Source organism: Vigna unguiculata, chromosome 10 (assembly GCF_037176805.1).
Source record: "Vigna unguiculata cultivar grain cowpea cultivar isolate G323 ecotype 2 chromosome 10, ASM3717680v1, whole genome shotgun sequence".
NCBI classification, from domain to species: domain Eukaryota; kingdom Viridiplantae; phylum Streptophyta; class Magnoliopsida; order Fabales; family Fabaceae; genus Vigna; species Vigna unguiculata.
Genome location: NC_140801.1, coordinates 5,081,234 through 5,153,322, shown reverse-complemented (window position 1 = coordinate 5,153,322; position 72,089 = coordinate 5,081,234). Strand labels below are relative to the sequence as shown.

Here is a 72,089-nt window from a genome sequence, read left to right as displayed (position 1 = left end):
GTAGGAAAATTAATATATTTGTCTCACACACGTCCAGATATTACTTATGCAGTGAATGTTGTTAGTCAATTTATGCATGACCCATGAAAGCTTCATATGCATGTTGTTGAGATGATTTTTAGATATTTAAAGTCGACTACTGGAAAAGGAATTTTGTTCTCAAATCATGGAAACTTAAAAGTAGAAGGATACACTAATGCATATTGGGCAGGTTCAAAAGATGATAGAAGATCTACCTCTGGATATATTTTACTTTTGTATGAGGAAATCTTATAACTTGGAGGAGTAAAAAACAACCTGTAGTAGCAAGATCTAGTGCTGAAGCAGAATTTAGAGGCATGGCACTAGGTGTATGTGAACTTTTGTGGATTAAAAATGTGCTATAATATTTGGGCTTTAAATAAAATGAAACTATGAGTTTGTACTGTGATAATACATCGGCTATAGCAATTGCTCACAATCTGGTGCAACATGATAGAACAAAGCATGTGGAGATTGATAGACATTTCATCAAAGAGAAACTTGTAGTTGGCTTATGTTCTCACTAAAGGAGTGTCAAGCAGAGTGTTTATTGAGTCTCTATTCAAGTTGGGAATGTGTGATATCCATACACCAACTTGAGTGGGGGTGTTAAGATATGTCAAATATTTTATTAGCAATGTAATCAAATATTGTATTAGCTATAATTTAGGCATTATTACCTTTGTGAGCAAATATGTGCACTCATTCCTTTAATAGATGAAGAATTATAGCACTCTTGTATGTGTATATATGGTACCCTATTCTTTGAAATAATACATTAGAATTATTCTTTAGATCACTTTTATATCGTCCACATGGGCGAACCATGTTGTCATGCGCATGAAAAAAGAAAAATAATATTTTTACAAAGTTTTGTTTGATAAATTTTGATAAATAATTATATTAGTAAAAAAAAATTTAAAATTTTATTATTTTATTTTTGTAACTTTAATAAAAAATAAAAAAATTATTTTATTTAGTAACTTCATAAATTTTATCACGGAAATGTTTGTCAAAATATCATTTTGGAAAAGATAAAGATCACGAGACTCAACAACTTGCCATTACATGTACCATAAACACTACAAAAAAAATTGAAATTACCGACGGAATTTTACCGACGGATATACTTCTGTCGGTAAATTTGAATTACCGACGGATTTTACCGACGGATTCTCAAATTTTAATTACCGACGGATTTTTCCGTCGGTAAAAAAAATTTCATTTACCGACAGAAAAATCTGTCGGTAAAATCCGTCGATAATTCAAATTTTTTTTACCGACAAATTTACCGACGGATTTTTCCGTCGGTAAAAGAAGCGGAAAATTTCCCGCCCAAATTTGAATTACCGACGGATTTACCGACGGATTTTTCCGTCGGTAAAAGAAGCGGAAAATTTTTTGTCCTAATTTGAATTACCGACGGATTTATCCGTCGGTAAAAGAAGCGGGAATTTTCCCGCCCAGATTTATCGACGGATTTTTCCGTCGGTAATTACCGACGGAACATGATTTCCGTCGGTAAAATTTTACAGACAAGCATTTTACCGACGAATTTTTGACCGTCGATGATCCGTCGGTAATGTTGATTTAGCGACGGATTTTGGCCATTACCGACGGATTTTGCCCGTCGGTAATAATGGTTTTTCTTGTAGTGAAAGTAAAAGCCCTATTCATTTATCTATTTTTTCTATCCAAGTTGCTTCTACAATCAATATTTGTCGTTAAAAACGAAAAAAAAATATGTTATAGATAACTAGAAACACCAATGGTAAGTAGTTTAAATAAATCTGGTTTATATTTGTTAGGCTATACTCCACAGCCATTTAGGATCTTCATAACATGTTTTGCTTTCACCAACAAGGGAACGACATACATCAAGAAATAAATCTTTTTCCGTTTAACTGGGTAAACCGTCAAAGCTTATTTTCAATTTCCGCTGAACATGGTGCAGTGGAATTTTCTCTAATTTAAACAATACACTATTCCATTCTTCTTTTGTCCTTTTAAATAAACAACTTTCAATGACTTCAAGAGCTAGAAGCAGTCCTCCGCAATAAGCAAATTCTCGTCTTGCAAGGTCATTACATTCTTCTTTTGGTTTTGCTTCTCGGAATGCGTGCCAACTAAAGAGCTCAAGGGACTCCTTTGCGTTCATTAGCTTTACACGGAAAACGGAATCAATTTTACGACAGCTGAAACACAATGTGAGGAGTGACAAACAGGATAAAGTAAACATGAATTTCAATGAAGGACACAGATTAATTCCATAACTAAAGGGATCCTGCAGTTCTCAAAGAAGATAAAATCACTTACTAGAAGTCACACATTACAATTTTCATTATAAATCTAAGGAGAAAATTCCTCTTTGACTCTGGCTCTTTTCTCAAATAATTTGATTCACCACATATAAGATAGAGTATTGTGTTCTTCACCACCAATCTGTGACCAAAAGTAACAAAAATTTCCACCTTATCTCCAGGTCCCAAATTTGACATTAGATCATGCCAATCTATATCATTAAAGGAAATTACTGGGCTATGCTTGTATATCTGTAATGTACAATTTGTGTAATTAACAATTAAGACACTTCTAAGACATTCAGTTGCCTCAATTTCAAGGGTTGATAAATAAACAACACACAAAATCATTCCTTTCAAATCAATATCTGGAGGCACAGTGAAAGAAACAGAATCTCCCTCACCCATATAGGCAAACCAATAAGGATGGGTGTCACCTAGAAGAGAGACATCAGAGGATTCACTGCTTGCCAATACCTGTATACAATGAGATAAAAGACTTGGTCATTATCTAACTTTCCTTCTCAAATTGTCTTCTACAGTCATTATTTGTGGTTAAAGATTACAAAATGCAATACATAATTAAAGCATACCAATGGTAATTAATTTAAATAAATTTGGTTAATAGTTTTGTTGTGTAAAAATGACCATCATGTCGTTACGGATTTAGAACCATTTGTGTTGTCGTCTCTTTCCGGTTATACAATCATTGAGTATAAAACAAGTATGAAACTAATCGAGCAAGAAAGAAGAAATCAATTTCCTTGTACTTAGTATAAGCACGATCATTTGGTTACTTGATTATTAAAATCAGATACTTTTGTATGAAGTTGTGTAGCTGTAGAAGCACACAGTGCTAAAAGTATAGGACAGTAGTTTCTATTAGATACTTTAGTAGGATTATTTTACATTCTCTTAATTAATAGCTAAAATGATGGTGAAGGTAATACAGAAAGGAAAAGTTAGAGAAGAACCTCAGATATGTTACCGCTGACAGCATTGAAGAATTCATAGTATGCTCCAACACCAATCAAAGAAGACCTGAAGTGCTGCTTTGAAGTTCCTGATTCTGTAATATTTGAAAAATATTCGGCCAGAATGTATTGTACTTGCTTAGATAGTTGAAACTCGGTTTCACATTGTACCAAAACACTTCGAAGGTTTGCCACGCTACCAAGCAATGGCACAATATCATCCCAGCTATTATTGATATCCATGCACAATGAATGAATATAGGATACAGGATTCATTGTTGGCGACATCCAAGACCGAATAATGATTGAAGGAAAAAGATTACATGACAATCTCTTAAATCCTGGTATTGACATATATCCAATGGCTTTTGAAGTTACAATTGAAAAGGGCACTTGATTGACTGCTGTATTTTCAGCAATTAGAGTTATCAAGGATTTCATTCGCACTATATCTTTTCCCATTCGGCCAACCTTGGAACACCCAGAGAGGATAAGAGTTCTTAAAGATTTCAACTTATATATCTCTCTGGGGAGATTGCTTAGACATTTACAGTCCTTCAAATTAAGCAGTATAAGATAACAGAGATGTCCAATAGATCTGTGTACTTTGCGTAATCTGGGACAATCTTTTAGAATGAGTTGTTCAAGACTTGGTAGTCTAGAAAAGTCAGGTGTTTCTGTCAAGTACTTGGAGTGACTAAGGTTAAGTACTTTTAGCGATCTCAAAACCTACACCAAAATAGTTTTTTTTTTCATAAAAATTAGTGACGGAAATAAAAAATGAGACAGTAGCAAGTCACTATATTAATTAAGCTTTGTGTTTTAATGAAGAATGGCTCGTAATAAAACCTGGGGTTCTTTCCAGAAGAATCGAAGAAGACTGTGTTTTAAATCAATTGCTACTGCACCATGCATATTAAAGTCTTTAGGTAGGTGTTCTGAAGAAAACCCTTGCAAATTGATCCATATCAGTTTCGTATAAATGTACTTAGAAACTGTAACAACTTTCGGGAAACCTGATGGTTCTCTACTTGGAATCAATATCGGAGGAAATGTCTGAGAGGCATTTCTCCCCTGTGAATTTAAGAGCAAAGAAAAGCGAATGTATTGACTACATGAGAAAGCAAATACTTTCAAAGGAAGTTTCAAACCACATATAAAGAATGCTCTTACCGTATCCACTTCCAATGCATATTCTCCACCTTTATCAAACCACAGTCGCCCGTAGATCAACGGTTCCTCTTCTAAATTTTCACGAAAAATTTCTACTCCCATTTGTTGTAGCAAACGATGTATTCCAAATTTGTTGTTCGCTTTAACTTTAATGAGGTTACGCTCCATGAGAACTCTTATTCCACTATCAGCGTTTACTACAGGGCCATTTAGGATCTTCATAGCATAGGATCTGTCCTTACCAATATAATAACGACAAACAATAAGGAATAAAGCCTTTTCCATTTGATTGCATAAATCGAAGCTTATTTTCAATTTCTGTTCAACATCATCCATGTGAATACCCTCTAATCCAACCAATACACTATGCCATTCCTTTTCCCTCCTTTCAAATAAACTACTTCCAATGAGTTCAAGAGCTAGAGGTAGTCCTCCACAACAAGAAATTACTCTTCTTGCAAGGTAATCGTATTCTTTTTTCGGTTTTGGTTCTCTAAATGCGTGCCAACTAAGAAGCTCAAGGGACTCCTTTTCATTCATTAGATTTATCCGAAAAACAGAATCAACTTGATGTTTCCTCAGTAGGTCTTCGTCTCTTGCTGTCATGATTATCACAGTTCCTTCACTTAACCATGAACCACTTTTCCTTAGATCTAATAATGGAAGATAGTCATCTATATCGTCAAGTACAATGAGCACCCTTTTCCGAAAAAGTCTGTCTCGAATCATACTTCTTCCCATCTCAACGCTATGTATCTCCACCTTTGTTTTTAGGACATCCGAAAGAAGTTGTTGCTGTAAATGAATACGCTCTCTTGGTTCGCTAACTTGTGCAATATCTTCAATGAAACTTTTCTCCATGAATGTACCATGTATTTGATAGTAGATGGCTTTGGCAAGGGTGGTTTTACCTGATCCTCCCATTCCACATATCCCTATTGTACAAACATCCGTGGACTTATTTCTTATAGCTCGAATTAGATCTTCCACTTGGTCTTGTAATCCAACTGGGAATTTGGTAGCAGTCAAAGCTGATAAATTAAGAACGCTCTTAACAATTTTGCCCACTAGTTCAGCATCACTCCTTCAAATGAAGTAGCATTTAGAGAAGAAATCATGTATTAACAAAGTTAAATCAGAAGCCTGAAATATGGTTGAGTGAGTGAGTGGTTTACCTGTGATTGCTCTCATCCCATCCAAAGAGACTTGCTACTTTTGTGAGTGCGTGGCTCCATCTGGACATGCCATGCTCCAGTTGTTGTGCTGAAAATGTTTGTTGTGCAGTTTCTTTGAAGGCTTTTCCAAAATCACCCTTCTGATGACGCACATCAGAGGGCTGAATTTCATAATATACGGGCAGAACATGTCGGCAATAAGTTTCGTGCCAAGCAATGATTTGTTGAAGTTGATGAAGACACCAAGCAGATTGAGAATAGGTTTTGGTGAAAACAACTATTACTACACGACACAGATTTAGAATAGGTTGTTGGACGTGCATTGACTCCACTGCATTCTGATGGTGAAGGAAAGTGGTGAGTCCAACGGAGGAGAGGGCAGAATCGAGATGAGAAACAAATTTCCTGCGGATGTCTTCTCCATTGAAGCTGATGAGCACATCATAATTCCGTGGCAGTTTGGACGATGAAGACGCGAATTCCATGGAAGGAAATAATGAGATAATGAAGTGTTAGAAGAGAAAGCAATAATGAAACACTCTCAAAGAGATTATCTGTACAGACACAAATGCGATTCGAAATACTTTTTTCATCATCGTGGAAACGCGTTAAGACCATCTCAGAACCTTTTTTACTTTGAACCAATAAACAATATATTACACTATTCTCTTTAAAATATATTAACTTTACTTTTCTTTTAAAAACATCGAGTCTCTTATTATAGTATGCAAATATCGCTTTAAATAACATCATCATCTTTCACAGGGCACGATACGCATATATCTCTTATTTTTATATTGAAAAAAGAAAAGTAGAAAGTAAAAATGCGGTTTTGGAAAACATCAAGACAACTGATTTTATTTTCAATAAATAATTAGAGTAAATAATTAGTTTAGTTGAATAAGTATTAACAATTATTCATTTTGAGAAAAAAAAAATCACATCCAAATTTTAATTTTATTAATTTATAATTGAGTAAGGTTCCACCTTTTTTATGCATATGATGTATGTATAAACTTTACATTAAACACCATAAAGTACAAATACATCTTATAAAAGTCTCTCCCCGTATCTTTATTGTTCATGCTACCCAACTTCCTTACTCAAGTACTTTTCCTTTGGCGCAGGCTCTCTTTTTCCAACTCATTTGATTCATCGTATATCAAATAGACAACTGTGTTCTTGACCACCAGTTCATGACCAAAACTCACAAAAATCACCATATATGCAATGTGTACTTTGTGTAATTAACAATTAAGACACTTGTTGTGAAACATTCAGTCGTCACGTTCCAGGAGTTGATAAATAAAAAACACAGAAAGCCATTCCCTTCATGTCTCGATCTTGAGACACAGTGAAAGAAACAACAGTATGTCCCTCACCTATGTGGGCCAACCAATAAGGATAATTGTCACCTGGAAGATAAACATCACATGACTCAGTGCTTCCCAATACCTGTATCATGAGATAAAAAGCTTACTCATTTATCCAATTTTGTTATTCGAATTCCAATCTGTGCAATCATTATTTTTGTCGTTAAAAAACTACAAAATGAGCATCTGTAATCAACAATAATGTTATAAATAATTAAAATATACTGATGGTAATTAGTCTAAACAAAACTGGTTAATAGTTTTATTGTGTACATATCACCATTATGTCGTTAGTGGTTTAATATGCATTTAAATTTTCATCTCTTTCAGGTTATATTTCTAAGATCACTGGGAATAAAGCATTCATGAAACAAGTGTTAGAAGAGAAATCATCAATGAGACATGTACAGTGAGATTGATGATCTTTAAGTTAAGGACACATTCAATCAAATCAAGCGGAAGATTAATACTTCTTTACAGTCATGGAAGCGCGTTAAGACTATCACAGAACCCATTTTACTTTAGCCATTTGCCAAATTATACCAACACCCACTTACAACCATGTAAAAAAAAATAAATATCACTCTAACAACTACGAAATTTCTTTTTTTTTTTTTTAAAAAAAAAGTACATATTAACTTTACCTTTTATTTTAAAATTAATACACCGCCTCTCTATTCACTGTAATTACTTCTATTCACTTTGAATTCTAGGTTGCTGGTATATGCTAAACTCTAAAAAGCATGAACGTTGCATTTGTTTCTAATAGAATATTGTTGATGATGGTGAGTGCGCATCATCACTGTTTTGTTTATGCTAAAATAGGACAAAAAGAAAGGGACAGGTGGTGAGATAGATGGTCCCATATACAAGCAGAAACTAAGGAGAAGGAACTTTATTTTCTGCTCTTATTTTTAAAGCCACGTCCTAATCAATTGGGCCTAAAGGCTGGCTCATACGAATGTCAAGGGCTAGGATTTTTTTTTATGTTTTTATAAATAATGTGCCTGTTTTGGTTCTGTTGGGTACTCTTGATGATTTGATGTGCTTTTGATGGTGTGAAAATAATTTGTGTATTCACTAGTGCAGTACCCCTTTTGGCCTCGGTTTCTTTCGAGATTCTGCCTCGGTTTAAGAACCGAGGCATATTAAAGCGAGGCCAAAAGGCACCCCTTTTGGCCTCGGTCATTACCCGAAGCCATAGATCTCTTTTCTGCCTCGGTTGTAGAGAGACCGAAGCCATAGATTCAATATTTTTTTTTTAAAAAAAAATCGCAACCTCTGCGAAGCTTCCTTGCGCACCAACCATGGTAGTTCACATTCCACAATTGTCGGCAGCCACCGCTTCTCCATCTTCTCTGCAACGCACAGCCACCGCAGCACCATACCCCATTGAACCACCATGAGCAAGCTGCCCGCAGTTCGAATTTACAGTAGCTGAACCATCACCACCGCGCTTGCAGCAACAACAGTGTTCAAAACACCATTAACGCTCCACCATGGAAGCAGCAAGAATGAACCATCACACCGGAACAGTTGCAGCAGTGAAACAACAGCGAAAACGCGAACGCAGCACCAACATCACCGTGACACAGATCTGCACTACATCCAACCTTTCAGCCACGCAGCCACGCAGCCGCGCTTCATCTCGTCGCTTCGATCACCATCGAGAGTTCATCTTCACACTGCCACCACAACCATTGAAGACGCAACATCACCACCATCATTTCCACTGCAACGCCGACGCGAGCTCCACCTTTGCACATCGAACCAGATTCACGACCACCATTGCAGCAGCGAAGACGTATCCTCCATTGCAGCAGCAATCACGCGAGCAAACACCAGAGACGCGAGTTCAGCCACTGCAGTTTCATTCTTCATCTCGCCGGCATCACCCATCGCGAATCCTTCGCGCAGTCCACCAAGTAGTGACGAGAACTCCATCGTTCAGCCATTGACAGCAGCAGCAACAGCGAACATAGCTTCCACACCACCACCCAAACACAATAGCAACAGGCAATCCATCACACTTGGGGTTCGCATAGAGAGAATTGGGGAAGAAGATGAATAGTGATCGAGGTTCGCGATTTGGGGATTTTAACAGGATCAATGGCCTTGGTCGAAGGGGACCCGAAGCCAAAGGGGGCGGCGCTGATGAAATTTATAAATTAGGGTTTTTGGACAGGGTTATAGGCTTCAGTTCTATTTCAACTGAGGCCTAAAACTGCCTAATATTGCCTCGATCGAAAAGCAACCGAGGCCAAATGTATTCTCGCTGGTGCCACTTTTAAAATTTTCATTTTTAGGCTGCCTAATAGGCTTCGGATCTTAAGGAACCAAGGCCTAAAGCTGCTTACGGCACCGGTTGTTTGTAGAACCGAACCAGTATAGGTTGCTGAAATTGCAAAATTACCACCGCCTACTTATAGGCTTCGGTTCCGCCATAACCGAGGCCTATAAGGCGAGGTAAATTATCAAATCTGCACTAGTGATTGTTTATGGATGGATTTTTGGCTTGGAATGCGTGAGAGCAGGAGAGATATGCTATTCTCGCCTAAGTGAGTTATTTTTCGCCCAAACGAGACGCTCTCGCCCAAGCGAGAATGGTAGTAACTCACCCCCCTCTGGTTTCGAGTGCTCGTCTGAGCGAAGGCCTCTCGCTTGAGTCAGATGGGCTAGCTTGAGCGAGAACTCGAAGTGCTCTTTGTTTTCAGACTCGCTTAAGTGAAAGCTTTTCGCCTGAGCGAGAGACCTCTGTCGCCTGAACGAGAGACCCCTGTCGCCTGAGCGAGAGACCCCTGTCGCCTGAGCGAGAGCTGTTTAGCTTGAACGAGATTGACAACAAAGTTGTTTAAATACTAGTATGCTCCCATGATTGATTTGTTTACCCTTTTAAAGCATGAAAATATGATACCAACATTTTTTGCAACGTGTTTGTGTTTTCTTTAGTTTTTATTGTTTGGGATTTTGTTTTCTTACATGTTGAAACCAGTGAAAAGCTATCAGTTTAGCTTAAGCGAGAGATTTTAGCTTAAGCGAGATCAGTCTAGCTTAAGCGAGAATTTCTAGCTTAAGCGAGACCAGTCTAGCTAAAGCGAGATTAGTTTAGCTTAAGCGAGAATTTCTAGCTTAAGCGAGAATTGCTGCAGAATTTTAATTCCTTACTTTAACTTGACCTTGTGGATTGATTCAATTACTTTTAAAAGCATGAATTGGGCGAATGGGTATGAGTAGAATGGTTTATGGTCTGTGATTGATAAGTTTAACATGACCTTGGCATGTGGCATGTATGAGATGGTTGGTAATTAAAGTGGCATGGTATTGGTATGAGATGAAATTCTATATTCATGGTTTGGGAAGGATGAGTTGGTATGGACTCCACATGTGATGGGAATGAGGATTGGTTATAGAGGTTGACATGAGATTTATGTGCATAATAAGTATTACTTGATTGATTGAGTGTGATTGGTCTGTGGTCAGTACGTAATCCCATGAGCCTCTAGGTGAGACCCCGTGGTAGTGCTTCAGTGGTCTGAACGTAATTCCATGACCCTTGTTAGTGAGAGTTCATGGTGGTGCCCCATGTATATAACTTGGTAAGGATTCAAGGTAAGGTTGTATCCTGACGCTCTAAGGAGTCAGTTAGTCTCACATAGAGCGGACTGACTCTTGTGGTGAGAGTAGCAGGAGACCTGAAACTCATTAAGGGCTAACCTTGTTTGTGGGGGATTGAGACATTTTAACACTTGTAACACTTAGCTCGGGGGTGAGCAGGATAATCCACCACAAGTGTAAGCATCCGCTGAATCCGTCTAGATTTTATGTATCCGGATGAGTCGAGTCTGAGTCTAGTGTATTGTTTGAGAAGACATAACATGTTTTGGATGATATAGACTGCTTGGATTGTGTAATAGCATGTGACTGTATGATAAATTGTTTTCTACTCTAGCTTACCCTATTTGCTTGTTGGTTGCCTTATATGCGGTTCTTCTCTTTTTGCGATGATCATCAAATTATTGATGTGAGCAGATGCGAGAGGTTCTCGCGGTCAATAGGGAAATTATGACTCTGCTGCTTAGTTTGCCTGGACTGGTTCCCGCTTAGTGGATTTTCTCTTAGGGTTATGGTCCATGTATTAACTTATTTTTAATCTTAATTGTATTACGGTTGGATTATGTATCCTCTGCGTATTGGCATCGTGATGTGCCTTAGGATTTTCTTTTAAAACTCTTGGATATTCTTAAGGAGTGAGTTATACTCGGAACCTTTGCTCGAAATATTGTTTATGTGTGACGTGTCATTTAATTATGTCTATTTATTAAAATGGGACGTTACAGATGGTCCCATGTACAAGCAAAAACTAAGGAGAAGGACGGGTGGAAAAGGGGTTTTAATGCTTTGCTCTTATTTTCAATGTACATACACAGATATGAAATGATTTCAATTTTCCTTTTGACATATAATAATGTGGGAAATTTAAATTGAGAGTAAATAATTTTAATTTCAAATTGGATTTTGAAGAGTTTCAATATATAACCAAAAAGAGAAATCTTGTTATGCACAACTTTTCCTTGCCAAATTTACCATATATATTTCTAACGATAAAAGGGGTAGATGGTGTGTTTCTAAAATGTCCATAGTTAGGGATGTCAAAAATATCCGTACTCGTGGGTATCCGTGGATAAAACCCGCAATGGGTAGGAAATGGATATTAAAAATGGATACCCGCTACCCGTGGGCACGGGTATTTTTGATACCCGTAAGTTAACGGGGCGGGTACGGGTATCATAGTATCCATACCCGTGGATATCCGTACCCGCTAAACTTTAACTCACAAAAATACCCTTATATATATATATATATATATATATATATATATATATATATATATTAGTAAAAAATATTTTGTCCTAATTTTTTATAAGCTGCACATCTTGTCTTCTGTCTTCATTCTTCCAACTTCAAGTATTGGTACGTTGTCTTCTTCCAAGTACATCCCTTGACATTTTTCTCTTTTCCTTCTTTGAAATTGGGCATATACATCAAACCATATATAGATAGTGACGTTTATGATATGCTTGTTGTCAAATGATTAAATCAAAATAAGAATACTTGGCACGTGACAGTTGAGGTTTATTATTTGATTATTTTTCAGCAATCAATCGGAGAAAGTGGATTTGTTGATCAAAACACTAATTAAAGAATTTCCATTGTGTTGAACGTCATTTTATATTTATTTTTATAATTATTTGGACTTGTATGGACTTGAGTTAGTTTGAAATTTATTTAAAATTTATGGCAGTGATGTATTTTATTTTATTTTATTTGAATTTATGATTAAATATTTGTTTTTAAATAATTTTATAAATACCCGCGGGTACCCGTGGATATCCGCAGGTATGAAAAAAATAGACGGGTACCCGCATAACGGATACCCGACATATATGGGTATGGGTACGGGTGATAATGTTAATTTTTACCATTATCCAAGCTATATTTCATTAGCAAAATCATCTCTTCCAAAGCTTTTAACCTATTTAATCCTTAATTTTACCTTACTTTTGTAAATAAATACATTTTGGGTTACATTTATCTAAATATACCACTAATCCCCATTTTTTTGTGTCCTTTTTGTAGATGGGAAGCTTTGTCCAAAAATCCAGATTAATGAGTGACCCGGAATAGCAAGGAGAAGAAGAAAAATGTCAACAGGAAGCGCCTGGCGACACGAAGCAAGCACTAGGCGGAACAGACCGCTAGTCAAGCGCCAACCAAGCGCCAGCCAGGCGCCCCTGTTACGAACCGCTTGGCGGTAACTAGACACCGCCAGGCGGTAGCTGCTAGTTTTGCCCCCTGTGTGCTCGATACCGCCTGGCGGTGAGACCCTTCCGCCAGGCGCCAGTGTTCGCTGATGTGGCAAGTTGGCTCTTTTTCTTCTGTTTTCGCGAGGGAAAACAGATCTTTGGCATTTTGGAGGCACGAAGAACACATTTGGAGAGCTTAGAGGAGTGCTAGGGCTTGTGGGAACAGCTTCATCTTCCTCTTTGAATCTCTTTCTCTTCCTTTTCTTCCATTTTTAAGCTTGAGCTCTCCATGGCAATGGAGAGCTAAACCCATTTTTGTTGGGGTTAGATGTAGCCACGAAACTCTTGTGTAAATGCAAATGTTTTGATTATATATATGACTCTTTCATTAATTGCTAGTCTTCTTATTTCTTCACTTAAAGCTTGCATTGATTTAGCCATCTCTTGCATGATTTTTGGTTCATTGGGTGTGGAAATATCTTTTGAAACCTAGATTTGAAATAAGAAAACTCAATGGAGCTTGTACCTAGGAATGGGGCTTGACCCATTGGTTGTCTTAAACCTTTGTGCATAAAGCAAATTTGCTTACTAAGAGTTCAAGGAATTGACTTTTAATAAGGAAATTTATGCTCAATCTATTAAGGAATTAGGGTTTGAGTAATATTGTGGGTTGGCATTAGCATATTAATGAAGAGGATGTTAAATTGTAGTTGCATAAGAGCATAGTTGGTGAATTCTAACCCCGGCAATATCAAGTCATATCATTTCTAATCTTTTCCATTCACTAAGTGCCTTTAACTTCCAAAGTTCAATTTTAATTATTTATGCAAAGTTTAATTTCATACATTAAAACTCAAAATATGGATTTATTCATTAGTTTAAATTAGTCACTAATTACACAATTAATTAGTATACACGAGTCTCTTGGGAAACGATATCCCGGTCTTACCGGTTACTACTTGCGCGACTTGGTACACTTGCCAAAGTCTTAACAAGTTTTTGGCGCCGCTGCCGGGGACCCGTGTCTAATACTAGACTTTTGTGTGATTTTTTTACTTATTTAGACTTAAATTCTTTTGTTCATATTTACTGCTTTTGTTTACTTATATACGAACATTATTTTGGGCTAACTTGTAGTTCGAGCTTGTTTTTTGTTGTTGCTCTATAGTTTATGCAGGGTAGGATCCGTACAAGGAGGACTGCATCTTCAGAACCACTCCTTGTTGATCCCGAGATAGAGAAAACTGCCCGCAAAAACAATAGTGCCACAAGGAGAAGACGAGCTCAAGCACAACAAGTTGCCCATCACTCTTCTACTTCAGACACTCTTCCGTCTACTTCTGAGAATCTTGACTCTTTTCCAGAAGAAGAAATGGCTGAAAATCCTAATGGGGATGGTAGAGGTCGTGAAAGACGCACTTTGGAAGATTATGCAGCGTTCACAGGCCATATCAACTTCAACAGTATTGCTAGGCCAAACGTCAATGCCACCAACATGGAGATGAAGCCAGCTCTCATTCATCTGGTGTAGAGTAATCAGTTCAACGGCCTATCTCATGAGAATCCTTACACTCATCTGGCCACATTCTTAGAGATATGCAATACTGTGAAGATCCATCAAGTTCCTGATGAAGCCATACGACTGAGTCTCTTCCTATTCTCACTAGCAGGACCCGCAAAAGCCTGGCTGAATTCTTTTCCTGAAAATAGCTTCACCAACTGGGATGATGTGGTTGCAAAGTTCTTGAGCAAATATTTTCCCCAGTCCAAGGTTAATAAGGGAAAACAGGAAATCTCGGCATTTCAACAGGATATGGATGAGTGTTTAGGCCAAGCTTGGGATAGATTCAAAGGACTGCTGAGGAAAACTCCCATTCATGGGTTTGATCAACCTACACAACTCACTCTTTTCTTGGCAGGACTTAAATCCCAGTCAAAGCTGATGTTAGATGCCTCTACCGGTGGGAGTATCAAGTGGAAGACGCCAGAGGAAGCGTATGAGTTAATAGAGAATATGGCAGCTTCAGGATAACAAAAGTGCCTTGAGCTAAGAGAGCAACTAATCAATTCATGAAAGTATTTTTCTCCCTTCTCTATTGAACCATGAAACCAATTCCCAACTTGCTTGCACCAATTTTCTTTTCTTTTCTTTCTTTTTTTTGAATTGAACCAAAAACTTTACAAAATTTCTCATGCTCCCTTGTATTAGCAATAATTCCCCCAAACTTGAACCATACTCATGACTAACAATCATTTGCTTTCTCAAGCTCAAAGTAAGGTAGTCAATATCTTCATTATGCTCAAGGTTCAAGGAATGAGGCTCAAAGAAGATTCAAAGGGTTTGCACAAGAAATTAACTTGAAAAAAAATTGGCTCAATTATGTAACAGGCAAAAAGAAAGATGGCCTTGATCATCTGTAGCATGCAAGTAAGTGATTAGCAAATGAACTCAAGCAAAGTCAATTATGAGTCCACAGTGATAGCATTCACACAAATCAACTCTGGGGCACAACCTCTCACAGGGTATTTGGGTTCCACAATTGTCAACATATGCCAAAATCATTGATCACAATTAAAATCAAGCATCACTATATCAAAATGAGAACAACCACAAGCTCATGCTCACAAGCCAATTCAACATCACTTCATAGCAAGCACAAAAGATGATCATGAAAAGTACTAATTCAATGCAAAAGATTAGTTCACCACAACCAAGTTACAAAGTTCTATACTAAGCCACAAAGTTAAATATTATCAAAAGAAAGTTAAGACTGAAAACTAAAAGCATAAAATAAATCAGGACTATAAACAAAAGAAGTCCTGCAAAATGTGAATCACTCTCTCCAAATGCTCAGGCGTCATCCTCGCCCTCTTCGTCTAGCTCCTCCTCGTCATCATCACCAGCAGCTGAGGCTCCACCTCCCCCAGTAGTAGTGGCCTGGGCCCCAGGCCAAGCAACAATGGCAGCAAATTCCTCAGCTGATGGGGTGTGCAGCTCAGGAATAGTTAGGGAGATGCCCCTAAGCATGTCAGTATTGGCCATCCCCATCCGGTATAAGGCTTGCATCTGGGGTTCCAGAAGCTGAAGGTGGTCGAGCTTGGCCTCCAAAGCCTGCAACCGCATGTCAATGATGGGTGTTGCCTCGAGCTCGGGCTCTGGCTCAAGCTCTGCCTGTGGCTAATGGCGCCTCCTGGGTCTGGGAGCAACTAAGTAGAACCTCTGAAAATATGAAAAGTCCAGGTCCTGCGTTGCTTTCTCCAACGGGGGTACAGAAATATCCACCCCTGCTAGGCTGCAAAGATGGGTGATGAGAGAGGGATGGCCAAGAGCGGCCTTGCCAGCGGCGTTGGCACACCGGTGGATCTAATTTGCAATAAACTGCCCTTCATCCATCACCCAACTTGTCAGGATAGTGTATAAAATGGTGGCACGTCCCTCCGTAAGATCAGACACATGGGAACACGGGGAGATGTTGGCATGCACAAATGCTGACCAGAAGCCGACCAAGGGGTGAAGGGAACCTCTCTGAATCGTACCCCTGTGAAATCCCTCACCCGCCAAACAGAGTGCTTGGATCAGCTCTCCAAGCGCCACGCCCTCATCATCCAACATTGAAAATTGGCACTCCACATCATCAGCCAGCTGGGTGCCCAAAAACTCATTGATCGTGTCAACATCAAAGGGCACCCTTTTCCCCCGCACATAATTGAGAAAGGTGGGGGCTGCTGAGGTGGTAAAACTAAAAGTGCTAGGATAGCTACCCAGCCTTTCCTAGCCACGCCTGATCAACTCCAGCTGAAATTCGTTGACCTCCCCGGGCTTAAGAATCACTTTCCTCTCTGCCACCAACTTTTGTTGCATGACCACTTGGAAGCGGTTCTCATTATCCTTTGTGAGGAAGTAATGAGAGTAAATTCTCTCCTTTCGCTTTTGCCCTTTTGAAAGGTTGCCAACGGTGGTCTTCATTCTTTTGGGATTTGAGGAGGATGCCATCTGCAAAATAAACATTGGTACAAAGAGGCAATTTAAAGTTAGAATTGGAGTGAGAGATTCAATCAAAAAGAGAGTTAATTGCATCTAAAGACTAAAGTAGAGCAACCAAATGTCAAGTCATTCAGATACAAAAACCATTGTAGCATTGGTGCCTCACAACCCAGGCAACAATCACAAGAAAATCAAAGAAAGAAGCAAAAACAGGGGCCACCGCCTGGCCCCTTCAAAACTGCCGCCAGGCGCTTGCTCACGACAGGGAGCACTGCTAGGCGCCACCGCCAGGCGGTACAAAACTGGCAGCCATGGTTCTGGAAAACAACGAGGCACAGACAACATAGAAGCAAAATAGTGGCACCCCAAGAACAACAAACAAGAGTTTATAAACTCAATTAGAAACAGAAACACTGAGTAAATGAAATCAAAATAAACCCTAAGCGAGTGAATCAACAATGGAGTAACAAAACAAACATCAAAGATACTAAAATGAAAATAGCACAAGGAAGAAGTTTACTTGAGTTGAATGCAAAAGAGGAATGCAAGAAGTGTTGGTTGGATGAGAGTGAAGAGTGGTTGGTGCGTGGAAAGGGGGCAGACCAACGGCGCCTGGCGGAATGGGGTTGTTGTGAGTGTTAGTGAAATTAGGGTTAGAGAGTTGGAAAGGAGAGTTAGGGATTGGAAGATTAGGGAAGAAATTGGGAATTTGAGAGTTAGGGTTTGGCAAATGTGGGAAGTGAGATTTAAGAGGCGCCAGGCGTTAGTTCTCTGAATGTTAGGGTTTTAAGAGAGTGGGCCAGTTAAGAACAGAGTTAAAATGGCCCAACCAGTGTTGCGTAGCAGTACCGCCTGGCCGTAGGTCACGGGCCGCCAGGCGATATATCAGAAAAAAGCCCTTGGACCAGTTTTGCTGGTGTGGCGCCAGGCGGGCGCGAGGGAGCCGCCAGGCGGCTAGCTCCTAGAATGCTCCCAGGGGTCACTTTTTCATCTATCGCTAGGCGGGAGGGCATTGGCCGCCAGGCGGTTAATGTAACATCCCACCAGGATATTACTGATATATAATTAAATAAATGAAATAAATAAAATCTTGTGTTTAATAATACCTCATTTTCCCAAGACGCGGGAAAATTTAAAACTTTATTAAATGGACGAATAAAGTATACAACGTTCATTACAAAACCAAAATCCACAATATTATCAAGTCACCCGTCAGGGTTTACATATGTTTTCAAAAACAAGTGAATAAACGCAATAATTTCCCCAAGTCAATCCCCTCTCCGCGACTAGGCTGCACCCGAGCCACCTGCATCACCAGCAGCTGCTCCCGTGTACCGCGTACACGATCATCGCCAAACACACGCAGATAGGGTGAGCTTAACAATTAAATCACATGTATAAAGTTGCAGAAATATAAGCATATAAACACAAGATATCATACATAACATCAACATATCACATTGCCCAGTTCTTTAATTTCTGCCATCTGACCTCCAATCAGATTATTCGTGTTCTACAACGTCTAAGGATTACTTCAAGGTGACTTGCTGCCATACCTATCGGCCACAACCGATAGAGCACGTGCGGGAAAACATGCTACGGATCATACACCGCAACGCCAGGTAGAGTTCCCATATACGAACAAAGTCCGCATCGTCCCAAGACTACCAAACTCGTCAGCCAACAACTGAGGAGGGCAATCTCTCTGGACCCATCCGTACTGGCCACAACCAGCACACTCACACCGGCAACACTCGCCAACCCGAGCCACAACTCCAGGGTTCCTCGTGTTCATCCGCCATCCCGAGCCACAACTCAAGAGATGCTATTCCGAGCCACAACTCAAGGAATACCACGTGCTTAACCCCTATCCCGAGCCACAACTCAAGGGCTACGTTCCGAGCCACAACTCAAGGAACACCAGCAATCTCACCCTTAAAGCATCACTAGACGCACTGTAGATCACAATTTCAAAAATACAATTCAAAGCTGCAGCAGTATAAATCGCCTGGCGGGGGGCACGTACCGCCAGGCGCTGCCAGCTTCAGACCGCCAGGCGGGTGTCGCGTACCCAACTGTTGCACTATTCAGAATCACTATTACCCCACAACAGGGAAAGACCCCCAAACTATTTCATATCACTACCTCCTAAAGCAATTCACCCCTTCTTGAGACTCATGCACGACTTCCTCATCAACCTTCCCAAACATGACGAGAACTTTCACCTATTGATTCCAACCCAATAGAACAAAATCCATCCTCAGCGCATAACACCTCAGCCTGCAGTACCTCTGCCACTGCGCGGGCGCCTGGCGGCCAGCCCATGTGCCGCCCGGCGGTGCTTGCCATCTGGGTATTCCCCAGATTCTTCCAGCATCCAAAACCCCACCATTCCTCCACCTCTGTGAATTCCCCCTTCACGTAATCCAGTCCAAGTACAATCCCAACGACTCCATATTTTAATTATACTAATCTTTATCCCTATATCCAATTCACCACAATTCATTTCAAATAGCAATCCAAGATAACACACCTTCAACCCTAAGCTTACACACACTGTTCCATTCAATTTAGCCCTTAATTAGGTGTCCATGCCTACTGTTGGTTAACATTATCACCCTTTACGGTTCCCCACTGACTTTTGCCCCGATTAGATTTATCCCAGAACCCCAGAAAAACCCAAAACAGGAGAAATGCCCCGCGCAGCCTGGCGATATAACCAGCCCCGCCAGGCGCTTCATCTGCAAACCCAGAAATTGGTACAAACCCTAAGCATCGCCTGGCGGCCGGGAGTGTGCCGCCAGGCGGTTCCCTTTCCAAAACCCCAAAACAGTGCAAAACGGATGAGTCGCCTGGCGGTGGTTCATCACCCGCCAGGCGGTTTCTGGAGATTTCCCAGAAACGCAGTATTTCAAGATTTTAACAGTATATAGGCACTACAAACTAACATACATCACATCACAATATTATTTGAAGCAAAACAGCGGAGTCCAGCTCCCCTAACCTGGTTCTCCTTCGCTTAAGCTTGACAATTTATAGGATCTCCCCTTAATCACTCACCTTCCTTGCTTCTTCCCTATTCAGCCACGCAAAATCACCCAGAACCTCTCACACTCTCTCAGATTTTCGCTCTCTCTTTAGGTATAGTTTACCAGCTTATCAAACCTTAGCCCTTAACCTAATTTTCCTTTTTAAAATGTGCCTAAACTAAGGGATTAATTACCAAAACGAAAATGGCATTGAATAAGACATAATGTGCCATTCAATCCTTCCCTATGGCTGCTCTTCCAGCCTCCTTTGGCTGCCCACTCACTTAGGTTTCCTTCCCACCTTTCCATATTCACGTCAAAACCAAAAATGCCAAAAATATAAAGTTTAATGTAAGTTCTCCAAGGCTCGAACCCACAACCATGTAATCACCAAGTCTATATCAAACCATTTAGCCAATTCATATTTCTTGCTAGGAATCACAATTCAATTATCATAATATACAAGAACATGTTTTCATAAATTTAAATAACAAAACCATAACATCAAAAGTTAGCATACATAGGACTCGAACCTAAGTCCTCTCGCACACTCAAAGTACTCTCAACCATATGAGCTAGCACTTTTCCACGTCATACTAACCATAATTTAATGTCATAATTATCACCCCTCTCGTATTTATTAATTAATTATTTATTTAATTAATTAAATTCTACGGGTCTTACAGTTAGGCTGCAGTGGTGGAATTTCGTGTTTTTGGCTATTGGTTAGGTTGGTTTTGACTCAATTGTGTTCCCACCAACCTTTCACTCTTGCACACATACTTTTTCAAGCTTTTCAACTTCAAACCAAGCATTCACACTCAAGAAAAACATTCAATTTACTTAACAAAAGCACAACTTAATTTAAGACATGATTTCACTACACAACTATGCTACTCCTATTCTCACAAACAACCAACTTTACAGCACCACATTCTATGAGGCACAAAAGTTGAACACAAGCACATGCTATCACATCCTAAAACTAACTATGCATGAAGACTATACTTCCACAAATTCACAAATGCATGCAACAAAATTAGCACAAAGTTCAAACATCAATTCAAACACAACAATCTATGCTAACACACTTCACACATGCATAAAACACAAAGCTATCTTAAAAACGAAAATTAAAAGCTAGAATGAGTTTAGAGCACTGGGTTGCCTCCCAGGAAGCGCTTGTTTAACGTCACGAGCCTGACGGGTAAGGCGCTTAAGCTTGGTTGGTGCTTTTGGTGTGCTCCTTCCCAACCTCACATCTATACAACTTTAATTGAGCACTAGTCACCAATTTAGTCCTTCTAGAATAAGGAGCTTCAATTTCAATCCTTCCATCAACTTTGATGTCTCTAATAACCCACAACCTTGACCATTTTGACTTGAATCTTCTAGGAGAAATCTTCAAATTTTCCTTTCTCATCACAATTGGTTGGCCAAGTCTAAGCTCATTAGTCCCCATCAAAGAGTGGTGGTGAACTAGAGCATCATCTTTCTCTTCCCTCTCTTCATTCACCTTCGCAGAGAAGCAATTGGAGCAGTTTTCAAGCAACTTTGAAGCTTGCCAAGGTCTACTAGTCACAGATAAGACTTCATTGACACCCTTAAGACTAGTTTGTTCATCATTTAGTTCTTGCATAGCTTCAAGAACATTGAACGTTGCCTCCTCATCTTGGTCTTTCAATTTTAGCGTTCCATCATCCACACTGATAACAACCTTGGCTGTCTTCATGAATGGCCTCCCAAGAATGAGTGGTACCCCTTCATCTTTCTCCATCTCCATCACCACAAAATCAACCGGGAACTTGAGCTTATCTATCTGCACCACCACATCTTCCACCACACCATAAAGGTATTTGATGGAGCTATCTGCTAGTTGCAAGGTCATCCTTGTTGGCTTGGCTTTGAGACCACCAATCTTTTTAAGCATAGATAGGGGCATCAAATTAATGCTAGCCCCTAAGTCAACAAGAGCTTTCCCCATATCTTGATTTCCAATGGTGCAGGGGATGGTGAAGCTACCCGGATCCTTGAATTTTAGAGGAAGATTTTTCTGAATAATGGCACTACAATTCCCTTGCACTTCAATGGTTTCCTCTTCTATGTATTTCTTCTTTTTGCCAAGGAATTCCTTCATGAACTTTGCATAAGAGGGTATTTGTTGCAATGCTTCAGAAAACGGGATCTTGATCTCAAGTTGTTTGAATATGTCTTTGAACCGGGCTAATTGTCTCTCTTTCTCTTTTCTTGAAGGTTTTGAGGATAGGGAAGGGGTTTCACAACAACTTTCTCTTTTTGTCTTTTCTCTTTATCCTTCTCTTCACTTTTATTCTTTTCTTCTTCCACAACAATCTCTTCATCAACTTCTTCCTCTTGAATCTCTTCTTCATTCTTTCTCTTTTCTCTAGCCTCCACCTTTTCTTTAGAACCTAGTCCAACCTCCTTTCCGCTTCTAGTGAAGATGGCCTTACATTGTTCTTTGGGGTTGGCTTCGGTGTTAGCAGAAAAAGAACTTCCTCGTTGATCAGCCAATTGCTTGGCTAATTGCCCCACTTGCACCTCCAAGTTTTTTATTGATGCATCAGTGTTCTTTTGATTTTGAATTGACATTTGCAAGAACTGTTGCATCATGTCCTCAAGCTTTGAGGTTCTGTCAGTCAGAGAGGGATGTTGGTAAGTTTGTTGATGTGGGGGCCTGTTGGAAGGTCCTGCTTGGCCCATGTTTTGGTGAGGTTTCCATCCTTGATTATAGTTCCCTGGTCGGCCTTGTTTGCCCATATGACTAACTTCCTCTTGAGATGTGCTTGGCATAGCACATTGCCCATTGGTATGGCTTCCTCCACATAACTCACAACTTTGCACTTGTTGGAGTTGAGCTACAGAGGCATTTTGAAGCTCTTGAGGAAGTTGTGACAATTTCTTCATCAGGGTCTCCAACTGCTGAGTCATAATCTTGTTTTGAGCCAATAGAGCATCTGGAGATTGAAGCTCTAGAATACCCTTCTTTTGAGAATGGGCTCTTTCAGTATAGACTTCATTATCATTAGCTGCCATATTCTCTATTAACTCTACGCTTCCTCTGGCGTCTTCCACTTGATACTCCCACTGATAGAGGCATCTAACATCAGCTTTGACTGGGATTTAAGTCTTGCCAAGAAAAGAGTGAGTTGTGTAGGTTGATCAAACCCATGAATGGGAGTTTTCCTCAACAGTCCTTTGAATCTATCCCAAGCTTGGCCTAAAGACTCATCCATATCCTGTTGAAATGCCGAGATTTCCTGTTTTCCCTTATTAACCTTGGACTGGGGAAAATATTTGCTCAAGAACTTTGCAACCACATCATCCCAGTTGGTGAAGCTATTTTCAGGAAAAGAATTCAGCCAGGCTTTTGCGGGTCCTGCTAGTGAGAATGGGAAGAGACTCAGTCGTATGGCTTTATCAGGAACTTGATGGATCTTCACAGTATTGCATATCTCTAAGAATGTGGCCAAATGAGTGTAAGGATTCTCATGAGACAGGCCGTTGAACTGATTACTCTGCACCAGATGAATGAGAGCTGGCTTCATCTCCATGTTGGTGGCATTGACGTTTGGCCTAGCAATACTGTTGAAGTTGATATGGCCTGTGAACGCTGCATAATCTTCTAAAGTGCGTCTTTCACGACCTCTACCATCCCCATTAGGATTTTCAGCCATTTCTTCTTCTGGAAAAGAGTCAAGATTTTGAGAAGTAAATGGAAGAGTGTCTGAAGTAGAAGAGTGATGGGAAACTTGTTGTGCTTGAGCTCGTCTTCTCCTTGTGGCAGTATTGTTTCTGTGGGCAGTTTTCTTTATCTCGGGATCAACAAGGAGTGGTTCTTCCTTACTCAAGTACTTTTCCTTATGTTGTTCTTCTTATATTTTTTTTCCCACATATAACATATTTTGGCCTTCTTCTCAAAAGATTATTTGATACTATGTAAACAAACATAAGCACCAATCTAAGTGATGAAAGACGTTATTATGAAAGAAAGTGACGGAAAAAATGATGAAGGATGTTTGTAAGAGAGACAACATTTAAGAGATATGGAATACCTATAGATAGAGGTAGATGTGTAACACTAAATATCCATTTATAACACTATAAATATAGAGGTATATTGAATATTCATTTATAACACTAAGTATATATAAAGATGACTTAATTAGCATATATAATTAATAAATGCACTAATTTCATAGAAGTCAACAATATTTTTGACTTACCAACATATGAGATACACTAATAAAGGATACTGAGAAGTTTGCAGTTTCAGAAAATATGAAACGTGATTTGAAATATGATAATAGAAGTAAAACAAACGAGAAAACTAAGTGCATTAGGATCAAGTCCAGAAGTGACCATTAATTGATAAACTTAACTTATACATGACAGATTCAACAGTATCAAACTAAGTACACCCGAACAATATACTCTACAATCTCCTGCACTACATCCCAACAAATACAACTACAATATCATGTTGAACATTGTCATTAAATTCTGTTAGAATTTTAAGGTTGTTAAAGGGATAGTTGAAGGGATAGAGAAAATGTGTGGATAGTAGAGTGTGAAAGTAGTAGTTGGAGAAGTGTATTTTGTAGTTGAGAGTAGTTGTATTGGATGTTGTGTTAGTTGTTCTTCATGTTACAAAATGGTAGCATACATGGGTATTTATAGACCCATAGATTATTCTTAAAACTCCTAGCTAGAACTAATGCAAATACTTCTAGATTTTCTACATAGTTGAATGTTCTTGATTTTTCTTTCTATCCTAGGATTTTCTCCAATACTCTAGAAGTTTCTTTACATTTCAACAACTCTATCTTATATTTTTCTAGATTCTTCTAGAATTTGCATTATACTTTAATACTCCTCCTTGATGCAAATTCGGTAACTCCAAGCATAGTGCGTAATAGTTCAAATCTTGGTCTTGGTAAGGCCTTTGTGAAGATATCTGCAATTTGATCTTCTGTCGGGCAGTACTCAATTCGTATCTTCATATTTGTTTTCGCTTCTCTGATGAAGTGGTATTTAATTGCTATATGTTTTGTTCTGCTGTGATGCACAAGATTCTTTGTCATTGCAATGGTTGATTTATTGTCACAATTAATTGTAGTAGGGCCACTTTGTTTTTCTCCCATATCTTTGAGTATTCTTCGAAGCCATATAGCCTGACTTGTTGCTTCAACAGCTGCCACATACTTTGCTTCAGTGGTTGATTGGGCAATTGTGGCTTGCTTCTTTGACGCCCAAGAGAATATTCCTGATCCAAGTGAGAAAGCATAGCCTAACTTGCTCTTCATGTCATCCACTGACCCTGCCCAATCACTATCAGTATAACCAAGCAATGTTGGATTGCCAAGTCTCGCTTGAGCGAGACAACATTCTTCATCCCAAAGAAAGCCTCTCGCTTGGGTGAGATGTGCTGAAGCCAACATCTCGCTTAGGCGAGCAAGAGTACTTCAAGCTAAAGAAAGGATCTCGCTTAGGCGAGATTGGCAGCATCTGAGCTCGCCTGGGCGAGAATGGCGGCAAGAGAGGGTCTCCACTGCACGAACTCTCGCTTAAGCGAGAGTCTGCGTCGCTTAAGCGAGAATGGCGGCAGTGGCTTTAGCTTAGGCGAGAATGCTTTGGTTTTGAGCGACGTTGACAACATTCCTTCCCTATTTTCTCTGTTTCTTGCTTTCTCCTTCACTCTTCTTGAGTTCTCTTTAATCTTTCCTGAAAAACACACAAAATAGGATCAAATGATTTCTTTAAATCAAAACTTGGAAGCATGTGATTGAAACTTAGGTTTAGGGAGAATCAATATGAAATGAACACAAATTTAAAGCATAAGTGCCAGAGTTTGTTATGAATCTTTACTGAATTTTGGCACTTATCACCTGTGCATTTGTACCATATATCGTGCTCTTTGGTTCCTTGTAGATATCTTAAAATTCTTTTGCCTACGCCAAGATGTATTTGGCTTGGATTTTGCATGAATCTTGATAAGAGACTTGTAGCGAACATGATATCTGGTCGTGTAGCCGTCAAATAAAGTAGACTTCCCACTAGACTCCTGTATCAAGATGCATCGGCTTCTGGTGCTCCATCCACCTTTTGTAGTTTCTCATTCGTCACTAGTGGTGTGCTTACAGGTTTGCACCCGTACATCTTAAATTTCTTCAGCAAATCTTCTGTATATTTCTTTTGTGAGATGAATATTCCATCATCTCTTTGACTTACCTCTATGCCGAGGAAATAACTCATCAAGCCAAGATCAGTCATCTCAAAGGTCTTCATCATATCTTCTTTAAACTCCATCAACATCTTTGTGTTGGTTCTAGTATAAATAAGATCATCTACATATAGAGAGAGTAAAAGAGTATGCTGACCTTGTGTCTTGATGTATAGTGTAGGCTCACTCTTGCTCCTCCTGAATCCTTGATTGGTGAAATATTGATCGATTCTGTTGTACCATGCACGAGGAGCTTGTTTTAGGCCATATAAAGCTTTCTTTAATCTCAACACTTTGGCTTCTTGGCCTTTAACCACAAATCCTGGTGGTTGCTCTATATAGATCTCTTCTTCAAGAATACCATTGAGGAATGCAGACTTGACGTCTAATTGGTAGATACTCCATCCTTTTTGTTCTACAAGGGCTATTAGAGTTCTTATTGTGTCTAGTCGAGCAACTGGAGCAAATGTCTCATTGTAATCTACTCTAGGTTGTTGTGAATAACCCAAAGCTACCAACCTTGCCTTGTGTTTGTGTATGGTACCATCAGGGTTTAACTTTGTCTTGAAGACCCACTTAACTCCGATGATATCTTTATCTTTTGGACAATCTGCTAGCTCCCAAGTGTTGTTTTTCTCTATTGTCTTTATCTCTTCTTTCATTGCCTTGACCCATTCTTCTTGTTTTGCGGCCTCTTCAAAGGTTCCAGGCTCTAGTATGGCCAAGTTGCAAGATTCATAGATGTCTGTTAGAGATCTAATTCATCTCGGAGTGGATTCAGGCAATGATTCTTCTTGATCTTGAATTGATGTTGGAGTTGAAGGAGATTCTGGAGTTATAATGGTATCTTGATCATTATCTTCTCTACTTGTAGTTGGTTGATTGTTGGGCATGTATATTATCTTCCTTTCAATTTTTTCCTCTTCCCAATTCCAAGTAGCGCTTTCATCTACTTCAATGTCTCTACTAATAGTTAGCTTCTTTGTTTGAAGGTTATAAACTCTATAGCCTTTGGATTGTGTACTATAACCCAAGAAGATGCCTCGTACGGTCCTGTCTTCTAGTTTGTGTCTCTTTTGGTCTGGAACATGAATATAGCAAACAAATCCAAATACTCTTAGATGTTTAGTTGATGGTTTCTTACCCCTCCAGGCTTCGATTGGAGTTTTGTCTTGAACTGCTTTAGTAGGACATCTATTGAGTAGGTAGACCGCAGTGTAGACTTCTTCTGCCCAGAATGTATTTGGTAGTCCTTTCTCTTTCAACATTGATCTCGCCATTTCCATGACTGTGCGATTCTTTCTCTCTGAAACACCATTTTGTTGTGGAGTATATGCGACAGTAAGTTATCGTTCTATGCCCTTATCTTTGCAGAATTTGTCAAACTCACGAGATGTGTACTCCTTTCCACGATCACTTCTAAGTACTTTTATCTATTTTCCACTTTGTTTCTCGATAAGAGCCTTGAATTTCTTGAATATTCCGAAGACTTCTGACTTTGCCTTTAAGAAATAGACCCATGTCATTCTAAAGAAGTCATCAATGAAGAGGATGAAGTACCTGTTGTTGTGATGTGAAGGCGTCCTCATCGGTCCACAAACATCGGTGTGGATCAATTCTAGTAAGTCGTTTGCTCTCCATGCTCTATCTGTTGAGAATGGTAATCGGTGTTGGTTGCCGAGGAGACATCCTTCGCATGATTCATTATTCTCCTTCAAGTAAGGAAGATCCCTCATCATGTTTTTCTGATATAGAAGCTTTAAGGCATGTGTGTTGAAGTGGCCAAATCTCCTATGCCAAAGCCATGAGTCATCAACTTCCGCCTTCATGGCAATATTAGTTCTAGGTTTGAAGCTTATGGGAAAGCTTCTATTTCTCTTCTCCATTTTTACTTCACCAATTTCTAACCTTCTATTGTCATAAATTTTGCATGTATCTTTCTCAAAGTGAAGAGAATACCCATTCTCCATCATTTGGCCAATACTTAAAAGATTTTCTTTAAGATTGGGAACTAGTAAAACGTCCTTGATGAATTTCGTACCTTTCTTTGTCTCCACCATGACAGTTCCTTTGCCTTGAGACTCCACTGTGGCGCCATTTCCAAGACGAACTTTGACATTGACAGATTTATCAATGTCTTTGAAGATACTTTGATCTTTGGCCATGTGATTGCTGCATCCACTGTCCAAGTACCAGTTTCCTTCTCCACTATGAGATTCTTGATTGGCATAGAATAAACTTTGCTCCTGATTATGTTCTTCAGCAAAGTTTGCTTGATGCTTATTTTTATTACGACAATATTTCTCCACATGTCCAGGCTTCTTGCAATAATAACATATTGGCTTCCCACGATGCCAACAGTCTTTTTCTACATGACTTGACTTATTGCAAATGCCACACGGAGGATATTTATCTTTCTTGCTTCTAGAGAAATTTCTAGAATCTTTGCTTCTAGAATATTCTTCAATATTTTTCTTTTCTTCTTCTTCTCTCCTTTTGGGTTATAATTTGAGCTTTGATTGGAAGGCATTTTCGACTGAATTTGTATCAGCACGATTATTTAATCTTGCTTCGTGCGCTCCGAGGAGACCAACTAATTTACTTATCGATAGAGAAGATGGTTCCGAGGAAGTTTCTATGGAATCATATTTCTCTTTGAGAGTGATAAGAATTTTTTCTACCACTCTTTTTTCCTTAATTTCTCCATGTGGACATCTATTTTGCACATAGATGGCACATTGCACTGCTTCCGCCCAGAACTCCTTAGGCAAGTTCTTGCTTTTCAACATTGTACGAACCATGTCAAGTATGGTTCGATTTTTCCTCTCAGCTACTCCATTCTGTTGGGGTGAGTATGGTGCTGTCAGAAATCTTCTTATTCCTTGCTCCTCACAATACTTCATGAGCTCGGATGAGATGAACTCGCCTCCTCGGTCAGACCTAACAGATTTGATAGGCATGCCGGTCTCCTTTTCAACCATTGCTTTGAACCTTTTAAACACTTGGAACACCTCGGATTTCTTCTTCAAAAAATACACCCATGTTTTTCTTGAAAAATCATCTATGAAAGAAATGAAATACCTTTTCCCACTGAAGGATTCAGGGGTAATTGGTCCACAAATGTCTGTGTGAATTAATCTGAGTTGTTCCTTTGCCCGGTACTCGGCAGTCCTCGGAAATGAGGTCCTTGGATGCTTCCCGAGTACGCACTCTTCACAAAATTTCTTTTCAAACTCCACCGTCGAGAGTCCTCACACCATCTCCTTTTTTACCAACTCAGCTAGTCCACCAAAATGCAAGTGGCCAAACCGGAAGTGCCACATCATAGCTTCATCCTTCACGTCAAGTTTCAAGCACCTTTCTTGGACTATTTTTAGGTCCAGCTTGTACATCCTGTTCTTCTTCATCTCTACTCGAGCAATCAATCGATCTGACTTATCTTTCAAGTATAGTACTCGGTCTTTCATCAGAACCGAGTAGCCTTTCTCCATCAGCTGGCCCATGCTCAATATGTTGCTCTTGAGATCGGGTACATAGTACACATCTCTGATTTCTCCAACTCGGTTGTTCTTCTGCAGGTACCAGATTGTACCCCGGCCTTTTACTGCCACCTTTGATGCATCTCCAAATGATACGTGTCCAGCGTCAACTTTGGTGAGCTCCTTAAAAAGATTCTCATCCCCACACATGTGGTTGCTTGCTCCTGTATCAAGGTACCAAACTGAGTTGTCAGAACAGCTCGGACTTAGCTCGGCACCTGATCTCCTGGACATCATCAATATTCCTTCTTCCTCAGCATCCTCAGAAAGGAAGTTCGTTTCCTTCTTGCTTTCAGATCGACAGTCCTTCGCGAAATGTCCAACCTTCCCACAATTGTAACATTTGACTCCTGAGTAGCAGTCTTTAGCAAAATGACCGTACTTACCGCATTTGAAGCACTCAACTCCTGAGTTGTTCGACTGGCCTCCTCGGCCTCTACCACCACGACCTCCACCTTGTCCTCGGCCACGCCAGTTTTGTTGGCCGACCTGTTCTTGATTTCTTTCATATCCTCCTCTGCCTCTACCACCTCGGCCTCGAGTGTTCTGAGTATAAGGAACCTTCTTCTCCCTAATGGTTGCCTTTGCTTGGAGTGCTTGATCAAGGGACTCTTCCTTCTTCTTCCTTCTCCGCTGCTCATGCGCTTCAAGCGACCCAGCAAGCTCTTCCACCGAGAGCGCTGTCAAGTCCTTTGATTCCTCTATTGCGCAAACTATATTCTCGAAGTCGTCAGTTAACGACCTCAAGATTTTCTCCACCACTCGGCAAGCGGGCAGCGTCTCTCCATTTCTACCGAGCTGATTCGCTACGGTCTCAACTCGGGAGACGTACTCGGCAACCCCTTCATCTTCCTTCATCCTCATCCTTTCAAGCTCGCCTCTGAGAGTTTGAAGCCGAACTTGCTTCACACGGTTATCCCCTTTGTATGCCTTTTCCAGAATATCCCACGCTTCTTTTGAAGACGTAGCATTTGCTATCTTCTCAAAGCCGGACTCATCAACAGCTCGGTACAGCACGTACAAAGCCGTTTTGTCTTTTGCTCGTGTTGTTTTTAACGTAGCAATCTGGGCTATCGTCATTTCTCCAACATCCTCTGGTTCTTGGTGCCCATTTTCGACCACCTCCCATACTTCTTGGGAACCAAGGAGAGCCTTCATTTGTAGACTCCAGTTATCATAGCTGACGCCTTTTGATAACTTCGGCAGGGGCATGCTGTTAGCTAAGCTGGCCATTTCGATCAAACTCTCTAACTTACTCAAACACTCAGGCTCTCAAGCTCTGATACCAATTTGTTGTCAAACAAGTCTCTCTAGATAAACACTCTTTGTATTCAGATTTGTTGTGTCTTGAAATGAAACACTACATGGTCCTTTTATAGGCCTTTGGACATTACCCTTCAACTACATTCATTAAATATAACTACTACCAAACTCACAATTAATACAACAACTTCTAACTACCCACCTTCCAACTACCAACTACACACCTTCCAACTACCAACTACACACATTTAAGTTTATCTAACATTAGGAACATCGTCAAGTACAATGAGCACCTTTTTCCCAGAAACTCTTTCGCGAATCATACTTCTTCCCATCTCAACGTTAAGTATCTCTACCTTTGTTTTTAGCAAATCCGAAAGAAGTTGTTCTTGTAAATGAACATACCCTCTTGTTTCACTAATTTGTTCAATATCTTCAATGAAACTTTTATCCATGAATGTACCATGAACGAGATGGTAGATGGCTTTGGCAAGGGTGGTTTTACCAGATCCTTCCTCTCCACATATCCCTATTGTACAAACTTCCGTAGATTTATTTTTGATAGTTTGAATCACATCTTCCACTTGAGAGTGTAATCCAACTGGAAATTTAGTAGCCAACAAGACTGGTAAATTAGAAACACTCTTTACAATTTTCTCCAGTAATTCGGCATCACTCCTTCAAGTTCAAATAGCAGTTATAGAAAATGTCATGTATAACCAAAATTAAAGTACAAACTTAAAATATGCTTATTGAGTAAGTGAGTGAGTGAGTGATTTACCTGTAATTGCTCTCATCCCATCCAAATAAATTTGCAGCCTTGGTGAGTGTGTGGCTCCACATGGACATGCCATGTTCCAGTTGTTGTCCTGAAAATGTTTGTTCTGCAGTTGCTTTGAAGGCTTTTCCAAACTCACCCTTTTGAAGTCGTACATCAGATGGCTGAATTTCGTAATATACGGGCAGAACATGTCGGCAATAAGTTTCGTTCCATTCAATGATTTGTTGAAGCTGATGAAGACACCAACAAGATTCAGAATAGGTTTTGGTGAAAACAACAATTGCTACCCGACACAGATTGAGAATAGGTTGTTGGATGTGCATTGCCTTCACTGCATTCTCATGATGAAGGAAAGTGGTGAATCCAACAGTAGAGAGGGCAGAATCGAGATGAGAAATAAATTTGTTGCGGATGTCCTCTCCATTGAAGTTGATGAGCACATCATACATCCCTGGAAGTTTGGATGATGAAGACGCAAATTCTACGGAATGAATTTCTGAGGTAATGAACTGTTAGAAGAAGAGAATCAAATCGATGATATCTAAAACACGAAAGCATTCAAAGCACTTCTTGAAGAATCATGGAAACCCATTAAGACCATTGCAAAACTTTTTTACTTTGCCAGTTAAAAAAATTAGGCCAACACTCACTTTGAGAAAATTTTCCTCCACTGGACCTACACTAATAACTATGACGTATTAGAACAGAAAGTAATAATACAACACAATCAAATAGATGATATGTTCAGACACAAAGGCATTAAAAGTAGTATTTTTAATAGTAGTGGAAGCGCGTTAAGACCATTGCAAAACCTTTTTTACTTTAGCCAATTAAGAAATTAGACCAACACCCACTTTAACAACAAAAGAATGTGAAAGTTTTTCTAGTTTTCTTTTTTTAAATTATATATGAACTTTACTTTCATATTAAAAAATACATCGAGTCTACTTCATCATTTTTTTTTTTGTCTAAAATAACTTTTTTTAACAAATTTTTATACTCTCTCTATTTTATTTGTTTTTTTTTAAATTCTATTAAACATTTCTATATATTTCTGTATTTAAAATATCTATAAAAAATAATTTTTTTACTATATCTATTTAAATTTTTATTTTTGTACTTTCTATAAATATTTTTTAATATAAATAACTCTAAATGTTTTGTATATTCATATACCTAATTTTTAATTTTGCATTAATTTTCCTTTTAAATAATTTCACCTACAACCATATTATTATTTTATTTCTTTTTCTAACTCAACAAAAAAAATTTTATTACATAAATATTTTAATCAAATAAATATACATCTCTCAAATTTAACTTTACATAAAACAACCATCACTATAATATGTTATTATCATAATTACCATATATATATATATATATATATATATATATATATATATATATATATATATATATATATATATATTTAAATTATCTTATTTATTATTTTTCTCCGTCAAATTATTTACTCCTTACTTAATAATAAAAATTAAATTAAATATATCCTTTTGATTTCAAATTCACATCAGCCTAACAAAATTTTAAATTTATAATAAACTATTTTTAATAAACCAAAAATTTTAAAATTTTAATAAAAGAACAATTTTTTAAATTCTTTTACTTTTTAATAAAAAAAATTAACTACTAAGAATTCATCTCCCAAAGAGCCGAATTCAATTAGGGTTTTGCAAAACAAAAATATAAAGCACATTACACTTTCGTTTGCTAGAAAAACCATTTTCTTTCATATATACAGTAAAACTGTCTATTTGGATAATTAATGTTTATGGAGGTGTATTGGAGTTAATAATGTTAGTATTTTAAGGTTGTTAAAGGGATAGACGAAGGGACAGAGAAAATGTGTAAATAGTAGAGTGTGAAAGTAATAGTTGGAGAAGTGTATTTTGTAGTTGAGAGTATACACCAGTGCAGTAAGAACTTTTTGTCCCGGTTATTTTCCTCATTTTGCCTCGAGTTTGGAACCCAGGCATATTGGGACGAAGCCAAAAGGGATGCCTGTTGGCCTCGGTTGTCACCCGAGGCCATAAAGTCGCTTTTATGTCTTGGTTGTAAACAAACTGGAGCAATAGGATTCCTTTTCTGCCTCGGGCCGAAGCCATAGGTTTAAAATAATTTTTTTTAATTAAAATTTCCGTAGGGTCTTTGGCCTCGGTTATGGTAAGAACCGAGGCCATATAGTGGTTTTTTGCTTTGGTCTTGGTAACAACCGAGGCCTATTTCACTGCTTTTTTTTTTAAATAAATTTTCTGTTTTATTATTATTCCCACATTTAAACATGTATATTATTTTTACAAAGCAGCACAAACCAACACATAATATTTTCTCAAACATCCACAATCCAAAAACATTTAAAAGATAATTGAAATATACTCAATCCAAATACATATATCCTAATCAATGCTATTGTACATTTGAATTATGAATTGCACATGCTATCCTACCAAACTTTATGGACTTCGCGGGAATTGGCAAAAAACTCTTGAATGTCTGCAACATAAGACATTAAGTTAAGTTAGTATATAGGAAAACAACTTTAGTATACAAAACTTTAGTATATTGCAAAGTAATTGTTTTAATTCAAATATATATTACCGTTTTCCAATTAGTTGTAATATGAGCATGCACAATTGTTGTCATCCATTGCATATATAGTAACCGCACTCACATGAGTCGGTTTGTCTATTACACTACATTATATCAACAACATTAAAATTAATTAAGGAAAAAAATCAAATCAAACAATTATAAATATATGGATAGAAATATCAAACCTGGAGGGAACACCATGCAAGACATTTTGCCTTAGCCGTTGATCTCCCTAACAACATGTTATGTCCAATAATTGAACTATGATAAAGGGAATAAGTTAGGATAATTTTATATAACATGTCATATTCATAAGATTGAGATTCAGGTTTCTTACCGATCTATCACTTGTGTAAGATGGTTGGGGAGAGGGCGGTGCAAAGAGAAAAACCACACAGCAAGGTTCTCCCTTATAGGGAAACCACAGTAATTGCCAATGACGTCTGAGAAGAAAATAAATTCATTATTATGTATTAAAATGACAAATTATATTCATAAGTTAACAAAAATTACTTACCCAACAACATAAGGGACAAAATAAATTTCTTTTCCGCGTTGAAAGCATCCGATCACACATGATTGGATGTCATCAAACTTGTTGCCTTCATGAGTGAGTTGGAGGTAGACCAATTTAGAAACTTGTTGCCTTCATCAAACTTGTTGCCTTGGTAGCTAATATTATTGACCAATTTAGAAACTAATAATTTTGGTAGTCAAAACCTTTGTAGCTAATGTTAATGACCAATTTAGAAACCAATTCATAATGAAAACTATTTTAATTATCAATTTAGAGACTAATTACAACTTTTTGAAACTATTTTAGTTGTCAATAATATTTAGTTTGTTAAATTGGTACATAAATTGGTCACTATATAGTGAATAATTATTTTTTATCATAAAATTAATCATTATTTAATGATTTTTCCTGTAGTGTACTATGACTTCATAAATTGTATATCTCATCGATAAGTATCGTTAAAATATCCTAAAGTATCGAACACAGATACGTGTCAGACACGGATACGTGGCCTAAATTAACGTATGATATTGATTCTACCTTGCTAGTCTAGCATATCTAAACTCAAGAAAAACGTGGAAAGTTGTATAACTTTCAACAATGTAATGAATTTTTTGTGTACTAATTTAATACCGCCATAAAAAATAAGTTACTGTGTGAGACTGAAACAATTAGTGAAAATTTTGTTACATCTTTGCATGTAAAATACCGATAAAATTAAAGAAGAGAAAATGAAACTTAGTACTAAATTTCCTTTCTTAATCATCTCCAAACTTTTAACTATATGTCCCAAAAGTTTTATAACAATCACTTTGCCCGTTCCTACATAGTTTTTCCCCTGACTTGTCTATTTTTATTTTTGGTCTCCGAAATTCTATTTTTATCTTTTTCATCTTTGTACTTTAGAGTGTTGTTTTTAGTTTATGTTAGAAATTGTTGAAGTGAGAGACCATGATAACATCTAACTAATGCGGTTGGATTTAAAATAAAAATTGACATATATAACAAATGTATTATATTTGCAAGAATTAAAATGAAAAAGAAATATATGGACTAAAACCTTTGTTAACCACCAATATATAAATATATACGTTAATTGTCGTGTCTGATTTAAGAGAAAAAAAAACTAAAGATAAAACCACTCTTAGTTTATTAATATGTTAAATCACTCTTCAATCCACAAGTGGTGATATATAAATACATACGTTAATTGTCTTGTCTGATTTAAGAGAAAAAATAAATAAAACTAAGGACCAAAACACTCTAAGTTTATTAATATGTCAAATCAGTCTTCAATCCACCACCAGCTACAGTAGTAAATATAGGAATAAATTATATCTTACAATTACCATTAACTCCATCCCAATATGACTATGGTGTTCAATGGCATATTAAAAAATATTCATCAGCTCGTTTAAGTCTTTTAGATTATATTTTAAAGATGATATCAAAAGTAACATCCCACAATTTTTATTAATTAATTAATTAATTATTATATTTTCTTTTCAAAGACAATAAAATTAATTTTTTTCTTATACAAAAATTCAAAAAAAAAAAATACTAAAGCTCAAGCAAAGTATTATTAATTATGAAACATAATTGAAGATATTGTTATGAAATAACTGTATGTACATCAACTTATTAACCGTTATTCATGATTTATTATTATTGATGTTATTTAAATTGTATGCATTAGATATTATAATTCATTGTATCCTTTAGGTTGACTTTTGTATCTATAAATAGAGACGGTTCCTTTTAGCAATGATATATAGAAAAACACACAGAAAAGTTATTCCTCATTCTCTCTTCTTCTTTGTCTTCTTCTCTCTATTATTAGTTTTATTTAATAACACGTTATCAGCATGATTCTCTAACCAAATGTTGAGGGTCAGTGAGAGTTTTCTCTCTCTAATGACAATGCTCTACATGTCTCAATTTAGACTCTTTCTGATATTTTATTCATTTACAATTTTATCTTATATTTCTTATTTCTATTATAAGAATTGTTTGACTTTATCAATTTTCATCTATGTGTTATTATTATTATTATTATTGTGGTGATTATTATTATTATTATTTTGTGTGCTAGTTCTAAACATGTCTAATCTTGAAAATTTTGAATTCGTGAGCTTTGATATTATGAGAAAGAATTACTTAACGTTGATATTATATGATGAAATATATTTAGATGCAATGAGTCTTGATAATGCCATTAAAGAAAGAAATAAAGCATTTGAGAAATTATTTTTCTCCTGCAACAACAATACCGTGAAAATGATTTCACAAGTATTCCTAATTTATTTAATGTCTTCTTGTGGCTGAACAAAAGAATGAGCTTTTGATGACAAATCATGACACCTGCCCAATTGGTTATGCTCCATTCTCATAAGTGAATGCAACAATATTTCTTATTCATATTTTTATGATCATAGTCGTGGCCTAAGTTGTGGTTATGGTTGTGCTAGGGATCATGGTTGTGGACATTATCATAAAGGAAATTTCAAGAAGACATTTTATCATCAAAAGTGGAACAATAATATGAAAAAGGGGAAAGAAAAGGTGAAAATAATGGCAAGTAAGATAAGAATTTGGTTTATAGGTTCATGAAGTCTATTTATGGACTGAAACAAGCTTCAAGGCAATGGTATTTGAAATTTGATCAAGTAGTTACTTCTTTTGGCTTTAAGGAAAATGTCTCAAATCAATGCATTTAATTGAAGAAAAATGAGAGTCATTTCATCATTCTTGTCTTATATGTTGATGATATTCTTCTTGCTAGTAGTAGTGTTGAATTTTGACTAAGACAAAATTTATGTTAAATAGCCACTTTGATATAAAGGACCTTGGTGATGCTTTTGTTGTTCTAGGCATTCAAATCTCTCGTGATAGGTCATGTGACATTCTCGGATTGTCTAAAAGAGGATATGTTGATAAAGTTCTCAAGAGGTTTAACATGCATTCTTGCTTCTCATGTGCAACACCTGTTCGAAAAGGTGACAAACTCTCTAAATATCAATGTCCTCAAAATGATAAAGATAAAGTTGAAATGAAAAAGGTCCCATATGCTTTTGCTGTTGGTAGTTTAATGTATGCTTAAGTTTGTAGTCGTCCCGATATTGCTTCTATTGTTAATGCTTTAGGGAGATACTTGAGCGAGCCGAGTTTGGATCATTGGAAAGCCGTTAAAAAAGTCTTTAGATATTTGTAGGGAACTAAGGATCATATGTTGACCTTTAAGAAGTCTGATCAACTTTAGGTCATTGGTTATTTCTAAATCTCAATGTCCTCAAAATGATAGTGATAAAGTTGAAATGAAAAAGGTCTCATATGCTTCCGTTATTGGTAGTTTAATGTATGCTTAAGTTTGTAATCGTCCTGATATTGCTTTTGTTGTTAATGCTTTAGGGAACACTTAAGCGACCCGGGTTTGGATCATTAGAAAGTCGTTAAAAAGGTCTTTAGATATTTGCAGGGAAATAAGGATCATACATTGACCTTTAAGAAGTCTGATCAACTTCAGGTCATTGGTTATTTTGATTCTGATTTTGCTAGTTGCCCCGACGACCGAAAATCTACTTTTGGCTTTATTTTTATGATGGCAGGAAGAGCCATTTCTTAGAAGAATGTTAAACAAACTCTTACAGCTACTTCCACTATGGAGGTAGAGTATGTTGCTTGTTATGAAGCTACTTGTCAAGCTGTGTGGCTTAAAAATTTGATTTCTGACTTTCAAATTGTTGAAAGTATTTCTAGGCCACTTGTGATATATTGTGAAAACAATGTTTCCGTGTATTTATCTCAAAACAATAGAAGTTCTACTCGCTCAAAGCATTTTGATATAAATTTTCTGTTTGTTAGAGAGAAAGTTTTGGATTATCAAACTCAGATTGAGCATACTGTTACAAAAAATATGTTAGTAGACCAACTTACTAAAGGCTTAGTTGTTGTAGTTTTTTCAAAATCATGTAACTCATATGGGTGTGGTTAAGTCCTTTGATGTACTAGGTTAGTGGGAGTTTCAGATTTACATTTTATATTATTATGGTTTTTGTGAGATATAAATTTATTAATGACATCATTTTCATTACATCATTTTTAGCATATTAAAATTTATGAATCATTTTGGGATCACATATTTATTATGTTTTGGTTTTATTTTATTTATTATCCATTATTTAGAAAATCTAAACATGTGGTAAGTATCCTTATCGGATATTATCTTTGTGATTCATATTTATGATTTACGCTTGTATTATAATTGATATAATTAATTAATTTATTAATGTTATCCAAGTGGGAGGATGTTGTATTTATATAATTTATTATATAAAATTATTATTCTCTATTTTATTATTATTATTATGATTATTATGGATTAACATTAATCAATAAATTAAATAATTTATTTTTATCAATTATATTTCGTATGATTATTATTTTTATTATGGGTAATATATAATTTTCTGGGTTTTTGATGAACTTGAATAATCAGTTACTTTTTAAGAGGTCCTTAATCTTTGTTGTAGGATATAAAACTGATGCTCAATTAGTCAGTTTTAAGTAACAACGTAAAATACACTTTTGACATACATACGTTCTAGAATAACATATCAAATGAATATTAATTTATAAGAATTAAGATTGTAACATTTCTTAAGAAATTAAAATAAATTGTAAGATCATGCCTATATTTGAAAAGAAAAAACTAGTTACAAACTTACTATTGAAAATCATAATGAATATCAATTGAAAATTATACATAAAACAAATCAAAACAGACTAACAACGATAAGTGAAATTAAAATTTGGTTCATTTAGTCTAAATTCAATGGATGGACGAGGCTACAGTGCTTACTACGTTGAAACAAAACAGTACAGATAACAAAATATCGATAGCTAAAGGAAATGATGATAAAGTCAACATGAATTTCATTATATATAAGCTATACTCCAAAAACAAGGAAATGATGAAAAAAAAAAATGAACTGAAATCAAGGACACAGATTAATTCCATAACTAAAGGGATCGGGATCGGGATCGTGATCCTGCAGTTCTTAAAGAAGATAAATGACTTACCAGAAGTCACTTTACAATTTTTTTTATGAATCTATGGAGATAATTTTTCTTTGGCGTGGGCTCTTTTTCCGAGTAATTTGATTCACCACATATAAGATAGACATATGTATTCTTGACCACCAATCTTTGACCAAAACTCACAAAAATCTCCACCTTGTCTCCTGATCCTAAAGTTGACCTTATACCCTGCCAGTCTATATCTTCAAAGGAAATTAGTGTGCCATGCATGTGTATTTGCAATGTGCACTTTGTGTAATTAACAATTAAGACACTTCTAAGACATTCAGTTGCAACAATTTCAGTGGTTGAGACATAAACAACACACAGAACCATTCCCTTCATGTCAATATCTGGAGGCACAATGAAAGAAACAGAATCTCCCTCACCCATATAGGCCAACCAATAAGGATGATTGTCACTTGGAAGAGAGATATCACAAGATTCACTACTTGCCAATACCTGTAGATAAAAAGCTTAGTCATTTATCTAATTTTCCTATTCACATTGTCTTCTACAACCATTATTTGTCGTTAAAGATTACAAAATGCAATACATAATTAAAGCATACCAATTGTAATTAATTTAAATGAATTTGGTTAGTAGTTTTGCTGTGTATACATCCCCATCATGTCGTTAGAGATTTAGAATCCATTTCGTCCGTTTTCTTCTCTTTCAGTTTATACAATAATTGAGTAAGAAAGTAGTCAAGCAAGAAAGAGGAAATCAATTTCCTAGAACTTAGGATAAGCATGATCATTTGGTTATTTGATTATTAAAATCAGATACTTATGCATGAAGTTGAGTAGATGTAGAAGCAAAGGGTGCTAAAAGTATAGAATTGTAGTTTCTATAATATAATTTACTAGGATTATTTTACGTTCTCTTAATTAATAGCTAAAATGATGGTGAAGGTAATAAACAAAGAAGAACCTGAGATATGTTATCGCTGACAGCATCGAGGAATTCATGGTATGCTCCAACACCAATCAAAGAAGATCTGAAGTGCTTCTTTGAAATTCCTGATTCTGTAAAAGTTGAACAAGTTTCGATCAAAATATCTGTTACTTGCTTAGATAGTTGAAACTCTGTGTCACATTGTACCAAAACACTTCGAAGATTTGCCAAGCAGCCAAACAATGGCGTAATATCATCCCAACTATTATCCTCCATATCCAAACAACTTGAATGAATATAAGATATGGGATTCATTATTGCCGAGATTCAAGACCGAATAATGATTGAAGGAAAAAGATTACATGAAAATCTCTCAAATCCTCGTAGGGATATATATCCAATGGCTTTTGAGCTTACAATTGAAAAAGGCACTTGTTTCACAACTGTATTTTCAGCAATTAGAGTTATCAAGGATTTCATTCGTACAATATCTTTTTCCATGAGGTCAATCTTGGAACACCCAGAGAGGATAAGAGTTCTTAAAGAGTTCAACGTATATATCTCTCGAGGGAGATTGCTTAGGCTTGTACAATTCTTCAAATTTAGCAGAATAAGATAGCAGAGACATCCAATAGATCGGTGTACTTTGCGTAATCTTTGACAATTCTTGAGAAAAAGCTGTTCAAGACTTTGTAATCCGGAAAAATCAGGGGTTTCTGTTAAATACTTAGAGTGACTAAGATTAAGGACTTTTAGCCACCTCAAAACCTACACCAAGACAATTCTGTTACAATATTAAAAAATAAAATAGTAGCCGGTTACTATTTTGATTTTAGTTAAGCTTTGTAATTTAAAAGAAAGTGGCACGTAGTAAAAACCTGTGGTTGTTTCCAGTCGAATTGAAGAAGATTGTGATCTAAATCAATAGCTATTGCATCATGCAGACTAAACTCGTTAAATATTTGGTAATTTTCATGAAACCCTTGCAAACTGATCCATCTCAGTTTCTTAGAATGGTACTCAGAATTTCCATCAAGTTTCTGCAGTCTTGATGGTTCTCTTCTGGTTGAACGCAATTTAACAGGCAATCGATCAGTTACTCTCGTCCCCTGTGATTAAAAGAGCAAATAAAAACAAATGTGTTGAATGTGAGAAAGCAAACATTTCAAAGATAACTTTTAAAACCATTTGTAAAGAATGTTCTTACTCTATTATTTGTCAACACATATCCTGCACCATCAAACCGCATTTGCCGCTCCTTCCACATTTCATCTTTATCAATTTCATGAATTATTTGTCTTCCCATTTTTTGTAGCAAATGATGCATTCCAAGTTTGTTGTTCTTTTTAACTTTTACGAGACCACGTTCTATGAGAACTCTTATTCCGCTATCATCATCGTATATTCCACAGCCATTTAGGATCTTCTTAACAAAGGTTCTGCCTTCACCAACAAAGGAACAACACACATCAAGGAACAAATCTTTTTCCATTTGATTACGTAATCCCTCAAAGCTTATTTTCAATTTCGGTTCAACATGGTGCTGGGGAATTCTCGCTAATTTACACAATATACTATTCCATTCTTCTTTTGTACTTTGAAATAAACAATTTCCAATGATCTCAAGAGCTAGAGGTAGTCCTCCACAATGAAAAGCTACACTTTTTGCAAGGTCGTTGTATTCTTCTTTTGGTTTTGCTTCTCTAAATGCGTTCCAACTAAGAAGTTCAAGTGACTCATTTGCATTCAATAGCTTTATCCGAAATACAGAACCAACTGGATATATGTTCCGTATGCTTTCATTTCTTGTTGTAATGATTACTACAGTTCCTCCACCGAAACATGCACATAGTTCTAAAAATGGAGTATACTCATTTAAATCGTCAAGTACAATAAGCATCCTTTTTCCAGAAAGTCTTTCCCGAATCATATTTGCTCCCATCTCAAAGCTATGCATTTCCACCTTTGTTTTCAGGACATCTGAAAGAAGTTTTTGTAAATGAGCATACGCTCTGTTTCGACGAACTTGTGCAATATCTTCAATGAAACTTTTCTCCGTGAATGTACCATGAATTTGATTGTAGATGGCCTTGGCGAGGGTGGTTTTACCCGATCCTCCCCTCCCAAATATCACTATCGTAAAAACTCTCCAGGATTTCTTTTCCATGATTTGAATCACATCTTCCACGCGGGACTGTAATCCAACTGGAAATTTAGCAGCAGACAAGATTGGTAAATTAAGAACGCTCTTAACAATTTTTTCCACGAGTTCAGCATCACTCCTTCAAGTTCAATTGCAATTATAGAACAAGTCATGTATTAACAAAATTAAATCATAAGCTTATAAAATATGCTCGATTGAGTGAGTGATTTACCTGTAATTGCTGTCATCCAATCCAAAGAAATTTGCAGCTTTGGTGAGTGCGTAGCTCCACCTGGACATACCATGCTCCAGTTCTTGTCCCGAGAATGTTTGGTGTGCAGTTGCTTTGAAGGCCTCTCCAAAATCACCCTTCTGAAGACGTACATCAGATGGCTGAGTTTCGTAATATACAGGCAGAACATGTCGGCAATAAGTTTCGTGCCATTCGATGATTTGTTGAAGCTGATGAAGACACCGGGCAGATTGAGAATAGGTTTTGGTGAAAACAACAATTGCTATACGACAGAGATCGACAATAGGTTGTTGTATGTGCGTTGACTTCATTGCATTGTCGTGGGGGAGGAAAGTAGTAAGTCCAACAGCAGAGAAAGCAGAATCGAGATGAGAAACAAATTTCCTGCGGATGTCTTCTCCATTGAAGTTGATGAGCACATCGTACTTCCGTGAGAGTTTTGATGATGAAGATGCAAATTCCATGGAAGGAATTGATGAGAGGTAGTGAAGAGTTAGAAGAGCATGCAATATGAAACCCTTCAAAGGAGATTATCTTTACAGACACAAAAAGCGATTCAAAATACTTTTTTAATTATCGTGGAAGCACGTTAAGACCATCGCAGAACCGTTTTTACTTTGAACCAACACCCACCCACTTCGAAACACAATAATATATTACGCTAATCACTATGAAACATTTTTTTATTTATTTAAAATTACATATTTTCTTTACTTTTATTTTAAAATCATCGGGTCTCTTTTTGTAGTATGCAAATATCGCTTTAAATGACATGATCATCTTTCACGGTACATGATATACATATTGTTGGGAATGGTCAAGTGTGAGTCAAAAGTCTCAAATTGAATAATATAGACAAAGTTAAACACTGTATAAGATCAAAGGCCTATAACACCATTTCATTAAGGTTTTGGGGTTAAAGTGGTATCAAATGCTTTAGTGTAACACTAATGTCATATAAGCATATGAAATCATAATCTCTCAATTACTATAACTAAGACTAATGTCATATAAACCCATCAAATATATTTCTGAAAGAGGTTATTTTTATAATGAAAAAAAAAAAGCGTAGAAAGTTAAAATGCAGTTTTGGAAAACATCAAGACAACTCAACTTATTTTTAATATAGAGTAAATAATTAGTTTAGTTGAATAATTATTAACATGTTACATTTTTGAGAAAAAAACAATCACATACAATAATTTTAATTTTATTAATTTACAATTGAGTAAGGTTCCACGTTTTTTATATGAAAACTCCTGACGGCTAAACATATTATGCATAAGAGGTATGTATAAACTTTACATTAAATATCGTAAAGTACAAATACATCTTATAAAAGTATCTCTCCTTATCTTCATTGGTCATGTTACGCAACTTCCTTAATCAAGTACTGTTATTTATGTTGTTCTTATATTGTCAACTACCACCGAAGCATAAATGTGTAAAAAGAGTTCACAATTGTCACTAAATTATGTAAGTGACAACCTAAAGTTAAAGTTATAGTAATTGACAAATTAACGAGAACAATGAAAGAGGAAATAAAAAGAATCACTAATTTTGACGTCTCACGCATATGCGTTTATACCACTCAACACATTTTTTGGAAAATCCTCCTCTCTGTGCTCTCTGCTATCTGTTCTATGTGTCTCTGCTTCTCTACGCATCTATATCTATGCTTGCCAAATTGGTGATACAAATTGCATATTTAGTATTTGTTATTTGACTGAAACAATGTCTCAAATATGATATAAAAAAAAAAACAGAATTTCCACATTAAAGGATATTGTTGTATCATTGTTGTGTATATGCAATGTGCACTTTGTGTAATTAACAATCAAAACAGTAGTAAATTCGGGTTCATTGAGTTTAGGAGTTTATAAATGGTGAAAATACCTTTTTTGTCGCAATTTTTGTCTAATTTTGTCAAATAAATCCTAATTTTGGTTTTGTGTTCAAATAGGTCCCAATTTTCATCAATTTTATTTAATTGGGTCCTCTTTTGCTAATTCCATTTAAATCATTAACAGTCATAAATAGTGATTGCTGTAACACCCTAGATGGATATTACTAGATAAAGCATATATCATAAAATTTCTTTTGGAATTAAAACATTACATAAAGATCCCAAGTCCAGAAAAATTTAAAACTTATCTCATTGTGTTAGATCATACTACTCCATCTTTATTACACGTTCGTAATAGAGAAAAGCATCACAAATTTATTACAAAATGCATGAAAATAAAACTTAGAGAAAAATCCCCCATCGTCTGCCCCACTCTGTCATTATGCATCAGCGTTCCACACCTAACACTAAAAAAAAATATAAATAAATTTTCTTTTCACTCCGAAACCCAACAACCCCAACTTTTCACCATTCCTATAAACTAATAACTTATAACAATTTAAAATCCATGAGAAATCATTACAATCAAAACCCTAAATTCATGACTTTTTAACTTTGCTATACATAATATATATAATAATACTGCAAACCTTAATCAAATAAACAATCCCACCAAACTCCAAATTCATATAACATATAAAAGTGTTTTTCTCGTCCTTCACATGAAATTCATGATTGATTTATTTTTTAACATAATCCTTATCCAGGTTGAGTAACGTAACAAGGAAAAAAAAAGATAAACATTACTTTTACGAGTGAGAAGAAAACAATGAGTCAGTATTTGAATTTATGAAATTGTATAGATTCAAAAGCATATCGGTTGTTGCCAAATAGAATAGCATGTGCAATCAAATACCCAAAATTAATGAAAAACATATATTTCTGGTAAATTAATTCATGCTTGAGAGATAGAGACAGAAGATGAGTCCAACACATCATGGCATGCGATTTCTATCCAACAACCACATTATGCATATGTGACGCTAACATGGAAGTATCATCACACAGATAAATAATCACAGAGATGAATAATCACACAACAATTTCAAAGACAAGCAAGTTAGCTCCCCTAACCTGGTTTCCTAGCTTCAACCAATTTTCAATGAATTCTTCCTTACCTCCACTCCAATTCCCTCTCTGGATATCAATTCTCAGCATTTGTTTCCTCACCCCATCTTCTCTCTCTCCCACAAATTCAGCCCAAAATAAATAATACAAATAATAAAACGAAATTAACTTAAATTCAGAGTTTAATGGTCATTACTTTTGATTACTGCACCCAAACTGACACCTCTCTAGTTTCTCAGGGGATTTCTACAGTTTCTAGATTTTTCCATCACTTAACAAAAATATAAAAATATAAAGGGTCTACTTTCTTTAGCCAAGATTCAAACCCACATCCTTCCAACCCATCAAACACATGCAGACCAACAAACCATCACATTATTCATGTCAATTCACCCATTCATACGAGCTTAAATCAGGCTTCCGCATTCACAATATATTTTCAAAATAAAACAGAATTAAATAAACATACTAATGACATACACAGAACTTGAACCCAAGTCCTCTCAACATAATCAAGTGCTCTAAAATATTTTTCATTAACTATTTTTATATAATATATTAAAATTCACATCATTATAACTTTGATATAAAAATTAAATTTGGTTTCAATTTTTTAGAGGGACAAAATTGGTCAATTTTAAACAAAATTGGGACTAAATTGAACAAAAATAACAAATATAGGGACCAAATTGAATATAGAACATTGACTTTGATACGTGACACGCTATTGGGTTGACATATGAACATTTAAAAAATTAAAAATAATTAAAAGAAATTAGAAAAATTAAAAAAAACCACGAAGTGCATGTGGCGATCACTATTCATGGCTGTTAAATATTTAAACGGTATTAGTAAAAAAGGACCGAATTAAACAAAATTGACGACAATTGAAACCTTTTTTAACACAAAACAAAAATTAGAACTTACAACAAAAATTGATGAAAATTGGGATAAAAAAAGTATTTTAATCTTTATAAATAAACAACACGCAATGTCATTGCTTTCATTTCACGATCTTGAGACAAAGTAAAAGAAACAGAATGTCCCTCACCCGTGTGGGCCAACCAATGACCATCAGTGTGCAACCATGAGATAAAAAGAGTAGTCATTTATCTAATTTATCTATTTTTTTCATTAAAAATAACATAAAGTAATATATAATTAAAACATACAATGGTAATTATAATTTAAATAGGATAAATAGTCAGTTCACTATAACAAGTGTATCTCGTTTTGTCATAATAAGAAATAAACAGAAATTTTAATAATCTCGTTAGTTTTCTTTTGAAGTTCTTTAATGATTAATGAACATATATATGGTGTTTAGCAATTGTTGTTACTTGTGTATTACGTTAATAGGCAAATAACTTTTAAGACAGTCTTTTGCCCGTTATTTTTTACTTTGTAAATTTAAAATTCTCAACGGTTTCATCAAAGTTAATTATATATTAATATTAGTTTTCTTTCCTAAAGACTAAACACACATATATCTAATAACCTCGACGAAGGTCAAACAAAAATGAAGAGAATTAAATATTTTTGTACTACGGTTATAGCTTTTATTTTCTTAATGTATTAAAGAAAAAAGAATATATAAATACTTATATTTTTCCATTTAAATAAATCTGATCGCTTGTTTTGTTGTTTTATATCGCCATCATGTGGTTAGCGATTTAGAATGCATTTATTTATATTTCTTCTATCATTCGGAGTAAAACAATCATAGTAAGGCAAAAATGTGGAAATTAATTTCCTTGTACTTAGTATAAGCATAATCACTTGGTTGATTGATTAATAAAATCCTTTACTTTGATTGAATTTGTGTGGTTGTAGTTAAAGGTAGTCCTCCACAATAAGCAACTACCCTCTTTGCATGGTCATTGTATTCTGCTTTTGGTTTTGCTTCTCTAAACGTGTGCCATCTACGAAGTTCATTTTATGCATCTATGTCTATGCTTACATATATAATACAAATTGCTGAGACATTTAAGGTGTGTTGTTTTTTGTGAAGCAATGAACCAAATATTTTATAACGAAAAAACTTAATTTCCACATTAAGAGTATAACCAATATAAGAATTGCACGAAGATTATATAATGAAAATATTTTTAGAATTTTGTTTATCATAGTGAATGAATTCTATGTAATTCACATTTGAAAAATGCAAACTTTTAAGTCACGATATGTCAATTTTACAACGGGAATCTAAATACCCACAGTATAAATAGTAGTTATACTTTTTTATTGAATTTTTTAAAAGGTTATATATGGTCATATCAAGAATATTAATTTACAAGAATCAAGTTTAAAACATTTTTAACAAAATTCAAATAATTTATAAGATCGTGACTATATTGAAAGAAAAAAAAAAGTAGTTAAAAACTATAATGAAACTCGTAAATGTTAATTGAAAAAAGTGATATATTAGTAATACATGAAACAAATCAAATCAGAGCAAATACTAAATTTAGTAGTCAAATTCATTGCCCGAATTTCAAAAGGAAAATAATTTTTTTACTATTAAATTTTGATAATTTTTTCTTATAAATATAAGAATGCGGTTACCTGTTTGCATGTGATGTTGAAACGATGTGATGTTGAAACGAAAACAGAGACTACCTACCAGATAGAAAACAGAACACATAACAAAATATCAATATTTCTGCCTTTATTTCATATTGCACCTCTTTTTGTAAGTGGATTTCTTAATGATATATTACATGTTTATATGTCTATAAGGGTAACAAAAAGAAAAACAAGTACAATAAAAAGCTCCAGTGAAGCCGAGGAAGCACAATGTGAGGAGTGAGAAACAGGGCTAAAATAAACATGAATTTCTTAACTATAAACTATACTCTCAAGAAAAACAAGGAAAGAATGGAAAAAATGAACATAAGTAAAGGATCCCGTGGTTCTTAAAGAAGATAAATGACATAGCAGAAGTCACATTACAATTTTCTTTATGAATCTAAGGAGAGAATTTTTTTTCCTTTGGTTTAGACTCTTTTTTGAAGTAATTTTATTCCGCGCATATAGAATAGAAAATTGTGTTCTTCACAAGCAATCCATGAGCAAAAGTCAGAAAAATCTCCACCTTGTCTCCAGATCCTAAATTAGACTTTATACCCTGCCAATCTATATCATTAAAGGATATGATTGTGTCATTGTTGTGTATATGCAATGTGCACTTTGTGTAATTAACAATTAAGACACTTCTAAGACATTCAGCTGCCACGATTTCAGAGGTTGATAAATAAAACACACACAAAGCCATTCCCTTCATGACACGATTCTCGGGCACTGTGAAGGAAACAGAATGTCCCTCACCCATATGGGCCAACCAATAAGTTTCATTGACAACTGGGAGAGAAACATCACACCACTCACTGTATGCCAAATCCTGGACCATGAGATAAAAAAGTTTAGGCATCTATCTATGTTTTCTATCAATGTTTTAATTATATATTTTTGTGGTTAGGGATTGAGAATAAAACAATTTCCTTGTATAGTATAAGCATAATCACTTAGTTAATTGATAAATAAAACCATATAGGTTTGGATAAGTTGAACAGAATAGTGCTAAAAGGTTAGAATTGTCGTTTCTATTAATTATTAGCTAAAATGATGGTGCAGGTAATAAAAAAATGTAAAGCTAAAGAAGAACCTTAGGTATGTTATCGCTGAAAACATTGAAGAATTCATCGTATGCTCCGACACCAATCAAAGAACACCTGAGTTGTTGCTTTGAAATTTCTGGTTCTATAATAGATGCAAAATATTCTACCAGAATATTTTGTACTTGTTTAGATAGTTGGAACTCGGTGTCACATTGCACCAAAACACTTCGAAGATTTTTGAGGCTGCCATGCAATGGTTCAATATCATCCCAACTATTATCGATATCCATGCACATTGAATGAATATAAGATATGGGATTCATTGTTGGCGACATCCAAGACCGAATGATAGAAGGAAAAAGATTACGTAACAATCCCTCAAATCGACGTAGGGATATATATCCAATGCTTTCTGAGTTTACAATTGAAAAAGGCACTTGTTTCATAGGTTTATTCTCAGCAACTAGAGTTATCAGGGATTTCATTTGCATCATATCTTTTTCCAATAGGAGAATCTTCAAACAACCAGAAAGAATGAGAGATTTTAAAGATTTCAACTTCCTTATCTCCTTAGGGAGATATCTTAGACCTGTACAGTCCTTCAGATTTAGCAGTATAAGATTTCTGAGAAATCCAATAGAATGGTGCAGTTCGTGCAATCGTGGACAATCTTTGAGAATGAGACGTTCAAGACGTGGTAGTCCGATAAAGTCAGGGGTTTGTGTTAAATTCTTGGAGTGACTAAGATTAAGAACTTTTAGCCACATTAAAAACTACAGCAAGATAAGCAAGATAGTTTATTTGACAAATATTAGAGATGAAATAGTAAAGGGTCACTTGAAAATGGAAAGTAATAAAAACCTGGGGTTGTTTCCAGACGAGTCGAAGAAGACTGCGTTTTAAATCAATTGCTATTGCATCATTCAGATCAAAGTCGATAGATAGATTTTTTGAAGAAAACCCTTGCAAACTCATCCATCTCAATTTCTTAGAGCGACACTCAGAATTTTGAGCGAGTTTCAGCAGTCCTGATGGTTCTCTTATGGATGACAGAAGTTTCACAGGCAATTCCCTAGAGGATTTCTTCCCCTGTCATTTTAAAGAGAAAAGAAAAGCAAATGCATTGAACATGAGAAAGCAAACGCTACCAACAGAAGTTCAAAACCATATATAAAGAATATTCTTACTGTATTATTTGTCAATACATATGAATGATCAAACCGTGGACTCTTCATCCAAACTTCCTCTTGTATAAATTTATGAACAATTTCTCTTCCCATGTCTTGTAACAAAGGATGCATTGTAAGTTTGTTGTTCCTTTTAGCTTTGATGAGGTTACGATCTATGAGAAATCTTATTCCATTATCAGCATCTACTCCACAGCTCTTTAGAATCTTCGTAACATAGGCTCTGTCCTTACCAACAAAGGAACAACATACGTCAAGAAATAAATCAATTTCCATTAGATTATGTAAACCTCCAAAGCTTGTTTTCAATTTCTTTTGAACATCATACATGGGAATTTTCTCTAATAGTGACACTTTCCACCTCCATTCTTCTTTCGTCCTTTCAAATAAACTACTTCCAATGACTTCAAGAGCCAGAGGTAGTCCTCCACAATAAGCAACTACTTCCTTTGCAAGGTCGTCGTATTCTGCTTTTGGTTTTGCTTCTCTAAATGCGTGCCAGCTAAGAAGCTCAAGCGACTCATTTTCGTTCATTACGTTTATCCGAAAAATAGAATCATCTTGAGCTATCCTCGTCCTTAGTAGGTGTTCATGTGCTGTTGTAATTATTATTACAGTTCCTTTATTGAACCATGCATGATTTCTCCAAAGATCTAATAATGGAGCTTTCTCATCTATATTGTCAAGTACAATCAACACCCTTTTACCAAGAAGCCTTTGCTGAAGCATACGTCTTCCCATCTCAACGCTATGTATCTCCACCTTTGATTTAAGGATATCCGACAGAAGTTGTCCTTGTAAATGAGCATACCCTTTGGTTCGACTAACTCGCGCAATATCTTCAATGAAACTTTTTTCCTTGAATGTGCCATGAATATGGTTGTAGATGGCTTTGGCAATGGTGGTTTTACCAGATCCTTCCATTCCACATATCCCTATCGTACAAACTTCCGTGGATTTATTTTTTATAGTTCGAATCACATCTTCCACGTGGGACTGTAATCCAACTGGAAAATTAGTAGCAGACAAAACTGATAAATTAAGAACGCTCTTAACAATTGCGTCCACTAGTTCTGCATCACTCCTTCAAGTACAATAGCAATTATAGAAGAAGTCATGTATTACCCAAACTAATTAAAGTTCAAGGTTAAAATCTGGTTGAGTGAGTGAGTGATTTACCTGTGATTGCTCTCATCCCATCCAAAGAAATTTGCAGCTTTGGTGAGTGCGTATCTCCACCTGGACATGCCATGCTCCAGTTGTTTTCCTGAGAACGTTTGGTGAGCAGTTTCTGTGAAGGCTTTTCCAAAATCACCTTTCTGAAGACGTACATCAGATGGCTGAATTTCGTAGTATACAGGCAGAACATGTCGACGATAGGTTTCGTGCCACTGAATGATTTGTTGAAGTTGATGAAGACACCAGGCAGATTGAGAATAGGTTTTGGTGAAAACAACTATTACTACCTGACACATATTCAGGATAGGTTCTTCGGTATACATTTCCTTCACTGCATTCTGGTGGTGAAGGAAAGTGGAGATTCCAACAGAAGTGAGGACAGAGTCGAGATGAGAAACAAATTTCCTTTGGATGTCTTCTCCAGCAAAGTTGATGAGCACATCGTACATCCGTTGGTGTTGGAAAGATGAAGACGCTGATTCCATGGAAGTTCAGATAAATGATCTGTGCAGACACCAAACCATTCAATGTATAGGCAGAAGATTAATATTATTCTTTGTATTCCTGTAAGCGCGTTAAGACGTTAAGAAAAAAATATTACACTTATAACAATATCTAATTCCAAAAATTTTAACAATTCTTAATTTAATAATTTAATCATAACTTTGGCTGACAATTACTTACGATGAGACCAAAGCAATAATTAATGATATTTTTACGATACATCTTTGACTTGTAGCCATTGCGCTTGTCATCTCTATTATATTAAACCCTATTTACGATTAAACATTTTTCCCCTAACTTTATGTGTTTGTACCTTTATGCATGTGATTTATTCTTAATTTTTTTCGTCACAGTAGTTTTAAAAATTTTGGTTTTAGTTTTCGCAGCTATTCTTTGTTACAAAACTGCTGAAGTGACAAACATAAATTAACATCAGACTAATGTGATTGAATTTAAAATCTATATTGACATATTACATAAATTAAAACAAAAGTATTGCATCTTCAGGCTCTACATGAACTTAAAGCAAAAGCTTTCGTATATATTGTTTTCCTCCCACCTCACCCTTTTTTTTCTTAAATTTTTTAATTGGTCCTACTATGTCGAGAAAAATATTGTATATAACTTGGTAGATTATATGAGAATAATAAATATGCAAATGATATCTAAATTTAAAGAAAATAAAAAATGATACTAATCCAAGTGCATCCTCATTAATAATAGAATTAAAAATCTCCGGAAACCGGTATCGTATTGGATGGAAACTCGGGTTCTATATTAACGGCAATGGTACAAAAGTTAAATGGAACTATTGTGAGTGAATGAATATTTAGCTTCAAACCTCATCTTGCTAAAATTAGGGAGGATTTTGAAGTGTCTCTATTTTGAAAAAAAATAAAAATTTGGAGATAAAGATAGTTGTAGATGCTAAGCAAGCAAAATTAAAGAGAAAAAAGTTGAATATCGTTGATGAAGATGATGAAGAAAGGGAGAGTGTGGAAAGAGGACATATGCGATTTGGTTTTAAAAGAAAACAATCAGCTGCCACTATTAGTATGGGGGAAGTCAAGCAATTATAAATTAGATGATGATAAAATGATACAAAGATGAAGTTGATGCTCCAGTAGTTGAAGTCTTTTACACTACTATTCATTTGCAAATATGTGTGAACTGATTGGTAAATATGGAGTTGGCTACAAACCACCATCTTATCATGATACTATAGAGAAGCTCTTGAAGCAAGTTGTGAACAAAAGATATTTAATTCTTGAAGATTTTAAGGGTGACTAGAAGAGAAGTGGTTGTACCATTATGTCTGATGGTTGGACGGAAAAAAAAGATGTTATATTTCCAACTTTTTCGTGAATAGTCTTAAAGGAACAATTTTTCTTTATTCACTTGACATCTTAGACACTTAAAAAACAACTGATAAAGTATTCAATATGTTAGATGACGTTTTTGAGTTTATTGCAGCAGAAAATGTAGTTCAAGTTGTTACTAATAATGCTATAAATTTCAAAGCAGTTGGAGATTTGTTGATGTAAAAAAGGGAACAATTGTATTGGACTCCATGTGCTGCACATTGAATTGATTTGATCTTTAAAGATTTTGAAAAGAAATTGAAGGTCCATGAATCAACAATCAAGAAGGGAAGAAAGATTACCATATACATTTGTGGAAGAACAATGTTTATTTCATTGTTAAGAAAGTTCATTAAAGGTAGAGACTTTATAAAACCGGGTGTGACTAGATTTGCACAACTTTCTTTACTCTTGCCTGTCTTAATGAATTGAAGGCATCATTGTTGACCATGTTTAGCTCCTAGGAGTGGAAGACAAACAAGTTTGGAACTTCATAAGAGGGGAGAAGAGTAAAACACATTGTACTAGACAACCGGTTTTGGAAGAATGTCTCCACATGCTTGAAATTTGTTGCCCCTATTATGGTAGTCTTAAGATTGGTGGACTCAGATGTCAAACCAGCAATGAGTTTCATTTATGAAGAGATTGACTATGCAAAATAAAATATTAGGTTCAATTTTAACAATATTAAGAAGAGGTAAATTTTCAAACTTTTACTCATTCAAGGTTTATTTACTTATGTGTGTGATCGAGGTCATACCTGACCAAATAGAACATGTAAATGTAATACTCAGTAGTTAAACCAAGGTCGTCTCCCAGTGACCAACCTATCATTCAAAGCTTTCCAGATTGCCATTCAACACAAAGGAGGGGGTTGGCATATTAAAATTCTTACAACAAATTAAATGAAATGCAATAATGATTAAAACGTACTGACTTCCTTGATTCAAATACAATTTCACTTATCACAGGCCACCAAATTAACACCTCTGCCTACTCTCAATCCACTAGACAATAACTTACTAAGCGAAAAATATAATCCAATTTCATTATACAATTAAGCAATACATACATCCATGAATTTGTGATAGTCAAGCTACATACATTAAGCATGAATATAACCCAACCCAAACATATGCAATTAATATGTAAATTAAGCATAAACAGATGAACCAAATACATTCCACGAATTCAACATAAAGACATGGCAAATTTCACAAAAACAATCTCAAAGCTTCATTGCATTTTTCATCAAGGAGTCAATATACGAATTTAGCAAGCCATGTACAAAATAGAACAATAAACCCTAACTTGGGTCTTATTGAAACGCAAATTTAAGAGCTAATGAAAATTCTAAGGGTTAAATATATTTTTGGTCCCTTAACTTTTTGTGAATTTTGAAATTAGTCCATTTTGAAACTTTGGACCAATTTAGTCCTTCATCTTTCGAAATACGTGGATTTAGTCAAACAACATGTTATCAAACAACATGTTATGTTCAACAATTGAACTATGATAAAGGGAATGTGTTAATATACTTTTATATAACAAAGAATATTTATAAGATTGACATTGAGGTTCTTACCAATCTTTCACTTGTCTAAGATGGTTGGGGGAGGGCGGTGCAAGGAGAAAAACCACACCGCAAGGTTCTCCCTCAGGAAACCACAAGTAGCTACCGATGACGGCTGAGAAGAAACTAAATTCATTGCTATGTGTTAAAATGACATTATATTCACAAGTTAACAAAGATGACTTACCCAACAACATAAGTGTTGTGAATAGTCCAAGTGTGAGTCAAAGTTCCACATTGGACAGAATGGACAAAAGTTAAACACTATATAAGAATAAAGACCCATAACATCATTGTCTTAAGTTTTTGGAGTTAAAAGTGGTGTCAAAGGCCTTATATGTATAACACTAATGTCATATAAACCCAACCATAAAGGAAAAAATAAAATTATTTTCCTCGTTGAAATCATTTGGTCACATATGCTTAGGTGTCAATAAACTTGTTGCCTTCATGAGTGAGTTGGGGTGTGTATAAACACAAAATTGATTTCATATAAGTAAATAGATAAATAAATCATATATATATATATATATATATATATATATATATAATGACTGAAAGACTTACATCATCCATAACTAAATAATGGTAATAATGTTTTAAACTTAATTTAATTTGAATTGTAATTTTAAAATTTACTTCAATTGTATTTTTCTTTAAATTGTAAAATATGTGTAAATAGTAATTTTAAATTTGGACCTATTATATATGCTTTATAAATTTAGGGAGTTCGTGCAATGGAAGACAATGAATTAGGGGGGAAATTGAAATTAGCATGACAAGTGTGACGCTAAAACAACTTTATATTTCTTCAAAAAGATGTGAGTTTATGAGAATCGTTCCAAGGAATGTAAGGAAATAATCACAACAAATAAACTAATAGTATGAGAAGACAATGTAAAGGTCGAATGATAACAACAAAATAAGATATAGAGATGTCAATTTAGATCACTCCATAGGCTTGACCCTGAGTCACATAAAGGCCAAAAAAAACACCCCATTGGAAAAGTCCACCACGAAAAATGCCCACAATAACATTATGGGACAATGTCAGTATATGGGCTTCCTTTTAAACATAAAAAATATTAATTTTTTAAATTATATTGGATATATAAGCAACATTTAGTATGAAAACTAAAACTTTAACTCGAACCAACCTTCGACCAGAGTTTACCCGTCTTGACTTTCATTGTGGGTCACCCTTTCTCAACCTTGCTCTTGACTGACCCGTCACGAACTTCGGCTCGACCAACCTATCTTAAACTTGAACTTGAAGCGACCTGTCTCGACCTTTGATTCTTCCCATGTCATCTCGACCCTTGGCCTAAGCCAACTTATCTCCATCCTCAGCTTGACCTGGCCCATCTTTGGAAAAAATGGTTTGTGTCGACCTTTGGCCTAGCAAGGCCCGTCTCGACCTTCAGCCCAAGTTAACATCGTCTCGAGCATCACCTGACCTATTCGCCATTAGCCTAGGCTGACCCGTTTGGACCTTCGATTTAGATCAGCCCGTCTCATTAGACTGACTTGTTAGCCATGGGTCATATCAACAACTTTAGTGGTGAGTTTGTTTAAATTATTGAATTGTCCTCACTATGTTGCTATCAACAATTCTTACTACTTGTATTCTCCAAAGTCATAAGAAAATGGTGATGCAAGAAACATTGAAAATGCAAAAGTCCTTGGGAAAGGTCAATATTTCCTCATCTCAAGTTGCATTGATAATGGACGAGTTCCTCTACGGCAACAACTCACTACAAAATATTCATATTTAATAGGGATAATTTACTCCAGGTTAATATAACCCCAATAATGGATTTAAGAAACTAAGGGTTTTAGAACCTCTATTAACTGCCAAAGGTTTGTTGTGCATTCGGTCAAAATCTACCACATTTCGGTGAAGGTTGACTTGGTCAAATTTGACCGAATTTCTATCAAGCTCGACTTTATTGAATTTGGTAAAATCTCGGTTGAACCAGACTCAGCAGAATTCGACAAATTTTGGTCGTGACATATTGGGTCGAATTCGGCCAGGACTAACTCGATTGAATTCTGACAAATTTCGAACGAAGTCATTTCAAATGCATTTCATGATAACAATTGAGTTATTAACACCGTTTGACATATTTTTCTTCAATGTTAATTGAGAAATGCTTGAGAAACACATTTGAAATATCAATTAAACTTAACAAAATTTCGTTAAAAGATCTAAATTCATACATTTCTAAAAATAGAGTACTAAATTGGTTCAAAATTTCAAAAATGAACAAATTCCATTTTTCATTAAAAGTTAAGGGATTAAAACAAATTTAATCCAATCATCTTTTGAAGAAGGCCATAAAACTACTATGGGCATAAACAAAATAAGAACAACATAATGGAAAGTACTTGAGTAAGGTAGTAGCGTAGCCTGACCAATGACCAATGAAAAAAAGGGGAGAGACTTTTATAATATGTATTTGTACTTCATGGTGTTTAATGTAAAGTTTATACATACATCTTATGCATAATATATTTAGCCGCCCGGAGTTTGGCAAATAAAACAGGTGGAACAAATGACTTTTTTGCAGAATAAAAAAACGTGACTCACATATGATGTATAAGGGAGGATGGGAGTTCGGGGAAAGATACTTTGGCAGGATATATAAATCTAGAGTTGTCAAAATGGGTAATCCGACCTGACCTGGTTCGATCCACCACGGGTTGATGATTTATTGAGCCAACCCAACCCGACTCACTCTTTAACGAGCCAAAAAAATTTGAATCCGTCCTCGGCCAACCACGGGTTAGCGAGTTAAACGGGTTGGCTAACGGGTTCACTTAATTAAAAAAAATACAATATTTTTATTTTATTTTTAGTCAAAACTAAATTATAATTCTAATTAAATTTTAAATAAACTTTAATACAATCTAAATACAAACCAAAATAAAAAAAATAAGTTATTTATGCGTTGGCTAAAAAAAATAACCTAACATGACCCAAATGTAAAGCCAACTTAATAAAAAACACTTGTGTGACCCTTTTATCTGCGGGTTGGTGAGCCGGATTCTAAATGAGTCAGCTCAAAAATCAACCCGTATTGAAATTTGTAAAAGAAATTCAACCCAACCCGATCCAAACCCGTAGTGAGCCGGGTTGGCTCGCGGGTTCCAACCCATTTTGACACCTCTATATAAATCAAAAGATGTATTTGTGCGATTAGTAAAATGTTTATTTTGTTGTTGATAAAAGAAAAAAATAACTAATAAAGGTTTTAGTCCATGCATTTCCTTTTTATTTTAGTTTTTGAAAATATAATACTTTGTTTATGTATGTCAATTTTGATTTTAAATCAAACCACATTAGTTTGTTGTCATGGTCAGTCACTTCAACAGTTTCAACAGAAATTAGAAACATTTTTTCAAAGTACAGCGATGAAAAGATAAAAATAAAAGTTCAGAGATCAAAATAAAAATAAATGTTAGGGAAAAGCATAGGTAACTGGGAATCCAAAACTGCATTCTTACTTTCTACTTTTTTTTTATTATAAAAATAACCTCTTTCTGAAATATATGTGTATTGTGTATTGTGAGAGATGATCATGTTATTTAAAGCGATATTAGCATACTATAAAAAGAGACTCAATATTTTTAAAATAAAAGTCAAGTTAATATGTAATTTTAAATAAAATAGATAATATTTCATAGTGATTAGCGTAATATATTATTTTGTGTTTCAAAGTGGTTGTTGGTTCGTAGTAAAACAGGTTCTGCGATGGTCTTAACACGCTTCCACGATAATTAAAAAAGTATTTTGAATCGCTTTCACAGTGTTTCATTATTATTGCTTTCTCTTCTAACTATTCCATTACCTCTCATCAATTCCTTCCATGGAATTCGCAACTTCATCATCCAAACTCCCACGCAAGTACGATGTGCTCATCAGCTTCAATGGAGACGACATCCGCAGGAAATTTGTTTCTCATCTCGATTCTGCTCTCTCTGCTGTTGGACTCACCACTCTCCTTCATTACGAAAATGCAGTGAAGTCAACGCATATCCAACAACCTATTCTCAATCTGTGTCGAGTAGTAATAGTTGTTTTCACCAAAACATATTCTCAATCTGCTTGGTGTCTTCATCAGCTTCAACAAATCATTCAATGGCACCAAACTTATTGCCGACATGTTCTGCCTGTATATTATGAAATTCAGCCATCTCATGTACGTATTCAGCAGGGTGATTTTGGAATGGCCTTCAAAACAACTGCACAACAAACATTTTCAGAACACGAACTGGAGCATGGCTTGTCCAGTTGGAGCCACGCACTCACCAAAGCTGCAAATTTCTTTGGATGGGATGAGAGCAATCACAGGTAAATCACTCACTCAACCATATTTAAGGATAGTGATTTAACTTTGTTAATACATGACTTCTATTTAACTTGAAGGAGTGATGCTGAACTGGTGGACAAAATAGTCAAGAGCGTTCTTAATTTATCAGCTTTGTCTGCTACCAAATTCCCAGTTGGATTACAAGACCCAGTGGAATTACTACTTCAAGCTATAAACAATAAGTCCATGGATGTTTGTACAATAGGGGTATGTGGAATGGGAGGATCGGGTAAAACCACCCTTGCCAAAGCCATCTACCATCAAATTCATGGTACATTCATGCAGAAAAGTTTCATTGAAGATATTGCACAAGTTAGTAAACCAAGAGGGCGTATTCATTTACAGCAACAACTTCTTTCAGATGTCCTAAAAACAAAGGTAGAGATACACAGCGTTGAGATGGGGAGAAGTATGATTCGAGAAAGACTTTTTCGGAAGAGGGTGCTCATTGTACTTGACGATATGGATGACTATCTTCCATTATTAGATCTAAGGAACAGTCGTTCATGGTTAAGTGAAGGAACTGTAATAATCATCACAACAAGAGACAGACACTTACTGAGAAAACATCAAGTTGATTTTGTTTTTGAGATGAATCTATTGAATGAAAATGAATCCCTTGAGCTTCTTAGTTGGCACGCATTTAGAGAAGCAAAACCAAAAGAAGAATACCATGACCTTGCAAAAGCAATAGTTACCCACTGTGGAGGACTACCTCTGGCTCTTGAAGTCATTGGAAGTACTTTATTTGAAAGTACGGAAGAGGAATGGCAAACTGTATTGTTTGAATTAGAGGAAATTCCCATGGATGATGTTCAACTAAAATTGAAAATAAGCTTGGACCGTTTACACAGTCAAATGGAAAAGGATTTATTCCTTGATGTATGTTGTTACTTTGTTGGTAAGGACAGAGCATATGCTACGAAGATCCTAAATGGCTCTGGAGTAGACGCTGATAATGAAATAAGAACTCAACATGGCTATATAGTAGATGCTGATACTGGAATAAGAGTTCTCATGGAGCGTAACCTCATTAAAGTTAAAAGCAATAACAAATTTGGAATGCATCCTTTGCTACAAGAAATGGGAATAGGATTTTTTCGTGAAATTTCCGGAGAGAAACGTTTGAAGAATAGTCAACTGTTGTTTGATGTGGACGTAGAATATGCACTGAAAGTAAATTCGGTAAGAACATTCTTTGTATTTGGTTTGAAACTTCTTTTGAAAGTGTTTAATTTCATGCGCCCAATACACTGTTTTTCTTTGGTCTTTAAATCACAGGGGAGAAAATCCTTTGAGGTATTGCCTGTGAAATTGCTTTCAACCAGAAGAGAAATATCAAGACAGACCAAAGATGCTCTAAATTCTGAGTACCTTCCTCCGAAATTGAGATGGATAACTCTGCATGGGTTTTCTTCACAATACTTACCTAACGGCTTTAATGTGCAAGATGCAATAGCTATTGATCTAAAACACAGTCTTCTTCGATTCTTCTGGGAAGAACCCCAGGTTTTATTACGAGCCATCTTTCCTTAAAACACAAAGCTTAATTAAAAAATAAAATAGTGACTTGCTACTATCTCATTCTTTATATTTTCGTCTTTAATATTTATCAAGAACAACTTTCTTGGTGTAGGTTTTGAGATCGCTAAAAGTCCTTAACCTTAGTCATTCCATGTACTTGACAGAAACACCTGACTTTTCGAGACTACCAAGTCTTGAACAGCTCATTCTAAAAGATTGTCCCAGATTGCGCATAGTACACTCATCTATTGGAGATCTCTGTTATCTTATACTGCTTAATTTGAAGGACTGTCAATGTCTAAGCAATCTACCCCGAGAGATATATAAGTTGAAATCTCTAAGAACTCTTATTCTCTCTGGGTGTTCGAAGATTTGCCGAATGGAAAAAGATATACTGCGAATGAAATCCTTGATAACTCTAATCGCTGAAAATACAGCTGCGAAACAAGTGCCTTTTTCAATTGTAAGTTCAAAAGCCATTGGATATATATCCCTACGAGGATTTGAGAGATTATCATGTAATCTTTTTCCTTCAATCATTATTCGGTCTTGGATGTCGCATATAATAAATCCCATATCTTATGTTCATTCATTGTGCATGGATATAGATAATAGCTGGGATGATATTGTGCCATTGCTTGGTAGCTTGACAAATCTTCGAAGTGTTTTGGTACAATGTGACACTGAGTTTCAACTATCTAAGCAAGTACAAAACATTCTGGTCGAATATTTTTCAAATATTACAGAATCAGGAATTTCAATGCAGCAGTTCAGGTGTTCTTTGATTGGTGTTGGAGCATACCATGAATTCTTCAATGTTGTTAGTGATAACATATCTGAGGTTCTTCTCTAGCTTTTCCTTTGTTTATTACCTTCACCGTCATTTTAGCTATTAATTAAGAGAACGTAAAGTAATCCTATTAAAGTATCTAATAGAAACTATAATGTTATACTTTTAGCACCCTTTGCTTCTGCAACTAAACAACTTCGTCGAAAAGTATCTGATTTTAATAGTCAAATAACGAAATGATTATGCTTTGACTAAGTACTAGGAAATTGATTTCTTCTTTCTTGCTTGACTAATTTCATAATTGTTTTATACTCAATGATTGTATAAACTGAAAGAGTCGAAAACAGAAATGGATTCTAAATCCCTAACGACGAGAAGGTGATGTATACGCAAGAAACTACTAACCAAATTTATTTAAATTTATTACTCTTGACATTTTTTAATTGTGTATTACATTTTGCAATTATTAACTACAAGTATGATTGGTGGAGACAATTTGGATAGCAAAATTAGACCAATATGACTAAGCTTTTTATCTCATGGTACAGGTATTGGCAGGCGGTGAGTGTTGTGATGCCTCTCTTCAGTGTGACAACCATTCTTATTGGTTAGCCTATATCGGTGAAGGAGATTCTGTTTCTTTCACTATGCCACCACATCATGACGTGAAGGGAATGATTTTGTGTGTTATTTATTTATCAATCCCTGAAATTGTGGCAACCGAAGGTCTTAGAAGTGTCTTAATTGTTAATTACACAAAGTGCACATTGCATGTACACATGCATGGCACAATAATTTGCTTTAATGATATAGATTGGGAAGGTATAAAATCAAACCTTCGATCTGGAGACAAGGTGGAGATTTTTGTGACGTTTGGTCATGGATTGGTGGTAAAGAACACAAGACTCTATCTTATATGTGGTGAATCAAATTACTTGGAAACAAAACCTAGGCTAAAGAAAAATTTGGTCATTAGATTCATAAAGAAAGTTGTAGAATGACTTCTGATAAGCCTTTTATCTTCTTTGAGAACTGCAGGATCCCTTTAGTTATGGAATTAATCTGTGTCCTTCATTGAAATTCATTTTTTTCCATCCTTTCCTTTGTTTTTTTTAGAGTATAACTTATAGTTAAGAAGTTCATGTTTACTTTATCCTGTTTATCACTCCTCACATTGTGTTTCCTCCGCTTCACTTGAGGCGTTTATTGTATTTGTTTTCCTGTTACTTTTTGTCAATTCTTTTCCCTTTAAAGATATAATATCTCATAAGTATTTTTCTTAAAAAAAAGATATGCATATTATGAAATAAAGGCAGACACTGCTATGTGTTTTATTTTTGTGTGTTATATAGTCTCTGTTTTCATTTCAACATAATAAGCAACGTAGCACGATCTATTTTCATTGTTCCTCTGTTTTGATTTGTTTTATGTATAATTAAATATATCAATTTTTTGAATTGAAATTCATTATAGTTTTCCGTTTTAAATTTTTAATTTTCAGTTTTCAACTACTTTTATTTTTTCAAATATAGTCATGAAAGAGATCCATAATCTAGAACATTTTTGTACCAATGAAAGAGATCCATAATCTAGAACATTTTTGTACATAGAAATTCCAAAGCATTATTGTTGAAATAACAGACAAAAGGAATGGTACCCAAGAAGGTCAAACAAGAAAGTTATTGGTCGAATTTATACTGTATCTCCTTCTGAAGGAGATAAGTTCTTGCATATTTTGCTTTCTCACGTAAAAGGACCACCAGTTGGGAATGCCTATTATCACCAAATGAAACATATATTTCACACATTTAAAAAGGCAGTTGAGAAATGGGAATTTTTAGAAAGTGATAATAGTATTCATGAATGCTTAGTTGAAGCATCAACTTTACAAATTTCATATGCTTTACGAAGACTATTTGTGACCATATTATTTTTTTGTAACCAACTGATGTTAGAAGCCTTTGGAATCAATTCCATACCTTTATGCTTGAAGATTATACTTCAACCAACACTTCTGTCAGTAAGAACTTTATTCCTATGTTATTGAGGGATTTAAATGACCTTTTAATTCAATATGGTAAAATAATCACGGATTTTTATTTGCCAACTTTAACTTATGATGCATTGGAAACTACTTTAGTACCAAGAATTATCAATATAGATACCTAATGAAGATGTTGACAATGTACACAGATTGAATCATGCCCAATTCATTGCCTTCAATACCATTTTAGATGTAATCAACTATATTCAAAGTCAGGTATTGCCAGGAGGAACCAGTAAAACATTCTTTTACCATACATTAATTGCACATTGTAGGAGTAAGGGTCAGATTATTTTAGCTACATCCTCCTCGAGTATAGTAGCAACATTATTACCGAGTGGTAGAACTGCACATTCTCGATTTAAGACACCTATCAATGTCAAGGCTGGTTCCTTTTGTTCGATAAGTAATCAAATCAGATCTTGGAAAGCTAATAACAAAAGCAAATGCAATCATTTGGGATGAAGCACCCATGATTAACAAATGTTTTGGAGGCACTAGAATGGTCATTAAAGGACATTCTAGATTTTGATGTTGGGGGGAAAGTGATCATATTAGGAGGTGATTTTCATTAGGTATTGCCAGTTGTTCAAAAAGGTACAAAAGCACAAATGATTTCTGTTTGTATTATTAACTCTCATTTATGGAGTAACACATATATATTACATTTACAACAAAACATGCAATCATTAGAATATCTCATGCACATCGGAAATGGTATTGAACCAACACATGTTGATGATATGGTAAAAATACCCTAAGAACTAGCAATATCATGGGAAGGAGAAACCTCAATACAACACCTCATACACCAAACTTTTCCTCGATTACAATTTCATACATGGGATGCATCTTATATGGCTACACTAGCCATACTAACTCCAAAAAATGAATATGTAGAATAACTTAATGACATAATTATCGATCTATTTCCAGGAGAAGAACGTAATTTCTTGTCATTTGCTGAGGTTGAAGGAGACACATATCATTTATACCAACAAGAGTACTTGCACACTTTTTCTCTAGGAGGTTTGCCACCACATAACTTAAAAGTTAAAAAAGGATCCCCATTAATGTTGTTGCGAAACATAGACCCTAAATATGGGTTATGTATTGGGAGAAGATTACTATGTTATGGGTTCTACATGAACATGTTAGATGTTGAAATATTGACAGGTCACCATGCAGAAAAGAAAGCTTTCTTACCAAGAATTAAATATAAAACACCAAAGAGTGCATGTCTTCCCTTTGTGCTTATTAGGAAACAATTCCCTATGAGATTGAGTTTTAAAATTACTATAAATAAATCACAAGGACAAACTATACCTACTGTTGGAAGTTACCTTCCACGACATGTTTTCAGCCATGGTTAGTTATATGTTGCATTATTAAGAGGTGTTTCTCAAACTTCCACAAAAATCCTTACTAAAGAGCGAGACTTAGAAGGACAACATGGCATTTTTACCAAGAATGTTATTTATAAGGAACTTTTGTTATCTCAAAACTAGGAATTGTTTGTTTTCTTTTTCATTTGTGTCATATAAAATGTGTATATCTTCATATTCTAATTAATTATACTTCTTTTTATAACTATGATAGTAAAAATCATCATATTTATTTGATACATTGTAAATACAATAATATCTAAGGACACCTTATAGTTCAATGAAGAAATACATGTAAGTCATTTCCACAATTTCCTACCAAAAGAGGTATTATCCAATATGTGAAGTTTTTAAACTTTACTTTCCAATCTTGCAATAGTTGACATTTTCTTTGTAGAACACATAATTTGTAAACCAATGGAACACTTGGAAGGATGAACATTCACTCTCATTGGTCAGGCCAAGTGACAACAAGGTAATCAAATTAATTCATTTCTACAATAATACATGCCATGTTTACATATATCAGTATAACTATATTGTACATCATGTTTACATATATTGTTCTTCAATTGTAGATTCATCATTTGCAAATTTATTCTATTGATTGGGGGTCCAATGTGATAATTGATAAAACAAAACTTTCAAATTTAATCAAACGAGAATTACTTTCTCAAAAGACATATAGGTATTATGCACATTTAAAATTATTTAGGTTCTTTCATTATTCTTCGATTATACCACACAAAATTCGTAGTCTTTTATTCATTTATTTCCATTACCAGGACACAACAAAATTCATTACCAATTCATACTCATTATAAATGTAACACCCCATTTAATTAATAACCCTAATTAAGTCAAACAGAATAATAGAATAGCATGATCCTCGAGTATAAACATTACTCCATACAATTGTTCAAAAGAAAACAAAAGAGAAACTAGGCACACCACAATGTCAATAACAAGGTATAATAAAGTAACGACATTGTTCTAAAATAAAGCCCAAAGGCCAAATAATACACAAGGTTAGCCCTTAATGAGTTTTAGGCCTCCTACTACCCTCACCACTAGAGTCAGTACGCTCTATGTGAGACTAACTAACTCTTTAGAGTGTTAGGATGCATCCTTACCTTGAATCCTTACTAAATTATATAGATGGGGCACCACCATGAACTCCCACTAACAGGGGTCATGGAATTACGTCCCGACCAACTGAGGCACCACCTTGAGATCTCACGTAGAGGCTCATGGAATTACGCCCTAACCAATGAGGCACTACCATGAAACTATCGTGAAATTACATCCTAACCACAAACAAATCATGTTCCACCAACCAAGTAAATACTTATTATTCATATCAATCTCATGCCAACCTTTATAACCAACCTTCATTCATATTCCATGTCAAAACCATATCAAACTCATCATTCTCAATCCATGAATCAATCCATACATGCAACATGCCCAAATCATGTTAAACTCATCCATCACATATCATATATCATCTCACTAATACATAATCACCCAATTCATACTTTAAAAGTAGGATCAATACAAACATATAGCCAACATTTGAGAATAGAAAAACAACAGGACAAGACGCATTCTCGTCCAGCTTCTCGCTCAAGCAAAAAGGTCTCACTCAGGCGAGAAGGACTCTCGCTCAGGCGAGCTCCTTTTGCCTAGGCGAGAGCTCGACAAACAGGAACATTGGCCCTTTGCACTTGCTCGCTTAGGCGAGATCTCCTCGCTTGAGCGAGGCATTCTCTCGCTCAAAACGAAGCTTGGTCGTTTAAGCAACAACTCGCGCAAAGCACCTAGGCGAGCCTCTGCCAGTCTCGTCTAGGCGAGACAAGCTCGCTTGGGTGAGATTATCAGTTCTTGCCATTGTTCGTACCTGCAGCAGCCATACCTTCATACCCAAAACACATACCAGGCAGTCCACACATTCATAGTAGCATACAATCCATACAAGACAAGAAACGTGGCTGAAATAGATAGATTTACGGAAAGTACTAAAGACCCTAGCTTCCCTTACCTAGGAAATTCTGGCCAAAGACATCGACACCTAAGCCAATGAGCACAACAGCTCTAGGAGCATATTCGAGAGCTGGGAACAGCGGTACAGATTAAAATAGAGGTTATCAACGTTCACCTCTGTTGGAAATCACAAAATAGAGCTTATAAAAGAAAGGGTACAGGTTGAGAAGCAACTTACGTGGAATAAAATGGGCTTCTTCTAGCTCAATGAATAGTGGGAGCAAAACCCTGGCAGAGCTCACGTAGCAGCAAAAGGGAGATAGGATGGGAAACTATTTTTCTGAAAAGAGCAGAAAGAGGGGTTAGGGCTGGTTGAGGGGTTTTGGGCACCCTATGGTTCAGCCTTAGGCCCAACTGATTAGGGCGGGCCTCTTAAATATAAGGAGTAAAAAAAAGTGGGTCTTACATTGTCCCTAACAACAAAAATTTTCAACCTCGAAAATTCACTGATGATATATGAAGAAAACTATGTTTTCCCTATTTTCTCTGACAACCAGCACTCAGACAAGACTGATATAACAACTCCAACACCTATAGTCATCGGAAACTTTGCCTCTATGCTAAGCGATATGTGTTCATCTATGTAGATTGGTTTAGTCATTCCTCTCTAAGCAACTTCCAACCTGGAACCGTAAAACGGGAATGCTCCTTCATATCAGCCCAACCAACTTGTATATGATATAATGATTTGCCTACCCACCAGTGCAGGAAAGGTATTAGGCCGCGGTTATTTTTGCTATTCTGCCCCGGTTTTAGAACCGAAGCATATAAGACCGAGGCTAAAAAGGGTTAGTTTTTGGCTTCGGGTGTTACTCGAGGTAAAAAAATCATTTTATGCCTCGGTTCTATTGAGAACCGAAGCCATATCTCTATATTACTGCCTCGCTTCTGAAGCAATTGAGGCCTAAGACATTCAAAATATAAAATAAAAACTTCAGAAACGATACGAGTTCTGGAATGCGTCCTTCCATCAACGATTATGGTTCCTCACAAACCTCACCACCCAATCTCAATCACCTGCACAAAATCACCAAAACTGAGGAGAATTTATGGACCTTCCAATGGGACCAGAGAAACATTAAAATCTCGCAAAGAAACGTGAAGAAGCAATCTGCTGCAAAACTGGGTCAGAATTTCCGAAGAACCACTCACTCAGTGTGTGCACAATCCTCACAAAAAATAAAAATGCGAGCTTTTGTTATACGTGTAGGAACTGCACTGGTTCACGCGCTCAGCAGGAAAAGGACAGAGTGTATCTTTCGGTTTCCAGTTACACGCATAAGACAAACTTCTGCGCCGTCCCCGAACAGAGCCTGGCCGACGAGGGAATCGAGGTGGGCATCGAACGGGCCGCGGAACGTCACGGCGGTGGTTCGATTTTACCGACATACTTCTACAGACATGCGAGTGGTTCCCTCCCGCACGCGCACTCGTCGCCCTCTCTGCGTTTCGCCAAACTCGCTACGCCGTCGCAGCCAATAAGCAATCCACGCTGCGTGCAGAGAAGAAGATGGAAGAAGCATGTTATGGAGAAGGGTGAATAGAAATGAAGGAGAAGGAGAAAGAGAAGTGTTGGGTTTGATGGAAATGAGGGTTTTGTCGGTGGAAGTGGAGTTGGGGAGCGACGCCCACCGCTGGGGGGAGACATTCCCGCATGAAGGATGAAGAAGAAGCTTGGTGGGGGAGACATTCTACAACTTTAGGGTTTCTGCAAAGGAATGAAGAAATGAATTTGGGCCTAAGGCCGGCCATTTTAACGTTCTGTATATGTAGTCCCTTTTTGGCTTCGGGTGTTTTTGAACCGAGGCATATTACTTCCCTTTTTGGCTTTGGGTCTTTTTGAACCGGGGCATATTACTGCCTTTGGCACCGGTTTTTGGTGAACCGAAGGCTATAGACCTCTTTGGCTTCGGGTGTTTTCTGAACCGAGGCATAAAACTTGTCTGGAATTGTAAAAATGCCACTGCGCCATTATATGCTTCGGTTCCTGGCCAACCGAGGCATATAAGGCGATGTAAAAAGCAAATTATGCACTAGTGACCATATGCTCTCCACTACCTCTCGTAGGTTTTTATCCCAGTCTCGTGTGACTTCAAGTCTCAAACTAAAACATGTAGTTATCACTTCACATCACCTTGTCCTCTCTTTTAAGCATCACTCCACTGACTTGATCACTCTTGAATAGAGATGGCAAATAAACCCGTCCCCGTGGGTATTGCTCGAACTCGTTCCTGTTTTGACGGGGAATCCCCGCATTGATTGGGTATGGATATGGGTATGGGGAATCCCCGACTTTTTCAATTGGGTATGAGGATGGTTATGGGGATGTACATATCCCCACCATAATACCTGTCCCCGTCATATCTTCATCATCATTTAAATTATTAAAATATTCACAATTAATTAAGTAACCCTATATATATATATATTTCAATCTTTTATTTCTTATAATTATTTGGTTTGTCATGAAACGCATTCGCATCTCCAATATATTTTTCATCTTATCATAACATTTATATAATTATGTTCAAATGATGTATGTCAATTAAAAAAATTTACGTCTCATATTTGAATATTTCTATTATTTTTAATATTTTTATTTATTATATATTTTCCTTTCACATGAGTATGTTTAATACTCTCAATTTAAGTGTTTAATAGCATAAAAATTTCATTTAATAAGTAATATAAAAAAAATTCTTTACTTATTTTTACTATTTTTTGTTTCATTTGAAGAACTCTTTTGTTTTGCTAAAACAATTATTTCTCAACCATTGAGTATATATGTTGATATTTGAAAAGTGATTTTAAATGTCTAAGGTATTTTTCATCTTATCATACCCTTAATTATATATTCGTTTTCTTTTGTACGATTTCTTTCAATAGTTTCTAAGACATACATTTGTTAATTTTTTAATATTTTTATTTGTTGTTTATTTTCATCATGTAGAATACTATTTCAGTATATTTTATCTAATTATTTTTTATTTTCTAACTCATTATATCAATCATATTGTAATTTTTTACTATAAATAACTTTTATTTACTACAATATCAAAATTTAATGTAATTGCAATGAATATTTTTTATCACCATCCAACATATATTGGAGTTCAAAAGATACAATATCCATGTTAAAAAAAAATTATTATGTTTATTATTTGTTATTTGCGTCATTTTGATTAAGTAATGTATTATCATTTTTATTAGTGTATACAAAAAGATATTCATTAGAATTTAAAAAATTGAAGTAAACAAACATTTAAAATATATTTTAATTTAAATATTTGTTTTTCTTTAAATCATTTAATGTTTGTAATTTGCAAATTTAATAAATGTTTTAGTTCTCATGAAATTTTATTTGGTATTCCAATCTAAAATGTAAACAATTATAATTTATTTCAAAATATTTGATATCGAAGAAACAACCATCCTCCTAATACTGAATATTTGATAATATTATGTTTCCTTTACCGTAATTTTTTATTATTCTATAAAAATTAATTAAAATTTATATTGAACTTGTAAGGAAACGGGTATGGGTGTGGGTATGAGATTATACCCGTTACCCGGTGAGGATGGGGATGGGATAAAACGTTAATACCCGTTGGGTTTGGGGATAGGGATGAATTTTTTTTTACGGGGATGGGTATGGGATAGTAAAACCCGTCCCCGCCCCGCCCCATTGCCATCCCTGCTCTTGAGTTCTAGCCTACTGCTCCATCATCAACACTTTTGACCATTTTTATGTATAACGACACTCACACACCTTGCTTCCTTTGCTGACTTTAGCCAAGGTGCAAAGTTCACTACCAAGTTATTCCATTCCTAATTTAAAACCCTCAACTATTCCCTTCACCATATCGTTCTGGCATCCTATATTCATCTTTAATTCCCTAACTTACTACCACCACTCCACAAACCCTCAGAGCCCTAACTTCCATTGACTTCAAATTCTAGTTTGATTTATACTTAGCAACTCTAAGATACATCTCAAATTAAGTTTGCCCGATTTGGCTTTTCCCTAACCTTTTTTGAGAACTCACTCGTCCTGGTCGAATGACTAGACCAATGAAATCTCTTCACACCTTCTCCTCCCAACTTAGACACTTACTCCTCCACCAATCTTACTCTTACCTTGACAAGCTAGGAACTGGAGTTTCCTTCTGTAAGACCCACTAAATTTAAATAATTAAATAATAATTATTTAATAAATGTGGGTAGGAGAAGCCTTTATGGCATTAAATGCTAACCTTCATGATGTGGAAAAGTACTAGCTCAAGTGGTTGAGAGTACTTGGTTTATGTGAGAAGACTTGGGTTCAAGTCCTATGTATGCCATTTGTGTGTTATTAAATTTAGTATTTTCTTTTGATATG

At 35.8% G+C, this 72,089-nt stretch overlaps 4 protein-coding genes and 1 pseudogene across 7 annotated transcripts; 1 reads left to right on the top strand and 4 right to left on the bottom strand.

Annotated features, from left to right (window-relative positions):
* Positions 1-1,797: 1,797 nt before the first annotated feature.
* On the bottom strand, positions 1,798-6,256 carry LOC114167153 (disease resistance protein RPV1-like). Of its 3 annotated transcripts, none has more exons than XM_085668296.1 (5): positions 5,644-6,256; positions 4,145-5,552; positions 3,296-4,024; positions 2,726-2,798; positions 1,798-2,216 (listed from the first exon to the last, which is right to left on the bottom strand). In XM_085668296.1, exons 1-5 carry the CDS (start codon positions 6,126-6,128, stop codon positions 2,185-2,187), a joined length of 2,727 nt encoding a protein of 908 aa, XP_085524422.1. In that variant the 5' UTR covers positions 6,129-6,256; the 3' UTR covers positions 1,798-2,184. The 3 variants fall into 3 exon arrangements, with proteins under 3 accessions (XP_085524422.1, XP_027907936.2, XP_027907935.2); XM_028052135.2 differs by lacking the exon at positions 1,798-2,216 and having other exon boundaries at positions 2,223-2,798; positions 4,145-4,369; positions 4,469-5,552; positions 5,644-6,255; XM_028052134.2 differs by lacking the exon at positions 1,798-2,216 and having other exon boundaries at positions 2,223-2,798; positions 5,644-6,255.
* Positions 6,257-31,131: 24,875 nt separating this feature from the next.
* On the bottom strand, positions 31,132-32,107 carry LOC114165131 (disease resistance protein RLM3-like). The gene is made up of 2 exons (XM_028049798.1): positions 31,659-32,107; positions 31,132-31,555 (listed from the first exon to the last, which is right to left on the bottom strand). The coding sequence occupies exons 1-2, from the start codon at positions 32,105-32,107 to the stop codon at positions 31,132-31,134; spliced, it is 873 nt and encodes a 290-aa protein (XP_027905599.1).
* Positions 32,108-39,746: 7,639 nt separating this feature from the next.
* Positions 39,747-43,703, bottom strand: LOC114166217 (TMV resistance protein N-like; annotated as a pseudogene). The gene is made up of 5 exons (XR_014985252.1): positions 43,137-43,703; positions 41,969-43,043; positions 41,640-41,870; positions 40,798-41,529; positions 39,747-40,326 (listed from the first exon to the last, which is right to left on the bottom strand). The product of XR_014985252.1 is annotated as a TMV resistance protein N-like (transcript).
* Positions 43,704-48,784: 5,081 nt separating this feature from the next.
* On the bottom strand, positions 48,785-52,660 carry LOC114165807 (TMV resistance protein N-like). Its single transcript, XM_028050391.2, has 5 exons — positions 52,115-52,660; positions 50,936-52,019; positions 50,610-50,837; positions 49,796-50,521; positions 48,785-49,531 (listed from the first exon to the last, which is right to left on the bottom strand). Exons 1-5 carry the CDS (start codon positions 52,597-52,599, stop codon positions 49,151-49,153), a joined length of 2,904 nt encoding a protein of 967 aa, XP_027906192.1. The 5' UTR covers positions 52,600-52,660; the 3' UTR covers positions 48,785-49,150.
* Positions 52,661-59,367: 6,707 nt separating this feature from the next.
* Positions 59,368-63,363, top strand: LOC114165880 (disease resistance protein RPV1-like). The gene is made up of 5 exons (XM_028050499.2): positions 59,368-59,906; positions 59,982-61,110; positions 61,207-61,434; positions 61,562-62,290; positions 62,788-63,363. Exons 1-5 carry the CDS (start codon positions 59,422-59,424, stop codon positions 63,238-63,240), a joined length of 3,024 nt encoding a protein of 1,007 aa, XP_027906300.1. The 5' UTR covers positions 59,368-59,421; the 3' UTR covers positions 63,241-63,363.
* Positions 63,364-72,089: the final 8,726 nt, after the last annotated feature.

Bases quoted from the DNA above. Each gene is read 5' to 3' on its own strand.
- LOC114165131 (XM_028049798.1), bottom strand. From the start codon at position 32,107: ATGTATGATGTGCTCATCAACTTCAATGGAGAGGACATCCGCAACAAA. The intron at 31,556-31,658 runs GTAAATCACTCA...TTGAACTTGAAG, and splicing joins TGGGATGAGAGCAATTACAG to GAGTGATGCCGAATTACTGG.
- LOC114167153 (XM_028052134.2), bottom strand. From the start codon at position 6,128: ATGGAATTCGCGTCTTCATCGTCCAAACTGCCACGGAATTATGATGTG. The intron at 5,553-5,643 runs GTAAACCACTCA...CTTCATTTGAAG, and splicing joins TGGGATGAGAGCAATCACAG to GAGTGATGCTGAACTAGTGG. The intron at 2,799-3,295 runs GTTCTTCTCTAA...CATTGTATACAG, and splicing joins TCAGCGGTAACATATCTGAG to GTATTGGCAAGCAGTGAATC.
- LOC114165807 (XM_028050391.2), bottom strand. From the start codon at position 52,599: ATGGAATCAGCGTCTTCATCTTTCCAACACCAACGGATGTACGATGTG. The intron at 52,020-52,114 runs GTAAATCACTCA...TTGTACTTGAAG, and splicing joins TGGGATGAGAGCAATCACAG to GAGTGATGCAGAACTAGTGG. The intron at 50,522-50,609 runs GTTTTTATTACT...ATCTTGCTGTAG, and splicing joins TCGTCTGGAAACAACCCCAG to TTTTTAATGTGGCTAAAAGT.
- LOC114165880 (XM_028050499.2), top strand. From the start codon at position 59,422: ATGGAATTCGCAACTTCATCATCCAAACTCCCACGCAAGTACGATGTG. The intron at 61,111-61,206 runs GTAAGAACATTC...TTTAAATCACAG, and splicing joins ATGCACTGAAAGTAAATTCG to GGGAGAAAATCCTTTGAGGT. The intron at 61,435-61,561 runs GTTTTATTACGA...TTCTTGGTGTAG, and splicing joins TCTTCTGGGAAGAACCCCAG to GTTTTGAGATCGCTAAAAGT.